The sequence below is a fragment of the Garra rufa genome, chromosome 1 (assembly GCF_049309525.1).
Source record: "Garra rufa chromosome 1, GarRuf1.0, whole genome shotgun sequence".
Lineage (NCBI taxonomy): Eukaryota > Metazoa > Chordata > Actinopteri > Cypriniformes > Cyprinidae > Garra > Garra rufa.
This window is the reverse complement of record NC_133361.1, coordinates 98,783,605-98,855,693: the sequence shown is the minus strand read 5'-3', so window position 1 is coordinate 98,855,693 and position 72,089 is coordinate 98,783,605. Positions and strand designations below refer to the sequence as shown.

Below are 72,089 nucleotides of genomic sequence, written 5' to 3'. Positions count from 1 at the left end.
TGTTCCTCCGTCGTTGTTTGCATTATCTCTAGTGTTGTTTGTTCATCACTTCCCATTTGCCCATCTTTGTCCTTTTCTTTTTGTTGCTCCTCTTCATTATCCCCATTGTCCATCAAGTTATCACGTTCTTCCTTGTCCATCCTTTCAGGTTGATTTATTTCTTTTTCATTTGAGTCCTGAGTTTTCTTGCATACATGTCCTTCATCACTCAAAGTTTCAGTCTCTTTTAATTGATTATCCTCTCCTTCTCCTCCTTCATCCTCCATCCAACACTCACACTTCACCAAAGCACGTTTACAGTCTGGGCACTTTACAGCATTGCAGTTACGAGCATAATGCCCTTGCTCTTCACACTCATAACACTTCAAATTAGGACAGTCTTTGAAAATATGACCAGGATCCATGCATAGCCTACAGATTTTCATCTGCCTATCATGCATGATCCTGAAGTATTGTGCCCCTTCAGCTGTCTCAAACTTAGCACTATAGGGCAGAGATACCACTTCTTTTGGAAAGCGGACTCTTAGATATCTTGTTCCATCCGTTATGTCTGTGCCGGGATAGTACCGTCGTTTAATGTCTGATGTTGGGGTTACACCCCATTTTTCCAACTTTGATAAAATGTCTTTATTGTCCATATATGCTGGTAAGTGCATAAACGAAACAATGCATTCTCTATTCTGCAATTTCCTGATTTCACAGATCTTGTCTTTTATCATTAACCCATCCATTAATTCATCACACATTGCTTCATCATCCAAAGTCAGTTCATATTCTCTATCTGGCCTTGGTCTTACCGCCAACAGCTTTCCAAATCCAATCTTTTCTGTCACAGCCTGTATAATGTCCTCCGCCATTGCATCTCTTAGATCCATCAAATTAACAATTACTGTAGCTTCCTTCAGAAATGACTTTGCTTCTTTTGCTTTGCCACCAAACTTATTGATATTCCGTCGAAATCCATTATCTTTTGCCAACTCTTGTCCATGTGCTTCTCTTGCTATATCCTTTTCTGCTGCCGTTAATCCATCCATTTTTGAAATCTCAAAAAAAAAATGACTCCCCCTAGCAGCATTAACTGCTGGGGAATCCAACTGAAAAAAATATAAAGACAAAAAAATAAACTAACAAACTAAACAAAATGGTGGGCCTCTCCCACCAACTGCTACTGCAACACTTCCTGTGATGTCACTGGACTGTACCAAGCACTCAGAGTGGTATGGCCGTAAGCGAGGGCTGCTCCAAAAAGTGGGCTATTTAAAGATCAGCCTCCGTAAAAGCCAGCATATTATATAAATAGTGAAGAAAAGGCAAAAGCTTACAGCACCTGGTATTCCCAGGCGGTCTCCCATCCAAGTACTAACCAGGCCCGGCGCTGCTTAGCTTCCGAGATCAGACGAGATCGGGCGCTCTCAGCGTGGTATAGCCGTAAGCGAGGGCTGCTCCAAAAAGTGGGCTATTTAAAGATCAGCCTCCGTAAAAGCCAGCATATTATATAAATAGTGAAGAAAAGGCAAAAGCTTACAGCACCTGGTATTCCCAGGCGGTCTCCCATCCAAGTACTAACCAGGCCCGGCGCTGCTTAGCTTCCGAGATCAGACGAGATCGGGCGCTCTCAGCGCGGTATGGCCGTAAGCGAGGGCTGCTCCAAAAAGTGGGCTATTTAAAGATCAGCCTCCGTAAAAGCCAGCATATTATATAAATAGTGAAGAAAAGGCAAAAGCTTACAGCACCTGGTATTCCCAGGCGGTCTCCCATCCAAGAACTAACCCGGCCCGACGCTGCTTAGCTTCCGAGATCAGACGAGATCGGGCGCTCTTTTTTTTTTTATTTTTTATTGTACAAAAATCATTATATATTTGAATACACATTGAATACACAAATCAATAATACATTTTCATTACTACTGAGGAAGAACCCAATACACAACAAAACCGTTATCACCAATTTCCGAGTATTTGGCATTGTTGCTGGGGAAACATTCATAAATATTACATGACACAAGCATCTTTTTAACCCAATCATAACAACAAATAAAAGCCTAAAAGCTAAACCAACAAAAGTTCATCTTCCCATGGCATGTAAAAGTGCATATTTTTTAAAATACATATGACATCTTTTGTGAAAATTTCATAAAAATCTCCCATAATATTTTCTGATTTAAAATAACTGTACAGCATTTTGACATGATCTTCTGCCATCCATTTAAAAAGAAACCAAAGGTTTAAAACAAAATCTCTGTTTTTCGCTATATTCCTTCTTTTCCATATAGCTTTTTTTGCCACAATTAAAAACAAATTAATGAGTTTCTTGTTTGGTTTATTCTCTGCTATTCCCAACATAAACATTCTACTCCAATTAAAATCCTCTTCATTACCTCTTAAATCTTTGATTAGTTTCTTAAATTCGTTAAAAAATGGGATCAACTCCTTACAGAATAAAAACAAATGTAAAATTCCCTCATCTTCTGTTTTACAAACTTTGCATTGAGCATTTGTTTCTTTCTGCATAGCACACAATCTCATTTCCGTAAAAATCACATTTTGTCTAATAAAATAATCAAAACATTCTAGGTCTACATCCAACCATTTCCATGCCATAAGCTTCCAGATATCTTTTTCTTCAATTTCCTTAAAATGCCTTATCCAGAATTGATTGGCAACAGGTTTTTTAAAAATTCTTTTCATAAAAAAACCATAAAACATTTTAACAGTACCCAAATTAAAATTCACCAACTTGTCTTTACATTTTAAAAACACATTCATTTTGTTCTCCTTTTCTTCCCTCTTGTTAAGATCATCCAGCCATTCTCCAGGGATTGCTTTTTTTACCTCTTCGTATTGTCTTTTTAAAAACATTACATTAAAATCCTCCTTCCCCTCCTCCATCGCATCTATAATCACTTGAAGTGGTAAAAATCCCTCTTTATATTCCCATAAAACATCCCTTACCTTCACAATCCCCACTTGCAACCATTTCTTAAAATAGAGGTCACGCTCTTGTATCTTTACTTTTCCATTTAAAAACAGAGGTTGATTTAAAATCCTTTCCCTCCCCTCTGGATTAAAATCCACCTCTGTTAAAAAAAGCCTCCAAGCATTTAAAACCTCTTTATAAAACTGTGGGATCCCCTCCATCATCCAATTCTTCAGCTTCATCCATAAAATGTCTTCCCCTAAATTAAAATTCCCACATTTGTTTAAATAGAAGCTCATCATTTTCTTCCACTCTGCATTGTTCGTGTCATCCAAATATTTCCTTACCACTTTTACCCTCATGCTTTTCATTTTTTGCTCTACGTCGACCAACCCCATTCCTCCCTCTTCTGGTTTCCCTATCAATGTAAAATATGCAATTCTTGGAGGCTTTTTGTCCCATAGAAATTCTAAAACACTTTTCTTTATTCTCTTCAAAACCCAGTCTGGCAATGGCATGACATGTAAATTGTACCACATTTTGGATAACATTAACATATTTACAATTAAAATTTTCCCTTTCAAACTTAAAGATCTGTTTCTCCAAAAAATAAGTCTTCTTTCCATCCCTCCTACCGTCTCTTCCCACATATTGTCAATTGCCTCCTTTTCATTCCTTGCTAATATTGCTCCTAAAATCTTCATTTCTTGGACCTCCTTAAACCTAAAAAGCCCCGTTAAAATCTCGGCCCTTCCAAACTTCATATATACAGTTTTTTCTTCATTTATTTTTGCACCTGAACCCTCACAATAAAATGTTGTTTTCTCTATCACTCTTTTAACACTTTCTATATTTTCAACCACAACTGTCGTGTCATCAGCGTATTGAAATATGTTTGTTAACTCTTTTCCCTCTTCCATTTTTATTCCATTTATTCTTTTTTCTCTGTTTATTAAAAGCCCTAAAGGTTCTGCCACCAAAGAGTACAACTGTGCTGACAATGGACACCCTTGTCTTATAGATCTTGAAACTTTAAAAGGTTGAGTTAAAAATCCATTGCATTTTACTTTTGTTAAAATATCCCTGTATAAAATTGAGATCCATTTTATAAAATTATCTCCAAAACCAAATTCTTTTAAAATCGCAAATAAAAACCCATGTTCAACTCTGTCGAACGCCTTTTCAAAGTCCATACTTATAATGTATGCGCTCCTTTCTTTTTCTTTTATATAACCCACTATATCTCTTATGCTGCTTGTAACGTCTGCTATATCCCTCCCCTTTACTCCATATGCTTGGTTGGTTTCTATTATATTTGGCATGACTTTTTTTAACCTATTCGCTAAGACCTTTGCTAAAATTTTTAAATCAGTGTTTAACATTGTAATGGGTCTAAAATTCTTCAGTTCATTTTTGTCTCCCTTTTTCTTGTATATTATTTTCATTAATCCTAGCCCCATTTTTGGGTTTACTCTTTCTTTTTTGAACACTTCTTCATAAATTTCATTTAAAATCCCAACTACCTTTTCTTTAAAAACTTTGTAAAGCTCGCTTCCAATACCATCTATTCCAGGGCTTTTCTTCACTCTTAATTGATTTATGGCTTGTTTAATTTCTTCTGTTGTTATTTCGCTTTCACAATCCTTTTTATCCTCCTCACCAACTTTCCTTGCTATTTGTTGTAATAAAATCTTCCGTTTTTCCTCATCTCCTCCCTCTGACTTAAACAATTCCTCATAATATGTTTTCACTTCTTTTAAAATCCCCTCTGTATCTGACACCACTTTCCCATCCTTACTTTTAAGTTCTTTAATTATTTCCGCTTTCCCCCTGCTTTTCTCAAGATTAAAAAAGAATCTGTTACATTTTTCTCCTTCCACCATGTATTTTGCTTTACTTCTTAACATCGCCCCTTTGCATTTCTCCTCTTCTATTTTTCCCAATGTATTTTCAAATTGAATTACTTTTTGTACATTTACTTCATTTTTATTTAACTCCTCTTTTAATGTTCTCCTTACTTCTTTCTCCTTAGTTCTTTTAACCTTTTGTAACAAATTACAGTAGTTTATTGAATATTTCTTTATCTGATACTTTACGTTTTCCCACCATTGCCTTTTGTCTTCCATATACATCAGATCTTTTTTCCTCTCATCTAATATATTTTCAATCTCTTTTTTAAAACTTTCATTTTTTAAAACATCAGTGTTTAAGATCCACACTCCAGGTCCCTTCGTTTCTCTTTTAAAATCCATCACCATTAAAACCATTTTGTGATCGCTTAAGGTTGTGTCTTTATAAACTATTCTGTCAATAAAACATTCCAGATTTCTATTACTTAAGAAATAATCTATTCTGGTTTGGCACATAAAATTCCCCACCAACTGTCTTCTTGAAAATTCCTTCTTTTTCTCGTTTCTTTCCCTCCACACATCAATCATATTTTTCTCTTCCATCAACGACTTTAGTTCTTTTCTGCCCCCATCCGTTTTAAAAACCATCCCGTTTGCCATATCCATTTTGCTAAAAACTGTGTTAAAATCCCCTGCGATCACCACCTTCCCCCATTTTTCAATTACATCGGCTAAAACATTAAAATACATTTTCTTTTCTTTTTCTTCATTCGGAGCATGCACGTTCCCTAAAATAAAATTTTCTTCCTCCATCACCATTTCTACAACCATACATTTTCCTTTTTTATCACTATACAAATGCTTTGTCTTGATACCTCTGTCTTTTCTTATTAAAATCGCCATTCCTCCTCCAATTTTTCCTTCTCCGTTATTAAAGAGTAATTCCCCTTCCCATCTTTTTTTAAAATCCTCCATACGATTCTCTTTCCAGTTTGTCTCTTGCAATAAAATCACGTCCTCATTTTTACACAGTTCCTTCATCTTTTCAAATTTAAAACCATTCATTAGTCCTCTAGCATTAAAAGTCACAATTTTCAACACCATAAAATAAACTAAAAGCCATAAAGTCCCCATTTTGTCAGCTCATGGCCTCCCCTTCCTTTCCAGTATCTCCACTGTCCTGTTTCTCCTCACATGTTTGTTTTAAAACTTTCCTTTTGGCTTTCTCTAGATTTGGTGTTACCTTAGTTCTTCTTCTTCTTTTATTTGATATTCCCATGGTGCCGCCATCATCAATGTTTTCGCTGTCTCTGTCCACTCTCCCTTCCTCGTTGACCTGCTCCTCTGACTCTTCCAATTCTGTTTGTAAATCCTCCGTCGTCTCCATCAGTGTCTCTGTTTCGTCGTTGTCCTGCATTACTCCAGTCCTTTCGCTTTCATCGTCAATGTCCGTGCCTGCAATACCCTCTCTTTGTGTTCCTCCCGTGTCCTCGCGTGGCTCCTCTTCATTGTCTCCCTCATGCATCTGCCCGCTCTCCTGGTCATCCTCCTGCTGGTCTCCGAACCAGCACTCGCACTTATTTAGTACGAGCCTGCAGTCCGGGCACCTCACTGCATTACAGTCCCATGCAAAGTGGCCCCTCTCCTCGCACTTGAAACATTTGAAGTCTGGGCAGTCCTTCATCAGGTGTTCAGGGCTCATACACAGCCTACAGGTTCTCACCTGCTGGCTGTGTATCACCCTAAAATGCTGAGGCCCCTCTTCTGTCTCCATTCTCGTGCTATAGGGCAGAGAAGCCACCTCTTTTGGGAATCGCACTCTCACAAATCTCGTTCCATCCTCGATGCGGGTGCCCGGATAAAATCTCCGTTTGATCTGGGAGATGGGAGTTACCCCCATCCCTCCAGCTTTTGTAGAACCACGTCGTCCTCCAGGTAAGCGGGCAGATGCATGAAAGAGACAACAAATTCTTTATTATTCAACTTTTTAATTTCACATGTCTTTCCTTTTATCATCAATCCATCTGCTAGTTTCTCAATATCTTCTTCTTTCTCCAATGTTATTTCATATTCTCTCATCATTTTTGGTCTTACCGCAAGTATAGTCGTCACGTCCATCTTGTCTGTCAGTGCTTGAATAATGTCCTCTGCTTTCCCATCCTGCACTTCAGTCAGATCAATCACTACGGTTGCTTCTTTAGCGTAAATCCGTTTCTGCTCCTTTTTAGGGTAATCCTTTTCTCGTTGTCTTTTATCCAGTCCATTTTCTGTTTGCTGCCTTTTCTCTCGTGCCAAATCCATATTCATAGAAATTAATCCATCCATTAAAAAAAAAAAAAAAAAAAAAAAAAGGAACTAACCACCCTCCAGACAGCAAGAATGCTGCTGTTAGGTGGTTTAAAAGTTGACAAAAAACACAAAAAACTAACTTAACGTATTACAACTCACAAAACAAACAAAAATTAAACACAAAATGGAGGAGAGCCTTCCTCTCCCAACTGCTGCCAACCACTTCCTGTTGCTCTCTAGCGCCTCAGGTGGGGGTATGGCCGTAAGCGAGGGCTGCTCCAAAAAGTGGGCTATTTAAAGATCAGCCTCCGTAAAAGCCAGCATATTATATAAGTAGTGAAGAAAAGGCAAAAGCTTACAGCACCTGGTATTCCCAGGCGGTCTCCCATCCAAGAACTAACCCGGCCCGACGCTGCTTAGCTTCCGAGATCAGACGAGATCGGGCGCTCTCAGCGCGGTATGGCCGTAAGCGAGGGCTGCTCCAAAAAGTGGGCTATTTAAAGATCAGCCTCCGTAAAAGCCAGCATGTTATATAAATAGTGAAGAAAAGGCAAAAGCTTACAGCACCTGGTATTCCCAGGCGGTCTCCCATCCAAGTACTAACCAGGCCCGGCGCTGCTTAGCTTCCGAGATCAGACGAGATCGGGCGCTCTTTTTTTTTTTTTTTTTTTTTTTTTTTTTTTTCTTTAATTTATTTATTTATTTAAAACATGTTAATACATTTTAAAAACAGTCTGAATCACATTCTGGCAACAATACATTAAATCGAAACCATGTCATTTCAATAAATGGGTTATCATTTACAAAAATTTTGACAAAAACATCTTTCTCTTCATTCATATTACAGTAATCAAACAAAACATTTAAAATAAAACACATCTTCACCTTAAAAAGTTTGCACACAGGTATTTTTGTTTTCTTTTGTTTGACAAAATTCCTTCTGCTCCAAATTACAAATCTAGCAATGGTTAATATCAAATTTAAAAAACACACATTCTTAAAATTACCTTTAGAACCAAATAAAAACATTGTTTCCCATTCTTCATCAATACATCTTTGTTCTACTCCCAATTTACTTGTCATTTCTTTTAATTTTTTTATAAAACATTTTAACCCTGTGCATTTAAAAAAAATATGTATCAATCCTTCATCTTCCCTATTACATACCTTGCATATTGCATCACTTGCCATTCCAAATTTACACAGTCTCATTTCACTTAATAAACAATTATGTCTTAAAATATAATCAAAGTTTTCTAAAATTGGACTTTTCCACCAAGCTCTTAGATTTTTCCATATTTTCTTAGTTTCCATACTTGGGTACAATCTTTGCCAATATCCTTCTGCTTTTGGTGTGATAAAAACATCTTCACATAAACAAGAATAAAACATCTTTAAAATACCATCTTTAAAAGCATGCTGTTTGTCATTACTTTTAAAATCAATCATCATTCCATCATTACCTTTTGTTTCTTCTGTACCTTCTATAATATTTATCCATTCTTCCGGTATTACTTCTTTCATTTGTTTGTATTGTTTTTCTAAGACTGTTTTAGTTTCATTGTCATAATTTTCTACAATTGCGTCTCTTATTACTTGCACCGGTACAAAACCAGGTATCACTTCATACAAAATATCTTTTATTTGCTTTATCCCCGCATAAAACCATTTTTTATAAAAAATGGTATCATTTCCCTTTTTAATTTGATTATTTAAAAACAATGGTTGTCTTAAAATCTCTTCCCTGGTAAAAGACGTACAAACAACATGCTTTCTAAAATCACCCCATGCTTTTACAACCTCTTTATAAAACTCTGGTATTCCGTTCATCATGTTTTCTTTTAGCTTCATCCATAAAACATCATCTCCCATTTTTCCACATTTATTTAAAAAATAGTTCATTACACCCTTCCACGCATATTTCCCATGTTTCCAGTATTTATTAACAGTTTTTATTCTTATACTTTTCATTCTTATTAATGGATCTATTAGTCCCAACCCTCCTTCCTCCACCTTTCCAATTAGAGTGTCATAAGCAATTTTCGATGGTTTCCCCTCCCATAAAAAGTTTAAAACAATAGATTTGATTTTTTTATACACCCATATAGGCAAACTCACAGAACCCAATACATACCACATTTTTGATAAAAACAAAGAATTAATAACTAAAACCTTCCCTTTTAAAAATAATCCTCTTAATTTCCAGAAATTTAATCTCTTCTCCATTCCTTTTAAAACCTCCTCCCATACCACTTCTCTTATTTCATTTTCATTTTCTCCAACCCTTATACCTAAAATTTTCATACTCTTCTTTTCTTCCTTAAATTGCATTTTATTCAGCAGATCATTCGGTAATCCAATTTTCATGTATGTAGTTTTTTCTTTATTAACTTTTGCCCCTGTTCCTTTACAATATCTTTCTAAAACTTCCATTGCTTTATCCATACTTTTAATATCTTTTACAAACAATGTCGTGTCATCTGCATATTGAAATATTTTTTGTTCTGATTCTTCTCCTTTTATGCGTATTCCTTTTATGTTCTTTTCCTGGTCTACTGCCAGTCCTAAAGCTTCAGATACTAAAGTGTATAATAATGCTGACATAGGACAACCTTGTCTGATTGATCTCGTTATTTTAAAATCTTTAGTTAAAAAACCATTCACTTTTACACAACTACTTATATCTGTATATAAACATTTTATCCATTTTAAAAAATTCTCCCCAAAACCAAATCTCTCCATCACATGTATCAAGTATTTGTGTTCAACTCTATCAAAAGCCTTTTCTAAATCCACACTTATTATATATCCTGTTTCTTTCTCCTCCTTCATGTACCATATCATATCTCTTATATTGTTAATGACATCAGTAATATCTCTTTTTAGAACAGCATATGCTTGATTTGTAGTAATTATATTTGGTACTACTATTTTCAATCGATTGGCTAAAATTTTGGCTAATATTTTATAATCTGTATTCAACATGCTTAGTGGTCTGTAGTTTTTCAGGTCTCTCTTATCACCTTTTTTCTTGTAAATTATTTTCACCATACCTTTCTTCATACTATTCGTTAAATTCCCTTTTTTAAAATTATCTATAAATATTTCATTTAAAATTGGACATAACACATCTTTAAAAACCTTATAAAATTCAGCTGTTAATCCATCTATTCCTGGACTTTTACCATTTTTCAGTTGATCAATTGCAGTTCCTATTTCTAATTCCGTAATCTCACTCTCACACATTTCTTTGTCTCCCTCATTAACTTTAACCTGTATTTTACTTAATACAAATTCCTCATCTTCTAAAACTATCTCATTTTTGGTAAATAAATGCTTATAGAATTCTCTGACTTCTTCCAAAATTCCTGTTTTATCTTCTACAATCCTTGCATCTTCTGTTTTAATACTTTTTATTATATCTGCTCTCTGTCTTGTTTTTTCTAATTCATAAAAATATTTCGTACTTCTTTCTCCTTCTACAATGTCTTTCGCCCTACTTCTTATTATTGCTCCTTTACACTTCTCTTCTTCTATTTTCTTTAATTCTTCCTGTAATTCTATTATCTTATCAATATTTTCATCATGCTCATTTACTTTCCTCATTTCTTCATCCCACTCTTTTTTGATCTTATTTTCTTTCATCTTTTTGACTTTTTGCCATTTTTTTGAATATTCCATTGAGAATTTTTTTATTCTTTTTTTTAGAATGTCCCACCAAAACCCTTTTTCCATTTCATACATTTCCTCATTTACACTATTAATTATTATACTTTCTATTTCCATTCTGTATATTTCATTTTTTAGAAGTTCTACATTTAATATCCACACCCCTGGTCCTTTATCAGCCTCATTAAAATTCATCAATATCCATAAAAAATCATGATCACTCTCACTATAATTTTTGTAAGACGCCTTAGTGACATAATATGCTTCCTTTTTCTTACATAAAAATAAGTCTATTCTACTTTGCTTTAGAACTCTGTCAACAATTTGTCTTCTTGAATATTCTCTTTTCATACCATTCCTCTCTCTCCACACATCCACCATATTATATTTCTCCATTATGTTATGTAGTTCATTCCTCCCTCTATCTCTTCTAAATCCCATTGAATCATCTACATCAATTCTCTGTATTACAGTGTTAAAATCACCTAACACCATAATGTTGTCATGTTTTTCTATTAACTCATTCATATCCCTGTAAAAATTAAATTTATCTCTTTCATCATTTGGTGCATGTATATTACACACTTTCATTTCTTTTCCATTACACACAAATTTAACAATTATTATTCTTCCCTTTGTGTCTTTATAATCTATATTTACTTCTTCAAATACTCCTTTTCTTATTAAAATAGCTACCCCTCTCTTCCTTTCCATATCACAGTTACTATATATTTCTCCGTTCCATAATTTTCTAATTTCATCACTTATTTTATCTTCCCATTTCGTTTCTTGTAAACATAGCACATCACATTTTTTGGTCAGACACATTAATCTTTCAAACTTTTGACATTTGGATAATCCTCTAGCATTCAGCGATACAATTGATATAGAGCTCATTAAAGAAAAGATTGGAAAAACCAAAACCCACCATTCAATCCGTTTCATTGTCTTTCAAAAAAGTATTTTTTACTTCACCCATTTCAGCTTTCCTCCTCTCCAGTCTTTCCTTTTGCTCTTCTCTTCTTATCTTCTGCCTTTTAAGAACCTGTTGAATGTCTAAGCCATCTTTTCTTGTTTTTACACATCTATTCAGTCTTTCTTTTCCTTTGTTTTCCATTCCACGAATTTCCCCCCCATTGTCTGCTCCTCTTACCTCAGTCAGTGTCTTTATTCCCTTATCCTCAGCTTTTTCTTTTTCTTGTCCTTTTTCGTAGTCCAGTTCATTAGTGTCCACATCGTCCTGTTCCTTAGAAAATCCTTCTTTAATCAAATTTATATCCTCTTTGTTCGCTCCTCCTCCCATCTCCATTCCTTGTTCTTCATCTTCCTTCTTTTCTTTATTCTCATCTATGTTGTTGTTCTCCTCTTCCTCGTCATCTTGTTTCTCGTCCTCTCCTTGCGTCTGCCTTTGTGAGTCATTTAACCTCTCAATTGTTGTAACTCCCATTACCTCTTGTATTTCCATTCCTGGATCTTCATTTTCCTCGTCTTCTATCTCGCATCTGCATCTTAACATTGTCTTTTGGCAGCCTTGGCACCGCGGGACTTTACAGTCTCGCGCATAATGCCCCTGCTCAAGACAATTTCTGCATGTGAATTGTGGGCAGTCCTTTTTTTCATGCTCCGGACTTACACAGATCCTGCATGTCTTCACTTGATTATCGTGAATCACTCTGAAGTACTGCACTCCTTCTTCAGTCCTGAAGCTTGTGTTGTATGGTAAAGACGTCACCTCTTGTGGAAACTTTACCCTCAAAAATCGTGTTCCGTCTGCCACCGTTGTCCCGGGATGATATCTTCTTCTTAGTGGTAGAATGGGAGTTACACCCCAATTGATTAGTTTTTGACTGATTTCCTCATCTTCTATATAGCTGGGCAGACTCAAGAAAGACACCATTCTTTCTGTTGCACACAATTTCCTTATCTCACATTCTTGTCCGTTTATCATTATTCCATTCAACAGCAAATCACAGTCCATCTCACTTTCCATAGTCATTTCAAAATCATAATTATTTTTTCTTCTCAGTCCGATCAATTTTCCCATTCCAACTTTCTCTTCAACTGCTTTAATTATCATTAGTATTGTTATATTTTCTATATCTTTAACAGTCATTGTTAATGTTGCTTCTTTCTTGTATTCCCTCTGATACCTTGTTTGTTTGCTTAATTTCTGTATCATTTGTTGTCGTTGAGATAAAACATTTCTTTTTTCTCCAACTTCTTTCTCAATTCCAATACCTTCAGTTGATTGTAGATCTCCTTTCCGTTCTTGTCCAGTTGTTTTTCTTTCTTGTTTCCTCCTTGAAACCACCGTCGCCCACGTTTCATTATTGTTTTCTCCATGTCTTTCATTTATATTCCTTTCAGTTATGTCTGCAACAAATCCTGGTTCCGCATTTCCTATCTCATGTTGTTTTACCAGTCCGTGTTCTTTGTCCATTAAATCCATATTTTGGTTGTCTCAAACCCCAAACAGAAAGACCTGTTTGGGGTAAAAAAAAAAACCTTCCTCAAAAAAAACTTTTTCTAACTAAAAAACAAACAAAATAAATGTGAAAAAACACCCAGAAAAATGGTGAGCCTATCTCACCTACTGCACACTACAAACTGCCAACTCACTTCCTGTTTGCTCTCTAGCGCCTCAGGTGGGGGTATGGCCGTAAGCGAGGGCTGCTCCAAAAAGTGGGCTATTTAAAGATCAGCCTCCATAAAAGCCAGCATATTATATAAGTAGTGAAGAAAAGGCAAAAGCTTACAGCACCTGGTATTCCCAGGCGGTCTCCCATCCAAGTACTAACCAGGCCCGGCGCTGCTTAGCTTCCGAGATCAGACGAGATCGGGCGCTCTCAGCGCGGTATGGCCGTAAGCGAGGGCTGCTCCAAAAAGTGGCTATTTAAAGATCAGCCTCCGTAAAAACCAGCATATTATATAAATAGTGAAGAAAAGGCAAAAGCTTACAGCACCTGGTATTCCCAGGCGATCTCCCATCCAAGTACTAACCAGGCCCGACGTTGCTTAGCTTCCGAGATCTGGCGCTCTTTTTTTTTTTTTTATTATCAAAAAGTACAAAATAATATTTACATAACTCATTTTTCATTCATTACACCTTTCAATCTTATAAAATTTGAAGACAATTTAGCATATACAGCATGAGCTTTGAATTTAACCCTCCTTTATATCACTCAAACGAAACCAAAAACCCAAAACAAAAATACCTAACTTAAATATAACCATTTCTTTTCAAAATGTTAAACTAAACCTTTCTTTTGTACATATAAATCCACTTTCTTCTACAAATGCTTTTTCAAATTCTTCTTTGCTTAGGTATTTCCACATTATATACACATTCTTTCTAACAATACTCTTGAACATTTCAATCACATCTACTTTCTTTCTCTCATAGTATGCCATATTCCTCCTCACCCATATTGCATACCTTGCATTACTCAGAATCAAATTCCAAAAGTTCACCTTCCTATCCTTATAATTTGTACATTCACCAAACAAAAACAGTTTTTTCCACTCATCTTCTGCAACCCCTTTTCCCATTCCATCTTTTATCAGTTTTTTCATTTTTCCATGAAACTCCTCAAGTTCCTTGCACTCAAAGAAAATGTGCATCAAAGTTTCTGGCTCTGTCTCACATATATCACATTCTCTACTCACATTTTTATTCATTTGATGAATTACCACCTTTGTATAGATTCTATTGTGTCGTAGCTTGAAGTCCAAGTTCTCACAGTCTAGTCCGTTGTATTTTATATTTAAATTTCTCCATATTGTTTTTACTTTCAAATCAGGAAACAATCTTGGCCATACCGCTTCTGATGCAGGCACTTTGATCTCCTTTCTGACCATCATTTTGTATACAGTTTTCACATTTATCTCCCACAAAAACTTTTTTCTCCCATTTTCCACAATGTACATTTCAGGCATTCCCCAATCTCCCACTTTAACAGTTTCCCTTTCAATCCTTTCTACCCACCTTTCAGGCAGGCTTTTTTTAATGTTTTCACATTCACCATCCACTTTTGCTTTCTCAATTTCATCATCCCACCCCACCACACAATCATATATTGCTCTATTCGGTAAAAAACCTTTTACATATTCGTAAGCCAAATCCTTTACTTTCCTTACCCCCGCTCTCATGAACAGTCTGTTGTAAAGCATTTTCCCTCCCCTCCTTATTCTTGGGTTCAGGAAAATTGGCTGATTGTGTATTTGGTTTATGTTTTCACATTCATAGTTTACATTTATCACAAATTCAGCCCATGCAGTAAACACTTCTTGGTAAAACAAAGGCAACTTTTCAATCATTGGCTTTTTTAAAACCATGAACACTCCTTCTTCACCACACCCTCCTCCTTAATTTAAATATTTTCTCATATACCCCTTCCATCCATATTCTACTTTGCCACATAAATACTTTTTTATTGTCTTAACTCTTATTGCTTTCCTTTTCACATCTAAATCCATCAATTTCAACCCCCCCTCACTGTAATCTGCTATTAATGTTTTTGCTGATATTTTTACTCCTTTCCCACCCCACACAAAAATGTTCACAGCCTCTTTTATTCCATTTAACACCCAGTCTGGTAAATCAATTGCTCCCATCACATAATTACATTTAGTTAACAATAAAGAATTAACCACTACCACTTTTCCTCTTAGTCTTAATTCCCTTAGTCTCCAAAACTGTAACACTTGCTTGATTTTGTTTAGCACTCCTGACCATGTTGCATCTCTTGCCTCTTTTGCATTCTCTCCTACGTTTACCCCTAAAATTTTTATAAAATCTTTCGTTATTTTAAATGGAACATCTGACCCTTCCACCCTTATTCCTCCTATACTCATTATTTCAGATTTTTCCACATTTATTTTAGCACCTGACGCTTTCCCATATTTTTCCATCTGTTTTCTAATTTTATTTATACTCTCTATATCCCTAACTGTAAAAGTTGTATCATCTGCATATTGATGTATTACACTCAATCCTCCATTTGGTATTTGAATACCTTTTATTTCCTTGTCATTTTTGATGAGTGTCGCCAGTGGCTCAGCTGTTATTGAATACAATATTGCAGACAACGGACAGCCTTGCCTTACTGACCTCTCTAACTGAAAGGGGTCAGTTAACACCCCATTAACCTTAACACAACTTTTAGCATTTACATATATTAATTTTATCCATTTTGCATTCTCTCTCCAAACCCAAATCTCCCCATTGTCTGTTCTATAAAGCTATGTTCCACCCTATCAAAAGCCTTATTTAAGTCTATAGATAAAACCAATCCCCCTTTCCCATCTTTCCCCATCCCTTCTACTACGTCCCTTATTGTGCAAATTGTATCTGTAATGTCTCTTCCCTTTATGCTATAAGCTTGGCTTGGTGATACTATTGACCCTACCACCTCTTTTATCCTATTTGCCAGCACTTTTGTCAGTATTTTATAATCCGTGTTTAACAGACTCAACGGTCTATAATTTTCTAGCTTAAGTGGACTTCCTTTATTTTTATATAGTATTGTGATTACTCCTAGCCCCATAGACTCTGGCATTTCACCTCTCTCTTCCATACTTCTATAAACCTTCCACAATATTGGTGCTACAGTCTCTTCAAAAGTCTTGTAAAACTCATGCGTTAAGCCGTCTGAGCCCGGGCTTTTATTCTTCTTTGTCTGTTTTATTGCTTCTTTTATTTCTTCGATACCTATGTCACTTTCACATGTATTTTTCTCACTTTCACTTAACCTCACACTCACAGAGTTCAAAACTTCCTCCACACACTCCTGTTTAACCCCTTCTTTCTTAAATAGCTTCTTATAAAATATTTCTACTTCTCTTATTATCTCCACATAATCAGTAATCTTATCTCCTTTTTCATTTTCCAACTCTGTTATATACTTTTTCATCTGCTTTTTCTTTTCTAAGTTTAGAAAGAACTTTGTGCTTCTTTCTCCCTCTAACGCATACTGCGCTCTACTCCTTATTATTGCACCCTTACTTTTTTCTTTTTCATACTCCTCTATTTCTGCATTTATCTGCATAAAGCGTTCTTTATCTTGCTCGGGATTACTTTCTATTTTTTCTGCTTCCCTCTTCAATTCATTTTGCATTACCTCAACTTTGCTCCTTCTCTTAAAATTCCTTTGTTTGGCATATCTAATACTTCTTTTTTTAATTATCCCTTTCATTTTTTCCCACCACTCACATACATTTTCATCAAATAAGATATTTTCCATTTCATACTCTATACATTTTCTGATATTTTCTTTATATGCCTCTTCTTTTAGCAAGTCTGCATTCAAACACCACATTCCTCCCCCCCTCTCCTCCTCGTTCACACCCATCTTTACCATCATCATAGCATGGTCACTTACTCCCACAAACTTATATCTCACATTTTTTATATATTTTAACATTTCCCTTTTGGTTAAACATAAATCTATACGGCTTTGTTTCAAGACTCCCATCACCAATTGTCTTCTAGAGAAGTCTTTTTTGTAGGGATTCTCATCCCTCCATACATCAACTATGTCCTCATTTTGTATCCATTCAGTTAAATATTTTCTGGATACATCTGACTTAAAGTTTGCGCTGCTTGACACGTCCAGTCTTGTGCACCATACATTAAAGTCACCGACTATTATAAAGTTGCCTTTACACAGCGGCTTAATTTCTTTAAAGACTTCTTTTCTTTCATTTTCTGTGTTAGGTGCATAAATGTTTATCAGCCTGAACAGTTCATTGTGAAATACAAATTCAATCACTAACAATCTCCCACTTCCATCCTTGTATATTTGCTTCACATTGTTTAATCGATCTCCTTTTATCAGGGTTGCCACGCCACAGGATTTTGCAGTCCCATGATTAGAAATAATTTCACCTTCCCACCTCTTTCTTATGTTGTCCATTATTTCATCAGACCAGTGTGTCTCTTGCAAACAGAGTATATCCGCTTTTAACAAACCCTTCACCTTCTCAAACTTATTTTCATCTCTTAATCCATTGCTATTCAAACAGGCAATGTTCATAATGCCCCACATAGCAAGTATCATAATTTTGAAAAAAATCATACTCATTTTGTTCAATCCATGCACTTACTTTCTGCAGTGTGCTCCTCCATTTCTTTCTTCTTTCTTTTCTTCTGCACCCTTTTTCCTTCACGTGTGTCCATGTCCTCGTCCTCGATTGTCTCTAGACTCTCTGGCACTCCTCCACGTCCCTCCACCTGCAGCTTTTCGCCTTGCCCTTTTGCACTGTCACCCTCCTGACTCTCTCCATCACCTTTCGCTGTTTCCCCTTCTCCATTTTCACACTCCAAGCCCTTCATAGCCATCTCCTTTCCGGGTTCCGCTCTCCTTTCTTTCTTTTTTCTTTCTCTCTCTCTCTCTGCCTCTGCCCTGGAGCCTCCTCTTCTTGACTGCTCACATTCTCAATCGCTCTCCACTCCACTGTTCTTTCTTCTCCACTCCATGCATCCCTTCTTTCTTCTCCAGTCGCTTCACCTTCCTTTCCTTCGATCTCCACCTCTTCATCCACCTCATACAGATCCGAATCCTCCTCATTGCTGTTTTCCTCATCCATCTCCGGCAGTGTTTCACACACACATAATCCAGGTCGCATATTGCACATAATGCAGTTCACCTCCTTGCACTTTCTGGCGTAATGTCCCTGCTTGTCACATTTAAAACATCTGAAGCTTGGGCAGTCTCTTACAATGTGACCTGGCTGAATGCACAGGCGACAGACTTTCACTTGCCTGTCATGTATCACTCTGAAGTGCTCAGTCCCTCCTAGTGTCTCAAACTTTGTTGAATATGGCAGTGATTTTACCACATCATTGAATTTTACCTTTAAAAATCTTGTCCCATCAGCGATATCTGTCCCCGGCCACATTCTCCTTTTCACTCTTGAGACCGCTTTAACTCCCCATTCCGACAGCTTTCTCAGTATCTCCTCATCCTGAATATACATTGGTAGACCAAGAAATGAGACCACCATCTCCATACAGTCCACCTCTTTCGCCATAATCCGACTGTTCTTTATCTTTAGCCCATCCAACAACTTCTTCTTTCCTTTTTCCTCTTCCATTGTCAGCTCGTATTCTTTTGGTGTTTTGTATCTACAGCCGATCACCACTCCACACTCTTCTCTCACTTTCTTCAGTATCTCCATCATCGTTATTCTATCTTCTCCTTCTATTTCCACCAGCACTGTGAGCCTCTTTTCATAATTCCTTCTTCTTTGGTCCCGTTCTCCATCCATTTCCCTTGTGTTCCTTTTCTCCAGGCCTCTTCCCACCTCCATTTTGTCATCCAACATTGTAGCCATCTCAGCACAGAAAGTATTTATCCCCAAACAGCTACTTGACTGCCCACCAATTCCTCTTTTTCAAAAAGGTTGTTTTAAAAAACACAGGCTTCAGTTTCCAGTTCTCAAAACTCAAAACACTCTCTGTGTGCTTTCTCCAGCAAGCTGTACCACTTCCTGCTTCCACTAGAGGGCGCTCAGGGTGGTATGGCCGTAAGCGAGGGCTGATCCAAAAAGTGGGCTATTTAAAGATCAGCCTCCGTAAAAGCCAGCATATTATATAAATAGTGAAGAAAAGGCAAAAGCTTACAGCACCTGGTATTCCCAGGCGGTCTCCCATCCAAGTGTAACAATCAGCCTTATCAGCCGAGTTACAAGACTAAAATTGGGTCAGATTTAACTGTGAGAGATGACTAGTGGTTAAAAGAATGAGACATAAAAGAAGATTGGTTTAAATATATTTGGTTTAATTACAAGGTTCACATAAAAGACTTTAAAACAACACGATAAAACTAGGTAAACGCTGTTAAAAGAATACAGTTCATTTGTCCATACCCTAAAAACAGTCCAAGAATCCCAGTGTGTTGATACGTCCAATGTGAGTGTCCACCAGTGTATATACAATCCACAGAAAGTGTAATCCAAAGTTTGCAGGTGGTGAATGGAAAGGTGAGCTCTAAAATTAGCAACTCCTCAATCCAACAGTTTGGTGACTGTCCTTTGTTTGTCATGCTGCTCTCTTATACAGTTGTACTTCCTGCTTCCTGTCATGTGTCTAGTCACATGCCAGGCCAACCATCCATTTATTAAACACACACACACACTTAAAATGTTAAGAGTAATAAAATGGCCTGAAAAACATGTAAAACACTTAAAACTCTATAATACATTTAAATGATTGTAATAAATAGAGCGGTAAAACACGTCTTTCTAAAAGCCAGCATATTATATAAATAGTGAAGAAAAGGCAAAAGCTTACAGCACCTGGTATTCCCAAGCGGTCTCCCATCCAAGTACCAACCCGGCCCGAAGCTGCTTAGCTTCCGAGATCAGACGAGATCGGGCGCTCTCAGCGCGGTATGGCCGTAAGCGAGGGCTGCTCAAAAAAGTGGGCTATTTAAAGATCAGCCTCCGTAAAAGCCAGCATATTATATAAATAGTGAAGAAAAGGCAAAAGCTTACAGCACCTGGTATTCCCAGGCTGTCTCGCATCCAAGTACTAACCAGGCCCGACGCTGCTTAGCTTCCGAGATCCAACGAGATCGGGCGCTCTCAGCGCGGTATGGCCGTAAGCGAGGGCTGCTCCAGAAAGTGGGCTATTTAAAGATCAGCCTCCGTAAAAAACAGCATATTATATAAATAGTGAAGAAAAGGCAAAAGCTTACAGCACCTGGTATTCCCAGGCGGTCTCCCATCCAAGTGTAACAATCGGCCTTATCAGCCGAGTTACAAGACTAAAATGGGGTCAGATTTAACTGTGAGAGATGACTAGTGGTTAAAAGAATGAGAACTAAAAGAAGATTGGTTTAAATAGATTTGGTTTATTTTGTTGGACTTTCAAATAGTCCTTTGCGTGTTCAAAAATGGTTCAGGAGTCAATCAATGAAAATTTAAAGTTTTATTAAGTTCAGCAATAGGAGAAATCAAGAGTATCTAACAGCGCTGGAGAAGAATTCTGTTCTTCCGAGTTCTTCCGAATTCTCTTTCAGAAAACACTCCCTTATATGAGTTATCACTCTTCCGTGTATCTTCTGCTGTTGGCGTCTAAAAGCAGAAGTTTCTTTCCAACACACACACACACAGCTCATGCATCCTGTTAGACTTTCGAAAGTATCTGTTCTTATCTTATGCAGGCACAGGAAGCTCTATTCTCAGCAGTCTGCAACATTTCTCTACACATAATATTTTGTTTAACCCTTTCAGACAGTTTCACAGTAATTAGCACTCTATAGTTTAATTATTTAAGCCTTCTTATGCAAAATGGAAAATATATAAAACATATTCAAACTGAAAAGTACCACAAATCCCTCTCTTGGCCACACAATAAAAATGCACAGAAATATACAACCAAAAAAAAAGAAAAAAAGAAAAGATAAGACACATGATAATTTTTTTTTTTTTTTTCTACAATGCTGCAACATAAATCATTTAAAACAGTTTGGAGTCTGTTATGCCAAATGCTCTAGCCACCACCACGTCCAAAGGTCTATGAAATCAAAAACCATGATATCAGTCTCATAAACCCAGTGTTCATCCTAGAGCTTAATGTTTTTTTTTTTTTTTATTTATTTTTTTTTTTTACAGCTTCAAGCAGCCAATTTAAATTTTGCAATATCATCACATAGTCTCAGATGGTTACTGAAAGCACATCTCCATTAACTTATTATAAAAGGTATTTTCTCCCCAGGGCTGTGATCCCTGGCATAATTGCATCAAATTGTGGACCCTGGTCGCAATCAAAAGCAAGCCATCAAGGAATGCGGTGGCTGGTGAACAGTGTAGGAGGAGCTCATATTTTAAAAGGCAGACTGCCTGCTGCAACTCTGTACAGCTTCTCTGATGCTCTAGGCCTATCAAGCATCTGCTCAACTCCACAACAGTCTCACATATAACACCTCCATCTCTGGCAGGTGCCCAGTGGCGGTGAATCCCTGCCTTAGGTTGCCCTCCGCTTGGCCAAAAGAGGATCTTACCCGTCATCGAGAAAACACCTCATTAACACTGGTAACCGCTCTTTCCCATTGGATATCCTAAACGGTGTTCATTCATAATTTGGTGTTTTATTGCAATGCAGGAAAGGTGCATTCAAGAATCAAGAGAGCCATTGAGACTTCCTACTGACAATAAAATATGGGTGTAAATCATCATGTGGAGATCAGTTTTGAAATTTTAAACTGTAGTAAAAGTAGTCTTACATCCGATTGACTGTAAATATAAAAATTGTTCATTTTCACTACATTTACAGCTTTAGCCATGGTGGAGGCCAGCATATGACAAACAAACTGTCTTATTGCAGTCAAACAGAGAGAAACAATGAATAACAAGTATATTTTGAATCACGGCATTGCCTCACTTACTGGTATATATCAACATTCTACTCTAGTCAACATTGCATGCATGTAAAATTCAAAAGGTAAAATTCCCTATATTACCAGTGTGCTCAGACAGGACTGGGCCGAAAACCCCTGTGGGGAAAGACACCCAGCCGGCCCCCTAATTTTAGCAAATGGGCGACCACAACATGTCAGCTAAGACAATCACACTGAAAGCATCTAAGTTAACATTTCTACACATTCCTTCTAGGCTCAAAACATCTACTTAACATCTCTATATAACACACAATATATGATGAATCAGCATCTGCAAGAAAGCACAGTTAATAGAGAGAGAGAGACAACATTCACAAGTTACATTCCTCCTCCTCTTCTTCTTCTTCTGGGGATATCAACAAGGGCATTGTATAAGCGGGTGGAGCCTCCTCCTTCTTTTCAATTGCAGTTACTATCACCCTGTTACACAATGACCGGATGCACGGAATGCAGCAGCATCCACAAGTTACTACTATAGCCACAAAAGTAGCGAGAGAGACTAGAATGGATGTTATCATGGTTTTATATTTTCCAAACACATTGGTTAGCCAATCATCAAAGGGGTTATCTACAGGGTTCCCGCGGGTCCTTAAAAAGTCTTAAAATGTCTTAAATTAAAATCCGGGAAATTAAGGTCTTAAATTGTCTTAAATTTACTGTTAAGTTGCTGTAGGTATTAAATTTTCAGCCGGTGTGCTTAATGACGATAGATAGGGAAGCACAGTGGTCCACCGTAAAACATCTAATAGTTGATCAATTTAGTATGTGTGAAACAGGAGTGAAATGACAGTCTCCGTGATTTATTAGCTTATTACGGTTGGTCGGCTACAGACGCTGACGTCGGTCTGCACCTGCGTGCTGCCATTACGCGGTTGTCGAGGTGAGGTTCAAAATGCAAAGATGGGCAAGTGTAAATTGCTAGCTGTGCAACGGATCGTATATGATCCGTGATCCGAACGGACCAACTCCCACGGTTCGGCACGCATGTGATTCACAGATTAACTGTTAAGTTTAACCATCATAGAGTAAAAGTTTATAATTAGCACATGTTTTGTCTTGCCAATTTACCAATTCAAACAATTTACAAAGGGAACACGCACGCACGCTGATTTATTTATTTTTTATTTTTTTTACCACTGCCGCACACAGAGAGAGAGAGAGAGAGAGAGAGAGACGCGCGATTCACACAGATTAATTCCTCTTTAACTTCTATTTGAACGGAAACGTACATACAAAGTCATGTCTAAATACCCGTTTTGGTATTCTGGTAAACACAGTCGGTTATGTCTTCAGCGAACCGAAACAGCTGAGAAAGAGATGCGTGCCAGTATTCGGTACGTGCATTAGGTCTTAAAGAGACAGCGTCCTATAAATACCTGCAGTGAGAAGCACTAGTTATTTTACAATTAAATATTAAATCTCCGCACCTGAATACTTGTGTTATTGATTTTTTTAGTAACTTTGTTGTATTCATCTACACTTGTCATTTGTGTAATTGTTCTTGTTTTGTTACTGACTTTATTAGTTCAACTAGTAGTTTTTTCTGTGGATTAGAAGTACTTAAAGCATTCAGTAATTAGTAAAAAAACAAACTTTTTGTTTTGTTTTGTTTGTTTTTTGCTGATCCGATCTGTGACTCAAAATCCGTGTTATGATCAGAACCGTGAGTTTTGTGATCCGTTGGACCACTAAGCTCGACCTAACGATGTTACTAGTTCAGACGCCACCTCACAGTCGGCTATAACAAGTTTCATTTCACCGCCAGACACCCAAAAGGTAGAGGTACTGTGGGTTCTCCATACTGTGACGAGGCACAATTCATTTAAATCTAACGAGGATATATGTGACATCTTTGCTGCCATGTTCCCCGATTCGCAGCTTGCAAAGTCATTCACCTGTGGTGAAAATAAAACTGCATATGTTACCAAATATGGCATCACTTCATTCATCAAGAAGGAGCTATCGTGCAGCGTTAGTGAGAAGCCATATGTCGTCATGTTTGATGAAAGTTTGAATAAAACGACAAATAACAAACAAATGGACTTTCATTTGCAATTCTGGACTACTAAAGATGAGACTGGCACACACTACGTTTAGTGTAATCCAACTTATCTGTTACGTTGGCTCTGTTCTACATCACAAGGAACAAAAAAGAAAAAGGTCTCAAATAAAAGTATTTTTACTTTTCTTTTTTTTTTTTTACTACCGAGTTTACACATTGCACATAATTGATACCAAATGGAAAACTTTAAAGTTTTGATTTCCATTTTAGGAGGCAATAAATTGAGTAGCCTGCCCTATTCCAAAGAAATTATGAAATTTTTGGGTCTTAAATTATATTTGTTGAGGTCTTAAAAAGGTCTTAAAAAGCATTAAATTTGACTTTTAAAATGGTGCAAGAACCCTGATCTATACCAGAGTGTTCTGCCATTGTTTTAGAGAGAGTTTTCAGTCCCTCTAGGGCCCGCGTTACTGACCCGTCTGGAGCGGTATTGTTTGGGATAAACGTACAACAAAAATCTTGGAACATTGCGCAAACGCCCCCACTCTGGCTAAGGAGCATATCGAGCGCCATTCTATTTTGTATGGCCATCAGGGAAGTCGGAGCCAATTGTTCTGATAGGCCTTCTACTGCGTCTCTAGTCAAATTAGCCAATCTCATTACGTTATAATGAACGTAATTTATCCTATCCACATTTTTATTTGGAGTAACAGGGAAGAGTGCTGCTATGATTGGGATGTTCTCAAACCCGGCCGCAATTTGATCTGCCAATTTGTACTCATCCGGCACCCCCCGGGGAACTCCTATCGAGTCTATGTAGGTTGGAGATTTAATGGACAGGTCGAATGTTCCCGCTTCTCTTTTCCTCCTACCTTTTTCCACGTCTTGTGCTATTCCTTTCCTGCCAATTAATGCCAATGGCGCTGCTAACCTAACCATCGCACATGTTCCTACAGTCAATTTCCCTTTTATTCTCACGAACAGCCTCCTATGCCCGCAGTAATAGTATAATCCCCCTCGCGCCCACGGCCCTATTATATCCTCAGCATTCTGAATGACCTCACTGCACCAAGAAGGATCAATATGTCCCACCTTAAACCTCGGATCGGAGGCGCTAAAGTTAAAACACGTAAAGTTCCCCGAGTCTGCAGAGAAGGGACCTGTTTTTGTTTGATTACTTATTGGAGGGAGTATTTCTGCTAAAGTGTCACATCCTTCGGGCTTGGCTTCCTGGGTAATACTCATCATACAGCCATACCCTACTTTGTCAGTCTTTATCAACGGAGCTGGTTCTATCCTAAGGGTGGGTCTAGCTCTCGCACATGCAACACACTCCGTCATCTGTACTTCCCGGGCAGCGGATATTATCCATTCAAACCACAAATTGGACTCCCCATATCCCGTAGCTTTTTCTATTAAATCCTCAGGGGTCAATTTTGTGTAATCCATTTCAATAACTACCTTACTTCCCCTTACCTCTTTGCTATAATCCTTTACTATAGTTTCCATTGTAGTATTTTCTACTGGTTCCACTAGGTTAACCTTTACCAACCCTAGTGGATCCTTCCCACCCACTTCAACACCAATTAATACATAAAATTGCCCCTCAGCGGTGTCCCAGCATTGTCCTGCTACCCCACCAGGTTTAGCTGGATATGGGTCTTGTTTAAGGCCTATTATGGACAAGGTTATGGGGTTTTTATCCCTATTGAAATCCCTCTGTATCCTAAAATACCCTGCTGCCTTTAGTTTTCCATCTGAGGTTTTCTTTTCAGTGGTTCCTGTGAAACTTGGGTTTGTCGCTTGCCAGACGTTGTTCCAGGTTGGACACCACTTTTGGTTCCCTGGCCAACCCAATCCACAGAGGTAGACATCATATCCCCTCCATGAACTATCTTTCCCACCACAATCTATAACATCACACAAGTCGAACGTATAGGATGTGGTCGAACCTCTGGTGTAATTTAACTCGATCCCTCCATATTTCTTTAAACACGGATCTTTTTTTCTCGTCTCCATTTTGCAGGGTCTCACTTCTTACAGCTCTCACATGTCTAGTAAGTGTTTTATTCTTTCCGTGACTCCCTTCCTTCTGATTCCTTTCTATTCCCAGAATTATTCCCACTATTATCAAGGCTATCACTCCTATGACCCCCAGAAGTTTCCAATTCTCCCACAATTTCACTCTCATGATTCCTTTTTCCCTGTATCTGGACTGAAGCTAATTTCACGCTGGACAATTTTACGTCCTCTTCCCAGTTACACCTTGGAAATGGGAAAATGGGTACTTTACTCCAATCTATTTTCTCTGTCCAGGACATATGTTGTCTCACACAATGAGTATAAACAAAAAACGATAATAGATATAAAAACACACTGTTACACTAGTCAATATAGTAAATAAACGAAAATAATAATAGACACAAAAACACACTTGTTATACTAATCAATATGGTAAATAGAAATCACTATGTTTGAACCTCTAAAAGTTTTCTCAATAATGTGAAGGACTTTACAGAACTCCAACTATAGGTATAGATAATTTGGTGATGCCTAGGCTGTCACACCACGCTCTCATGCAGCTTAAACTGTTCTCAAAATCCTCATAGGTGGGTAAATCCCTGGCAAATGTTTTTGTGACTAGGTGAAAAACGATCCTGTCTATTTCGTGTGTTACGGCACAGTCACCTTTTGTCTTCCCTTGGGCCCACACCTTTTCAACCCCGTACCTTTCCCTAAATTTCCTTGCTATGCCTGCTCCAAATGCACAGTCTGCACTGATGCAATGAGCTACTGGCTCACCTTTAGGGGCTGTGAATAAATCCCCAGTCTTATGGACCACTTGCAGGGCTTGCAGATTACTTTGTGATGGTTGGAAATTCTCTTTTGGGTCTTCTCCTGTATGTGTATGTGTTTGTGTGTCACCTGTATCCTCCCTCTCTTGGACCTGTGAAGCAAGGTCCACTCTGGTGTCCTCCAAGGATCTGGACGGCTGATCCGCCGGACAACACTGACTCAGGTGGTACCACGTATCACCTTTTCCTGCAAGACTAACACAGTGAGAAATGCGTGCAGTTACCTTCAGTGGAGCAGTCCAACGATGTTCTCTCCATTTGCTCTTGATTGTTTGTAGTAATATGTCAATTTGATCTGTGCACAGATTTTAGCCAATTCACGAATTTGTGTTCTGGGGCAGCAATGTCAAAACTCAGGGAGAAGGGACGTCACATCTGGCTCTGTTTATGGCCATATCTGCATCCTCATTCAATGGTAGGTCAATTCTTTGGGAATGACCAGTGCACTTAACAATAGCCACTTTGTTAGGTAGCATTATGGCTTCTGAGAGCTCTCTTGCTTCTTTCTCATGAGTAATTGGCCGGCCGGATGAGGTTGTAAATTCACATCGTTAGGGTTGTCTGTTTCAGGAAGTTGGGGCAGCTAGCAAACCTTCTCTAACCATCAATAATCCATCTATCCGGTCCCCACTTTTCCAATTACCCCTCTTAGTTGTCTGATGGGTCTGTCTCTCGTTGCTGGTGGCAGTCTCTGGCCAGATGGTCCTTTCCCCTACATATGTAACACCTTCTTTGGCCCTCTGAAGAGCAGTTGGATGCCCAGTGACCTACCCCTCCACATCTGAAACATGTGTCACCATTTGCACCACCCCCTCTACTTCTACCCCTATATCCTCCGCTACCATTTCCTCTACCCCCACTCCATTGCTGTTGCTTGGGGTATTGTGGAACATAGTCATGGTATTTTACAGAAGTAGGCTGTGGTTGTGGCTGCGTGGGTGTGAGGGTAGGCTGTTGTTGAGGCATCTGTTTCGACTCTCTATTTTTAGCTGACTTCCTCTCCTCGACTTGCAGTCTCAGAAGCTCCTTCTGCAGCTTCAACAGCTCACTTCTTTCTTTCTCTACTCTCTCTACTGCTTTGTCAATAAAATGTACTGCGTACCTTTTCCACTTAGCATCATCACTGCCTGGTACCTCAGGGGACTGCTCCATTGCTTGAGTCACGCCAGCTCCCTGCAACACTGCTGCCCTGAAAATTCTATTAGTGACAGGGTTAGACATGGGGTTCTCATCACATGCTTCTTCCCATTCTTGACAGTATCTATTTATATATGCTGCTCCATTCTCACCAGCCTTATGTTTAAATTTCATGTTTTCAAACATGGTATCAGGTGTGGGGAATTTATCTCTTATGGCTTGACATAGGGGCGATTGGCCTCCCCCAGTCACCAATGGGGCGCTGTTGCTCACATTTCTGGTGAGAGCCATATTTTCTAAGTCTGCCATCTGGTGTGCAGACAACACCCTGCTCATTATCTGTCTTAAATCTCCCACAGAGAGGACCTGGCCATGTGACAATGCAAAGAGTTTGTTCACCCATCTACCTCCTCCCTCCGTAATGGCAGGGAGTTTCTTCACTAATGTTTCCAGATCCGTAAGGGACCACGGTTGATACACAGGCCCTGCAGAGCCAGCCAACAATGGTAACTGATGTTTTGTTCCCATGCCAGACAAATCAGTCTTTTTATCTCGTTTCTCCCTCAATCTTGCGCTCGACCTCAGTGGAACCGTTCCAGAGGGATCCTCCCTACCTTTCTTTTTCTTTTCACTCTGGCTAATTGCCAGTGTACCCTCTAACTTGACGTACTTTTTCCCATCTTCATCTGTGTCACTTTCACTGGTTTCTTTCATATCTTTTTTATTTTTCTTACCTTTCCCTTTCTTACCCTGCGCCCCGACCACTATTTCCTCACCTACCGGAAAATCCTCTTCGCCCTCTATGTCCTCATCTCCACTAAATTCCATCAGTGGTTGGCTCTCTTCCTTCTCGCTCCCTTCTACTTCTTCCTGTTCACCTTTTACCCTTTCTTCTCTTCTCACCATTGGCTCATAGTCCCACCACTTCTCTACTTCTTCTTCCTCCATTTCCAATGTGCCCCCTTTCACTTTGTACAGCGGCATTTGTTTCGCACTTTTCCTAAGAGGCAGCTGTTTCAATTTTTGACCCGTACTTGGATTGTATGGGGGTGGGGGATCTGGATACAATTTCTGCACAGTAGGAGCTGTAGCGGTGGGGGCAGAGCTAGCCTCTGCTTCCTGCTTCTTGCTCAGTTTAACATCAACCTCGCCCTTTTCTCCTTCCTTCTTTTTTGGTTTTAAAATGGCTGCAGCGGCTGTTATTCTGGCCCATTTCCTGCGATCAGCATCTAATTCTTTCTCTCTCTTTGTGTGTGCTCGTCTTTGCAGTAAACCCACTTCCTCTTTTCTGTGTCTCTGAAGCGCTTCTTGCGCTCTCTTTTCTTTCACCCCTACTTTCTGAAACAGAGAACCCTTCTTTTCCATGCAATCATCACCAAAATGCTCAATCATTTCATGTTTACAAGTTTCCAATTCTAGCATGCGTGTTTTCATATCTTTTGGATCAGTTTGGGTTTTTACAATTTCAATCATTTTATCCCACTGTTGTCCAAGCGTAGGACAAATTTTATCCCACTGTTGTCCAAGCGTAGGACAAACGCCAGCACCACCCTCGTCAGGTGTGGAGTTCTGTAAGACCCCTGACTCTTTTTCTTTAGTTTCTAATTTTGCCTCACACAGAGTATATTTCCTCACACAGAGTATATTTTCCTCACACAGAGTATATTTCCCTCACACAGAGTATATTTCCTCACACAGAGTATATTCCTCACACAGAGTTAAACTACCATACTGTTGATTTCTCCACTGACATCAGAAAATAGTCCAAATTCAACACTTCATTTAGAATATTCAATCGCAGAATTTAATCAAAAAGGTTTCTGCTTACCTTTTGATTATGAGCCGGCTCTTTGTGTTGAATTCAGATATTTCCCTTTGTCTCAGAAAACAACGTGAACCATCACGTCGGAGGTCACCAAATTGTTGGACTTTCAAATAGTCCTTTGCGTGTTCAAAAATGGTTCAGGAGTCAATCAATGAAAATTTAAAGTTTTATTAAGTTCAGCAATAGGAGAAATCAAGAGTATCTAACAGCGCTGGAGAAGAATTCTGTTCTTCCGAGTTCTTCCGAATTCTCTTTCAGAAAACACTCCCTTATATGAGTTATCACTCTTCCGTGTATCTTCTGCTGAAGCAGAAGTTTCTTTCCAACACACACACACACAGCTCATGCATCCTGTTAGACTTTCGAAAGTATCTGTTCTTATCTTATGCAGGCACAGGAAGCTCTATTCTCAGCAGTCTGCAACATTTCTCTACACATAATATTTTGTTTAACCCTTTCAGACAGTTTCACAGTAATTAGCACTCTATAGTTTAATTATTTAAGCCTTCTTATGCAAAATGGAAAATATATAAAACATATTCAAACTGAAAAGTACCACAATTTACAAGGTTCACATAAAAGACTTTAAAACAACACGATAAAACTAGGTAAACGCTGTTAAAAGAATACAGTTCATTTGTCCATACCCTAAAAACAGTCCAAGACTCCCAGTGTGTTGATAAGTCCAATGTGAGTGTCCACCAGTGTATATACAATCCACAGAAAGTGTAATTCAAAGTTTGCAGGTGGTGAATGGAAAGGTGAGCTCTAAAATTGGCAACTCCTCAATCCAACAGTTTGGTGACTGTCCTTTGTTTGTCACGCTGCTCTCTTATACAGCTGTACTTCCTGCTTCCTGTCATGTGTCTAGTCACATGGCAGGCCAACCATCCATTTATTAAAGACACACACACTTAAAATGTTAAGAGTAATAAAATGGCCTAAAAAACATGTAAAATACTTAAAACTCTATAATACATTTAAATGATTGTAATAAATAGAGCGGTAAAACACGTCTTTCCAAAAGCTAGCATATTATATAAATAGTGAAGAAAAGGCAAAAGCTTACAGCACCTGGTATTCCCAGGCGGTCTCCCATCCAAGTACTAACCAGGCCCGACGCTGCTTAGCTTCCGAGATCAGACGAGATCGGGCACTCTCAGCGCGGTATGGCCGTAAGCGAGGGCTGCTCCAAAAAGTGGGCTATTTAAAGATCAGCCTCCGTAAAAGCCAGCATCTTATATAAATAGTGAAGAAAAGGCAAAAGCTTACAGCACCTGGTATTCCCAGGCGGTCTCCCAACCAAGTACTAACCAGGCCCGACGCTGCTTAGCTTCCGAGATCAGACGAGATCGGGCGCTCTCAGCGCGGTATGGCCGTAAGTGAGGGCTGCTCCAAAAAGTGGGCTATTTAAAGATCAGCCTCCGTAAAAGCCAGCATATTATATAAATAGTGAAGAAAAGGCAAAAGCTTACAGCACCTGGTATTCCCAGGCGGTCTCCCATCCAAATGTAACAATCGGCCTTATCAGCCGAGTTACAAGACTAAAATTGGGTCAGATTTAACTGTGAGAGATGACTAGTGGTTAAAAGAATGAGACATAAAAGAAAATTGGTTTAAATAGATTTGTTGTATTTACAAGGTTCACATAAAAGACTTTAAAACAACACGATAAAACTAGGTCAACTCTGTTAAAAGAATACAGTTCATTTGTCCATACCCTAAAAACAGGTAAACTCTGTTAAAAGAATACAGTTCATTTGTCCATACCCTAAAAACAGTCCAAGAAGCCCAGTGTGTTGATAAGTCCAATGTGAGTGTCCACCAGTGTATATACAATCCACAGAAAGTGTAATCCAAAGTTTGCAGGTGGTGAATGGAAAGTTGAGCTCTAAAATTAGCAACTCCTCAATCCAACAGTTTGGTGACTGTCCTTTGTTTGTCATGCTGCTCTCTTATACAGTTGTACTTCCTGCTTCCTGTCATGTGTCTAGTCACATGACAGGCCAACCATCCATTTATTAAAGACACATACACTTAAAATGTTAAGAGTAATAAAATGGCCTAAAAAACATGTAAAACACTTAAAACTCTATAATACATTTAAATGATTGTAATAAATAGAGCGGTAAAACACGTCTTTCTAAAAGCCAGCATATTATATAAATAGTGAAGAAAAGGCAAAAGCTTACAGCACCTGGTATTCCCAGGCGTTCTCCTATCCAAGTACTAACCAGGCCCGACGCTGCTTAGCTTCCGAGATCAGACGAGATCGGGCGCTCTCAGCGCGGTATGGCCGTAAGCGAGGGCTGCTCCAAAATGTGGGCTATTTAAAGATCAGCCTCCGTAAAAGCCAGCATATTTGCTAAAAGTCTGTTTGCTAAAACCTTCGCTAAAATTTTAAGATCCGTATTCAACATTGTGATTGGTCTGTAGTTTTTTAAATCTACTTTTTCTCCTTTCCTTTTATATATCAGTTTCATTAACCCCATCCTTGTTCTTTCATTAATTTCTTCCTTTTCAAAAATTTCTTTAAAAACCTCATTTAAAATCTTTATTAAAACCTCTTTAAAACAGACATAAAATTCAGTTCCCAAACCATCTATTCCTGGACTTTTCTTTTTATTCAGTTGATTTATTGCTATTTCAATCTCCTCTTCTCTAATTTCTTGGTCACATTCTTTTTTATCTTCCTCACTTACTTTTGCTTTTATCTGACTCAATAGTTCCTTTTTTTTCTCCTCTTCCACCCCCCTTGCACTAAACAGATCCTCATAAAAATTCCTTATTTCCTCCAATATCTTTTTATTCTCTTCTACAAGTTCTCCGTTTTTCCCTCTTATTTCTTTTATCGTTTCAGCTTTCCCTCTCTTTTTTTCCAAGTCAAAAAAGAACTTTGTGCATTTTTCTCCTTCCACCACATATTTTGCTTTGCTTCTTAGCCTTGCCCCCTCATATTGTTTTTCTTCTATTTCTTTCAGTTTTCCCTCTATTTCCTTTATCTTTTGTATGTCTTTATTTTCTTTATTCAATTCCATTTCTAAACTTTCTTTCATTCTATTTTCTTCGTATCTTTTGCATTTCTGTTTTAAACTACAATATTTGATCGAAAATTTTTTGATTAAAAACTTCACGTTCTCCCACCATAATCTCCTATCCTCTTCAAACATTCCATTTTCCTTTTCTTTTTCTATAATTTCTTTAACCTTTGAAACATAATCTTCATTCTTTAAAATCTGTGTATTTAAAATCCATACTCCCGGCCCTCTTTGCATTTTCCTCCAGTCCAAACTAAAGGATAAAATCTTGTGATCGCTAAAACTGGTTTCTTCATATTTAATCTTTTCAATAAAATTCTCCACATTTCTCGTGCATAAAACAAAGTCAATTCTAGTTTGGCATACAAAACTCCCCACTATTTGTCTTCTTGAGAATTCTTTTTTCTTTTCGTTCCTTTCTCTCCACACATCTATTAAATTATTTTCTCTCATCAATTCGTTTAAATCTTTTCTCCCTGTGTCCGATTTAAAAACCATTCCCTCCGCCATATCCTGTTTGCTAAAAACAGTATTAAAATCCCCCATCATAATTGTTTCTTTATATTTCTTTATAATGCTCCTTAAAACATTAAAAAAAACTTTCTTTTCTTTCTCCTCTGTTGGTGCATGTACATTCGCTAAAATAATTCCACGTCCTTCATAATTTACTTCTACCACCATACATTTCCCTATCTTATCTTTATACACTACTTTGCTTGCATTAAACACATCTTTTCTCATTAAAAACGCTACACCTCTTCCAAGCCTTCCATCCCCATTGTTGTATAAAATATCTCCTTCCCATTTCTTTTTATAGTCTATCATCACACTCTCTTTCCAGTTTGTTTCTTGCAAAGCGATAACATGTTTTCCTTTGCATTTTTCTTTCAGTCTTTCAAATTTTCCCATGTCCATCAATCCCCTTGCATTAAAAGTAACACAACTTAAAACCATTAAAAGAAATAAAAACAAATACCTAGAAAACATTATACTCCATCTTCTCCCTCCAACCCACTTAACACTTCATATCTGTTTACACTTGTCATGATTTTTTTTCTTGCATTTCCCACATTTGGTTTTACCTTTAAGGCTCTCCTTCTAATTAGTCCTCTCCCCTCTCTGTCTTTTCCCATGTTGTCCATCTTTGCTTGCTCTCCATTGTCTGTTTCTTTGTTTTGATTTCCCATTCTTTGTCCATCTCTCTCTACGTCGTCCAGAAAACTTTTAGAAGTGTCCAATGTTTCCATTTCTGTCCAGTGGGTGTCTTGTTGTGTTGTATGTTCCTTAAGTTCATCGTTCCCATTTTCTTCTTCTCCTTCCTCTCGGTTGTCTGTTGCTCCTTCTGTTTCTTTTTGTTGTAATCCTTCCTCTTGTGTTTCGCCAGTTTCTCCTTCCTCCTCGTTGTTTCCTTCACGCACCTGTCCGTCCACCTGACTTTCCGTGCCTCCTTCCTCTTCCTCCATCCAACACTCACACTTATTTAAAATTTGCTGACACTCCGGGCACCTGACTGCATTACAGTCTCTTGCGAAATGTCCCCTTTCATCGCACTTGTAGCATGTAAACTCAGGGCACTCTTTTAGCAGGTGGTCTGGGCTCATGCACAGTCTACAGGTCTTCACCTGGTGGCTGTGCATCACCCTAAAATACTGCAACCCTTCTGCCGTTTCCAGCCTCGTGCTGTAAGGCAATGATGCTACTTCTTTGGGGAACCTTACTTTTAGGAACCTTGTTCCATCCTCGATTTCAGTGCCCGGGTAGCATCTTCTTTTAATTTTTGAAAGGGGTTTAACTCCCCATCCCTCCAATTTTCCAATAATTTCAGTGTCATCCAGGTAGACGGGCAGGTGCATGAAGGAAACAACGTATTCTCTATTTTGCAGTTTTTTAATCTCACAGTTCACCCCTTTAATTGTCAGTCCATCGATTAAATCCTCACACGATTCCTCCTTTTCCATTGTTAATTCAAACTCTTTTCCTTGTCTTGGCCTTAACGCCAGAATTTTTCCATTTCCACACTTGTCCGTCACTGCTTTAATAATATCCACAGCTCTCACCTCATTTACGTGTTCCACATTCACAATCACTGTTGCCTCCTTCAAATATTTCTTTCCACTTGGGTTGTCTCTTGCATCTTGTTTTTTCCTGTATCTTGCTCGTTGTTGATAGTCCAGTCCAGTGTTGTTTGCCATGCATGTCTCTCCGTCCAGTCCAGTGTCATTTACCATTCGTGTTCCTCCAGCCGGTCCTGTGTCATTATCCATTAATCCGTCCATTTTTAAGCAAAAAAGCAAAAAAAGGTTAACCACCCTCCAGCCAGCAGAGATGCTGCTGTTGGGTGGTTTAAAACTATCAAAAAGCACAAAAAACTAACTTGAAGTAAAAAAACAAAAAAAAACAAAAGAAAAATAAACAAAATGGAGGAGAGCCTTCCTCTCCAAACTGCTGCCAACCACTTCCTGTTGCTCTCTAGCGCCTCAGGTGGCGGTATGGCCGTAAGCGAGGGCTGCTCCAAAAAGTGGGCTATTTAAAGATCAGCCTCCGTAAAAGCCAGCATATTATATAAATAGTGAAGAAAAGCCAAAGCTTACAGCACCTGGTATTCCCAGGCGGTCTCCCATCCAAGTACTAACCAGGCCCGACGCTGCTTAGCTTCCGAGATCAGACGAGATCAGGCGCTCTCAGCGCGGTTTGGCCGTAAGCGAGGGATGCTCCAAAAAGTGGGCTATTTAAAGATCAGCCTCCGTAAAAGCCAGCATATTATATAAATAGTGAAGAAAAGGCAAAAGCTTACAGCACCTGGTATTCCCAGGCGGTCTCCCATCCAAGTACTAACCAGGCCCGACGCTGCTTAGCTTCCGAGATCCGACGAGATCGGGCGCTCTCAGCGCGGTATGGCCGTAAGCGAGGGCTGCTCCAAAAAGTGGGCTATTTAAAGATCAGCCTCCGTAAAAGCCAGCATATTATATATATAGTGAAGAAAAGGCAAAAGCTTACAGCACCTGGTATTCCCAGGCGGTCTCCCATCCAAGTGTAACAATCGGCCTTATCAGCCGAGTTACAAGACTAAAATGGGGTCAGATTTAACTGTGAGAGATGACTAGTGGTTAAAAGAATGAGAACTAAAAGAAGATTGGTTTAAATAGATTTGGTTTATTTACAAGGTTCACATAAAAGACTTTACATAGGTCGGCAATTAGCGGCCCCCGGGCCACATGTGGCCCGTGAGCAAAAATATCTGGCCCGTGAGATTGTTTGAACTAGAGAATGAAATTTTTTTTTTATACTTTATTAAAAATCGGACTGACAGTCTCAAAAAAGCTCTTTATTTGAAAACCACATTTTTTTAGAACAGAAACACTTCAATCGATCTAAATTCTTATTTGTTATATCTGGATACGAGGGTGAATAAGCGCATCAGCGAGGTGCAAAGTGAACGCTCAACATGCAAAAACAAATGACGTCAGCGGACAGCATCTGGTCCTGATTCTGCTGAAATATCAATAGTCTCTAAAACACAAGGTGCGCGCTAGAGACGCGGCAGGCGTCATTGCACAGAATTTGCACTGTGAGACACGTGCGCATTTCTTGACAGTGTGCTTCCATCCGCTGTGTTTTACTTTAGATATGCGTTCATTTATGCCGTCTGGAATGCAGTTCTGGACGAAACTCGTGCACTGACAGACTCACGTGCGCTTTGTGTTTGTTCGTCCTAAAGCTCGAATGCGGATGCGGTTAAATGCACTTGCATTTTGGAATAGTTTTAAACGAAACTGTACATACAGTCAGTTATGTTTTCAGAGCAGGACAAAACATCTGATATATTGAAATAGATCGTGCATCAGTGGCGTTCCGTCCATATAAGCTGCTAAGGCAAAATGTATTGTATTTTTGTATATTATATATATGTATCAGTGGCGATTTCTTTAAGACTGCAAGGGAAGCTCAGCTTCCCCTATAATGTCACAAAATTAATGGTCAAATTACGTACTATTGTATTAACATTTTATTGAGTAAAAATGCGTTAGAAAACGTTCATCTCAAAGACGAATTCGTTCAGAATCAGTTAGATATAGCAGGTCGGCTGACTTGATTTTCTTCTCATACATTCCCGTAGCGTCACAGTGCATTTCCCCATTGAAGCCCAGCGTCCATTGACTTCAATGGGGCTGCTTTGAACGTTTTTTTTCAGTGCTTTGAAACTAGACGGTCATTGGATAAACGCTGCGATTATGTCCCGCCCACGGACGCTCAGCGTCTCTGGGGGTGAATGAGGAGTGGGCTGGCCTGGACGCTGAGCTTCTGCGTGATGATTGGAGGGTCTGTCGAAAGATTGCATGTCCTTTTGACTGACAGCGATTTTGTCCTATAAGGAATCGCTGAAGCTATTCGTTCGCGCTCTCTGCGGCCGCTCAGTCCCATCGTGGATTTCTCAAGTTCAGTCAAAATAAAAACTGCTGCAACCTATTTCTTTATATTTGCTTGGCGAAATTGCTTGATTTTCATCATACATTTCACACAATTATACACCACATTCCTTGTTTCACTTTTACAGAGTTTAATATTTTTTTTAGATCATTCATTCATATGAAACTGCACACGAAAAGTCACTGGAAAAGACGCCTAGTTGGTACGACAGGGTCACAGACCATTTTCTTGAAAAGGAACGTAGGGCAGAATTTACTTTTAAATAAATAGACAATTTTATGATGTAGACCGAAAATGAGCTTCCCCTATTTGACAGACCAGTAGCCGCCACTGATATGTATATTTTCATAATTTCTCAACAATTCAAAATTTGAAAGTTCACAGAAAAAAAGCCTATATAAAATGTATATAATTTTTTTAAATAATAATAAACAGGAAAAAGAGGAAATATTAAAATATGATTTCGTCTCTGATTTTATTGGTGTCTAAATAATCTAAAGATATTATTATTTTTGGTATTACTGGTGGTTTTAGAACTTAGCATACCTGGTAAAAAAAAGTGTCACCACTAGCCACTGCTGTGCATTAGTTTGAATGCAGCCTGTTAATGCTCCCTATCTATGATCTCATCAGTAATAATAAAACGGCAGTAATGCTGAGGAAAAAAGAAAAACTATTGTCTGTAAACTTTCGGATACCTGAAGAACACTTATTTTAAATAAGTAATTGTTTTAAAAAGTACCTTGCTTTTATAATTTAAAAAATAAAGTAAAATTGGCACAAAATAATTTGATATAAAACATATATGAAAATGTAGCCATGTATTGAAAACTGAGAATGTGAGCATCGTGATATTTAGTTGTTAATGAAAACAGTAATTAAATTGAATCTTGAAATCAGTGAAGATTGACACCTACTTTTACAGAGATTCCAACTATAAACGAAAAGCATAGAAACTGCAATTTTATATGTTTTTAAAATTGTAAAGTTGTATTTGCACAGCAGAAGAATTAATTGGGGAAAAAATGTAGATCAATAATCGTTTTGGAATCGTATCGTGACTCCCAGAATCGGAATCGGATCGGATCATGAAGTGCCTGAAGATTCCCACCCCTAATTAAATATAGGTATATACGTAGGGACAGAAATGTGAGTAGCACGAGTTTCAAACAGCGTGCGTGTTATTTAGCCCTTTATATGACTTCGATCTTGCGCTTTCGTGCCTGTCTTCTGAGGGAACGCAACCTTGAAGTTAGCATGCTTGGTTTCGCGGTGCCGTCTAATATTGTATTCTTTGCATACCGAGACAACTTCGTTACAGATCAGGCAGGTGGGCTTTGTATTAATAAAACTGGGCAGGATGAATGCATAGTTCTCTGTCCATTCATCATGAAAGATCCTGTTTTCACTGCTAACTTTTCTCTTTAGATTTTTTGATTGTGCCATTTTTTTGCAGCTAACAGCAACACGTAGAAATGTGTGTGTGGGTGGTTGTTGTTTTTAACAAACGTGCAGATAATTAATAGCGCCCCAAATGCCCAGTCAGCAAATTTAACCTACATCAGCCAGCTTGAATGTCTCAGTATGTCTGTTCTGTCAAAGGATATAAGTCAGAAACCACAATGTGCACTTCACATTCATTGGAATGTCATGTTGATTTGTGTGGTGCCAAAAGTTCTAGTTTAGCTGACTTCATTTCTCATATCAAAATGCACATTAAAGAGGGTCAAAGAGTCACATACCCTTTTATGCAGTGTGGTAAAAAGTTTGCTGTTATATCAACATTTACCTCTCATTTGTCTAGAAAACATAAAGAAGACACAAGACAATCAATCACGACACCTGAAAGCCAGCTGCTCCCAGATTCAGGAGGATCATTTTCAGTCTGATACACAGACTGATGAAGGTGAGAACTGTCAGGAACCAGATGTAAGTCCTGAAAATGTTGATGAGACATTGTTTTTAAGGAATCTTGCTCTGTTCTATTTGAAACTGCAAGCAAAACTATTGCTTCCAGCCTCAGTAATTCAGACTGTCATTGAAGATATTCAGTCAGTCCATGAAATCAACCTGTCTCATATGCTTTTCAAACTTCAAGAAAAGTTAATTTCACTTGATGTTCCAGAGGCAATGATAAAGATGGTTCTTGATGATCTTAAAGCTGAAGATCTTTTTGTTGTGTAACAGTCATACCTTAAGATCAGATCAGCGAAGAAAATCATTTTTCAAGAACAATTTCCATTATGTTGCGCCGGTGCCTATTCGTCTAGGACAGAATGAAGCAGGAAAAGAGTGTTTTGCACAGTACATACCGGTTAAACAAACAATTGAATCTCTTCTTAACTGCAAGTCTGTAAGGGAACAGTACAGAGATGTGAACAGTCATGTCCCATTGAAAGACATTTTAAAAGATGTAGACGGTGGGCCGAGTGGAGATTTCGTGTTTTCAAATGGTCTGTGCAGTTTCTTATATGTAACCGCTACGCTTTTCAACAAAATAAATAAAAAATTTTGCCACTCACACACTTTGTCCATTACTATAATATCGGTAACTTTCCCAAGGTTATTTTCCCGGCGAATAGAGCAAGCAACTACGTGCGGGGTCCGACCTGCATGACGTATTTGATGCCTTCATCCAATAGCGTGCATGGAAAGTGTCGGTGTTGGTGACGTGTTTGTGAACACACTGGCGCGCTTCGCGCCCAGGATTTAAGATTCTGCTTTTTGAGATAAGAACTATTTTACCTAATTTTGCTACATATTCAGTATCCATTTAACATTATCATTTGTACTGTTTTTATTTTATGTAATCACCTTTTGTCATACGAGGTCCCGTCATTTCTTTGTAATCTTTAATAAATACACCCTTCTGATTTAACACATTTGACAATGGTGTTGCTTGGAAACAGACGAGACAGACAATACTCTTTTTCCCGCCCATGTTTACTCGGAAGAAATGGCCAAACATGAAGTGCTGTATGCATATATTTGAGGGAAGTGGTGGACCCACCATTCCCTTCACAGACATAAGTTGGTAGAAATTTATTAAATCAGTGTTTCTGTGGAAAGACCTTGAGGGCAGAGAAGGTATCATTGCAGAAGAGGCAGTACAGGCATACAAGTTTCAAAGCCATGAACCTACAAACCAGTTAGTCAAACCAGCTAACACTGGCTACCACGGGGAGTGCTACAGCCATTTCACAAATATCAAGAAGATAAAATGAGCACAAAGGAGAAGAGCGAAGGCAGTATTAGTTGAAGAAACTGCAAAGGAAGGTTGGTATTATATTGTATAGACAGGCGGTGCAGTATTAGACATACAGCACAGGTCTAAAGTTTGGAAACATTACTATTTCTAATAGGGATGCACCGAAATGGAAATTCTTGGCCGAAACCGAACACTGAAAAAGAGGAAACCAAGGCCGAAAACAAACAAAAAAAAGTTGTTATTTTCATGTTTATTTTTATGTTTTTCCACAGGACCTTTACAAGATAATATATACTCTTAAGTAGGAGCTCTATATAATATATATATATATTTTTTTACATTTCATTAATGAAAACATTTATAATTGACTGATTTGTAAGAATGGGGCAACAATAAATCTTACCTGAACTTGTTGGAGTGTCCGTTTGGTTACTATTTCATTTGAGTTGAATTCATTCAATATGGAAATCCATGCCTTCTTCTTCTTGTTTTCTGTACCTGAATCATGCTGTTTGTGTTCAATTACAGGATAGTTTGAAACAATTTGTTTAAAAAGGGTCTTCTAAAGTCACGTGACGCTTGGAGGCTAGATGGCTGCTTAAAGTGGAGCTCCGTGCCGCTTTAATACAATTATCCTGATAAGTTATTATTATACGGTCAACTCTAATAGTTATTTGCATCCTGATTGTTACCGATTCAGTAAAATGTCGAAGCAGTCGAAAAGCACGAATTTAGGAGATATTAAGAGGCATTTGAGATCGCAAGTTTGTGAGCTTCCTCCGGATGGCGAGACTGTCGCCCCGCAGCTGGGTTCAGAGAATGAAATGTCACAAGACATATCCAACATTTACACTATGTTGAAGAAAATCTCAGATGATATGGGAGGCATCGAGGATATTCGCCGAACTACAACGTCTGTGGAGAACAAATTATCCGCGTTGATTGCGCGAATCGATGATGTCGAAAAACGTGTGGAGTTTCTTGAGGAAACGGAGAAAGAGTGGCAAAGGAATCCGCCTGCAAGCAAATGTGAACTTGATCAGTTACAAGACAAAGTAGAGGATATGGAGAATCGAAATCGACGAAATAATCTCCGCTTTATAGGGGTTTCGGAGGGAAAGGAAGGCGGAAATATGATGAAGTACATGGGGGATCTGATCTCTTCAGTTTTTGACACATCGGGACGGCACACGGAAATAGAACGAGCTCACAGAGTTTTCGGCCCAAGACCCAATCCTGAGGACAGACCTAGACCTATACTGGTGAGATTTCTGAGATCAGGGGATCGTGATGCGGTTTTGCGTGCTGCGCGGGAGAAGGGGGAGATCCAGTACGAGGGGAATCGGATACTGATTTTCCCGGACTTTGCAAGAGCGACACAACATAAGCGAGAGAAGTTCAGAGAATGCCGAAGAGCCCTTCATGCTCGAGGGGTGAAATTTGCGATGATGTATCCAGCGACCCTAAGGATCGAGACTAGCGAGGGATATAAACGCTTCGTTTGCCCAAAAGAAGCCTTGAAGTATATCACTGAAATGGGACAGTAACGGGACTGATCCTTAATGTGATATCTGATGTTATATAGTAGTCTTGATTTCATTAATATGTTTTGAACCTTTATAAAGGGTATTTTGTTCTGAGGTCATACATTTGGACCGGAGATTGATCATTTTGCGGCGATGGTGGGAAACTGGTGGGCCTTTCACCTGCACGCGAGTCATGGACCGTCAAGTTTTTGTTGTTGAAAGGACATTTCTTTATAATGACTTGACAATTTTGCGCTCTGTTCTTGTTCAAGCGCAGTTCATTTCGTTAAAATTGGGGTTGGGATGTCAGTCGCAAGTTTGTGCATGTACGATTATAATTGCTACTTTTTATATATATTATTTGAAAGCTAGTAGTGCATCTATCTAGAGTACTGCGTCTCACCACATGGAATGTAAAGGGGTTAGGACATCCAATTAAAAGAAAGAAGGTTATGTCAAAACTAAGGGTGGAGAAATATGATGTAGTGTTTCTTCAAGAAACTCATCTCTTACAGAAGGAAGCAGAGAAGTTACTGGGGGGTTGGGTCGGGAAGGTATTTTATAATGAGGGTACAAGTAATAGTAGGGGGGTGATTACATTGGTTAATAAGCAGTTACAATTTAAATGTATAAAGCAAATTAAAGACAAAGAAGGGAGAATTCTTATTATACTGGCAGAGGTGCATGGGCAGAACATATTATTTGCCAATGTTTATGCACCAAATATCGATGATTATACTTTTTTTGTTAATTTAGAGGGCATGTTACTTGCAAATGGGCAGTGTGACATTATTTTAGGTGGGGATTTGAATCTGGTGCTTGATCCAGTGCTTGATCGGAGCCATTTATCAAAGAGTAAAATGCCCAAGGCTTATGTGAAATTACAAAATATCTGTAAAACCTTTGGGTTAGTAGATATTTGGAGGATTCTGAATCCAGATGGAAGAGAGTATACATTCTATTCTGCTCCACATAAGCTATATTCTAGAATTGATTATTTTTTGGTAACAAAGTCTCTCGTTTCTTGTTCTACTTGTTCTATTGGCACCATTATAATATCAGATCATGCTTGGGTTAGTATGGAAATTAGCCCACGTCAGGTTAGTCAACGCTGTTACAGATGGAGATTTAATTCTTCACTTTTGCAAAAACCAGAGTTTAAGGAGGCATTAAAAACTCAAATCAAAATTTACGAAGAGACAAATTTGGCAACTGCGCCCTCTGCAGGAATTGCTTGGGAAGCTTTGAAGGCAGTGTTAAGGGGATTTATTATTCAGTATGCTTCTTACTCTAAAAAATGTAATAATAGAGACCTGGCTAATTTGGAAAGGAAAATTAAAGAGAGTGAATTGGAGATGATGAAAAAGACCACACCTGAAGGCCTGAGATATTTAACTCAGTTAAAATATAAGTACAATGATATATTATCAAAGAAGGTGGAGTTTGGGTTATTTAGGGCAAGACAGAAATATTTTGAATCTGGTGACAAAGCAGGCAAGTTTCTTGCAAATTATATTAAACAAAGAGAAATGTCGTCTCTAATTCCCTCTATTAAGTCAGCTGAAGGAATAATTGTAACCAAGTTAGAGGACATAAATGAAGTTTTTAGGAAATTTTATATAGATTTATACACATCTACTTGTGATGCAGGGGATAATGATATAAGGGATTTTTTGGACTCATTAAATTTACCCAAGCTGACAGAAGAACAGAAAAGTGGACTTGACTCCCCCATTACAATTGAAGAAATTTTAGAAGTAATCAGGTCCTTACCCTCTTCTAAGTCTCCGGGGCCAGATGGATTTACTGCAGAGTTTTTTAAATGCTATGCAGTTGAGGTATCTCCACTGCTGCTAAATTTATATAATGAGGCAATGGAGAAAGAAGAACTACCATCTACATTGACGCAGGCATTAATTACTCTTATACTTAAAAAAGACAAGGACCCAGCTGATTGTAAGAGTTATCGCCCAATCTCTTTAATGCCGGTAGATGTTAAAATACTTTCTAAAATTTTGGCAAACAGGCTGGTCAAGGTTGTTACTAGTTTAGTGCACGGGGATCAGGTGGGCTTTATACATGGTAGAAATGGGGCAGATAATATCCGGAGACTTATTAATATTATGTGGTCAATGGCTGATTCCGATGGTCCAGTGGCAGCAATCTCACTGGATGCGGAAAAAGCTTTTGACTGTGTTGAATGGGAGTATTTGTTTGAGACATTAAAAGTTTTTGGGTTTGGGAATGTTTTTCTAAAATGGATACGATTACTGTATACGCGACCCCAAGCTGCAGTACAGACTAATGGACAAATTTCTTCTTATTTTACGCTAGCAAGAGGGACCCGTCAAGGATCTCCATTATCTCCGTTGCTGTTTTGCTTGGCTTTAGAACCTCTGGCAGCAGCTATAAGAGCAAGTACAAGCTTTCCTGGGGTTTCTGTGGAGGGAACAGTTCACAAATTGATGTTGTATGCAGATGACATATTATTGTTTGTCTCAGAGCCTCAAAATTCAGTGCCATGTTTGTTGGAGATTATTAATTCATTTTCTAAGCTTTCTGGTTACAAAGTTAACTGGTCAAAGTCTGAAGCTCTTCCTTTGACAGCTTATTGCCCTGTGTCATTTTTCCAGCCCGCTCCCTTTCAGTGGCCCAAACAAGGTATGAGATACCTTGGTATTCTCTTCCCTCATAAACTTAAAGATTTAGTTAGAGTGAATTTAGAACCATTACTACAAAAAATTTCAAATGATGTAGGGAGGTGGTCATCACTAAATTTGTCTCTTTGGGGTAAGGTGAATGTTCTTAAAATGAACTGCCTTCCGAGAATTAATTATTTACTTCAGTCAATCCCAGTAGAGATTCCTATGCAATATTTTAAACAGTTTGAAAAGTTAACTAAGTCATTTCTTTGGAATAATAAGCGTCCACGGTTGCATATGAGTAAGTTGCAACAGCTGGTTGACAAAGGAGGACTGGGACTTCCTAAACTTTTATTTTATTATTACGCCTTCAGCCTGAGACATTTAGCTCATTGGTCCCTCCCTCCAGAGAGGGCCCCACCTTGGTTTAATGTTGAACAAGCTATCCTACCTCCCCTTCCACCACTACAATGCTTGTCCGTCAAGCTACCCAAAAAAGTGCAATCTCACCCAATAATATCACATCTCCAATCAATTTGGAAAAGAATAGCAAAAATATTTAAGTTTAACCCCTTCTTGAACACAGCTTCAAGTATTTGGTTGAATCCCAAATTGTGTATCGGAAAGTCAACTTTTTTTTGGAAAGAATGGATAGAGAAGGGTATTTTGAAGTTAGGGGATGTTTATGAGAATGACATTTTAAAATCATTTAGCCAATTAATTCAAACTTTTGGCCTTAATAAAAGACAATTTTGGAGATATTTACAGTTTAGACATCTATTATGTGGGACTTTTAGGACTGGTAGTCAAGCTCCAGAAAAAGATAATATCTTGTCTATAATTCTAACAGCATATGGTAGAGGACATGAGGTTTCAATATATTACAGATGGTTAATGGACAAGGCAGGTTGTAATTTCCATTCTGCGCTTAAAGTGGTCTGGAGTAAGGACTTAAATTGTACATTTAGTGATGAACATTGGATTAAAATCTGTCAAAATTGTAAAGTAATGTCAAGAAATCTTGGAGTACGACTTATACAGTTCAAAATATTAAATCGTTTTTATTGGACCCCGAGCAGGCTTTTCAGACTTGGTTTAAAGGACTCTGCTGAATGCTGGAGATGTGAGAGTGAAGAGGGAGACCTGGTGCATGCTCTGTGGTCCTGTGTTAAAATACAGGAATTTTGGATTAAGGTTCATAATTATATTCAAGAGGTATCAGGATGCTGCTTTTCATTTTGTCCAAGTATTTACATTTTAGGAGACCCACTTTTATTAAGTGCTGATGTTGAGATGATAGAGTGGATTCAAATAAGTATTATGATAGGGAGACAAATTATTATGAGGGGTTGGCGGTCAGCAGGTTCACCATCTTTTCAAGAATGGGTTGCAGAATTGGGTAAGGTGGCAGCATATGAAAAAATGTCATATAGATTACTTGAAAAAATAGAAGTTTACGAGAGAAGGTGGGGTAGATATTTGGCATTTCTTGAGGAACTCTAAAGTCCTTGTGGTGAGACACATTGAAAGAATGTAAATTATTTAACTTGTTATATTTTTTGTTTTCTTTTCCTTTTTTTCCATTTTAAGATGATTGTATTATTTTTTGTGTTTAGTAGATATATGATAGCAATTTACAAATAATTGTACCTGACACGTTGTTTGGGTGGGCTAGGGGGAGGGGTTTATAAAACATTTAATTATCTGTAAATTGAATATATTGTTTGTCCATTGAAGAAAATAAAAAGTATGAATCATAAAAAAAAAAGGGTCTTCTAAAATTCGTTTCCTTCGGCCTTTATCCATTTTTTGGTTAAGTGTAGTGATTCTAAGTGTTTCTCTTCCAGCCGGAGGCGCTGTCAGAATGGTACACCAAGCAGTGCAGCAAATGACGGAAAGTGCAGCGCTCATATTTATTTAATGAATAGCCTTTTGAAGTTACATCGCAATTCTTGTCTTTCAGTCGCCACATTTAAGACCACCTGAAATCATAATTAAGACTTTCTTAACCCCCAATAACACTGCAGTCATCAATGAAAATTAAGAGCTTCATTTCAACAACCGACTTTCAAAAACAAACCTTACACAAAATATGTTTCTTTTAATTTTTTCCCCACCATGTTCGGGGCACAAGAAAAAGATTATGGGGCTTTAATATCAGCATATGAAGTATAATCGTCTCTCATTGTATCTGAGAGAAAGCACATTAGATGCTGAAAGAACTGTCAGTTTTACTTTCACTTTCACATATTGCAGTTTTCACATTGCTTGTGTGATATCCATTGGCTCATCTCCATGGTTTAAAACATAAATATTTATTAAAATGCAGTATATAGAAAAGACATATCTTTAAAATATTGCGATATAACACCAACATAAAGCCATTGTTTTTCACTCACTGAAAGCTACATCTGTCTGCGTGCAATGCGACGATCTCTGTTCTCATCACTGGCTGCACGCACGACTGCAGACACACCCCCTCTTGAAATTTCGGCATTACAAGTTCTCTCAGAGTTACTGAAATATGTCCACACCGCAGACGTGTTGCTTCAGATATGCACGTGCAGGCCGCGGTTTCTGTTTGCGTCAACATACTGTTTCGGCCGTGTTGTTTCGGTGATAAAAGTCTTTCGAATATTTTCGGTGGCCGATTATTCGGTGCATCCCTAATTTTTAATGTTTTTTTAATTTATTTGTATTTTTAATTTATTTGATAAAAGAAAAAAGAAAAAAATTTAACATTGTTATATATTATTACAATTTAAAATAATTGATTTTCAATTTATTATACTTTAAATTATTTCTGTGATTTAAAGCTGAATTTTTAGGATCATTATCACATGATCATTTAGAAATCATTCTAATATGATTCATTATCAAAGTTGGTGTCACGATTGAGCCTCCGTTATCAGTATATTTTCCCTGTTCTGGCCACGGAAGCCATGTATGGACTGTCGAGTTTCTCACCCACCCTCCCTACTGCCCCAGTCCTACCACCTTTGTCTCCTGACAGTCCCTCTGCTCACCTTCAACCCACCTCCGGTGCAGAGGACTTGCCGTGGGACTGCCAGTCTCCATCGGTGCCCTGGCTGGAGGATCCCTCACCATCGCCTCCAGCCTCAGAGTCCTGGACTCCGCCTCGGCCCTCCGACCCTGCGGCTCCACCCCGGGTCTCTGCTCCCTCGTCTCCGCCGTCGGTCCACCAGCTCTACCGGGCTCCATCGTCCCTCCGGCTCCGCCCTGGTCAGTCGTCGCCCCACCTTCGCCTCTGGACTCTACTCCTCCGGCTGCGTATCGTCACTCCGTCCTACCGGCTCTGTGGACCTCCTCCCTCCCGCGGGCACAGCCTCGGTCCTCTGTCGCTCCGGCTCCGCCGCGTACCTCCGGACCTCCATCTCCGCCTTGGTCGCCAGAGCCTTGGGTTCCGCCTTGGCCCTCCGGATCCTCAGTGTCACCCATGACCATCGACTCTCCGGTTCCGCCTCGGGCTCCGCCGGCTCCACATCCGTCGGTCGGCCCCATGGAGGAGCCCACCCTTCCTCCACCATGACTTCTCCCTCCGTCGGCTCCACCTCAGTCTCCTGGTTCTGCACATGGACCGGGGCCTCCATTCATGCCTTTGTGCCAGGCCCACTCCATCACTCTCTCGAACTGTCACAAGTATTTGGAGCGTTTGGAAGCCGCTCTTAGGTGGGGGGCTCTGTCACGATTGAACCTCCGTTATCAGTAACTCTTGCACCACACATCATGGACTTCATTCCCCACAAGCCACTGCACTAATCACTGCATTCACCTGCTGCTTGTTTCTCACTGCACTGATCACAGCTCACACCTGCACCTCATTTCTAGGACTTCATTTAACCCACTCTTACACTCAGCTTCTTCGCGAAGTCTTGTATTGCCCCGGCTGCGTTTCTGAGCGTTTCTTCCCGTGTTTGTTTTCCCGTGTTTGATTCCTGGACTCCCTCCCGTGTTTGATTCTCGCTGCCAGCCCCGACCTTTCTGCCTGTGTTTTGACTACGATTTCTGCCTGCCCCTGTGTGTTTGTCTGTTCCAATAAAATGCTGCGAATGGATCCGCTCATCTCAGACCGTCCTTGTGACAGTTGGAAACAGTTCTGCTGCTATAAAATCAATACTTTTATTCAGCAAGGATGTGTTAAATTGATAAAAAGTGATAGTAAAGATTTATATAATTAGACCTGTACTGTACAGTGCAGTATGGACAGTAGTATACAGATGAGATAGTATGGTTTACAAACTATAAATTAAATATATTATATATAAGAGCAGAATAGATGAACAACATATGAAGAGTTTCGTTGCAAAACGAGATATATCCATTTTGAGAAATGTTGGTTATTTGACATTATTATTTAAGACATCAACAGTCAAGTTAATTTACAATTTTTGTACATAAAACTATTACTTGAGCTCAGTGAAGGCCAGAGACACAATATTCTTCAAATCCAGGATATTTTTTATTTAATTGTATGTAGATAAATAGTTCATAAATAAGTCAAAAACCATGCCAAAATGCAACATACTTATCTTATCATTTTCAAACATTTTAAATTGGTAAAAAAAACAAAAACATCATAAATATATAATATATGGAATAGTATATACACAATTTGATTAATAATAATAAGATTCTGAGTTAGTTTTGGCCAGAACATACACAACATAACTTTTTTTTTTGCAAAACGCTATATATCCACCTTAGGCTATATTCTACTGTAATACCATTAAGAAAAGCTAGTGAACCATTTTTGTGTGTGTGTGTGTGTGTGTGTGTGTGTGTGTGTGTGTGTGTGTGTGTACCTGGTATTCATCACGTTGTGGGGACCAAATGTCCCCATAAGGATAGGAATACCAGTAGATTTTGACCTTGTGGGGACATTTCTCAGGTCCCCATGAGGAAACAGGCTTATAAATCATGCACAATGAGTTTTTTTGAGGAAGTAAAAGTTTGCACAATCTCCTGTGAGGGCTAGGTTTAGGTGTAGGGTAGGGTTAGGGCGATAGAAAATACGGTTTGTACAGTATAAAAACCATTACGCCTATGGAATGTCCCCATAAAACATGTAAACCAGTGTGTGTGTGTGTGTGTGTGTGTGTGTGTGTGTGTATTTTCGAAAACCAAACCTGTATGATCAGAGCGGGCGGAGACGCGGTATCACAGTTCTTGTCTCTGTTGCACCGAGTCCGCGACACAAGCTCGCCTCGCCCCGTCATATTTAATGTATTATTTCACTGTAATAATAATAATAATAATAATAATTATTATTATTATTATTTTAAAAATAAACTTAGAAATGTAGCCTTGCAGACATCATGTAATGGGGAGGAGCGCAGGACCTCCCTTGCCTTCTTGAAATCAGCGGAGACTCGTTCCCTGCTGCATTTGTTTATTGTTGAGAGACGGAGGAGTATTTTATCCTGGTCCACTTTTGTAGCGTTTTTATACATTTTTGTGAAGTTGAAGGCTATATCTTCATATGACAGTTTGTCGGCATGACACAGACCAGCATTACTCGCGCGATGACCACAATACATTTTCGGATGTTTTCCCTCCCCCGAATGCCTTGCCCGTTTGGTCTTCTCCCTTTGATGATTTTCTTTAGATGCCTTCCTCTTTCTCCCAACAGCAGCTGGAATGACCGACTCCAATCCGTCATCGAAATCCATGACATTAGCTTGACTCTGAAGCTTTGATTCTCTGACTGACAGCTGTTTAACCTACGTACGTGACTGACAGCTCGCCTACAGTATTAACAATTAAATGGTAAACGTTTTTTAGTTAGCCTATTGAATCCTCTTTTTAAAAATACATGTTTTTTGTTTTGATATTATCGTTAAATCTATAAGCAAACTCGGAGCACTTCACCGGCGGTGACTTTCTTCCCAGGGGATGCTGAGCTCGGGCACGTACGGTCATATCGCACTTTGTAAAGAAACTGGTCTGGCGGATATCGCGTTTTGTGAAAAAAATACATTTTGTAGTAGGCCTAAAATGTACATTCTTAAATTTTATTAATGGCAGCAATTCACACATAGATTAAGGTACATCTGAACAGTGATTTCCAATAATAAAATCCAAATGTCAAAAAATGGCGTTTATCGCGTTTTGCAACCAAACTCTTCATATACAGATATGTGCAGTGTAGTTGCAGTAACAATATAAGATTAGTACAAAAAACTACACAAAATTTGGCCTAGCCCGAAAGTTAAGGCAATACAGTTCGATAGATAGGTCGAAAGAAAGAATAGATAAAGAAAAAATAAAGGTTAGATAGAAATATAGAAAGGTTAGAAAGAAGGATAGATAGAAAAAAGAAAGATATGAAGGAAGGATTTTTTTCTTTAATCAGTGATGCGAGGAAGGGTGAAGAACCTAAATCTATTGTTTTGCACTTTTAGTGGTAGAGGCAGAGGATGGTGAGGTAACTCCAGTTAAAACACGAGCTCTGAGATCTTACGCATGTGATCTCTACACGTCCAAGCGGGCCCCACACCTGCTTACAGGTGTACAAAACAAACATTTTATATAGATATCATATTCTAATTAAATGAATACTTGCAATCACACAAAGAATGTCCTTGACGATGATCAATGCCCAGCTGCTGCTTCTCGTGTCTGACAGCTAAATCATCCGTGTAACAGCTGTTCTAAATAAACTACATCTGATTGGTTAATAATAATCCCGTGTCAATATCTTGCCGCGCTATTGGCTCAACTGATATAGTAGGCAACTGCGTTTGCCTGCATATTTACGGGTCGCGCATTATGATTTGTGGAAAATGTGCAATAAATGGGAGTGGCAACACTTTTCATATCGTTGAGAATAAAACAACCGTCCCCACTTTACAAATCCAGGTTCTCCCTCCATGGGGATCATCCATTTCGAAAAGTAAAGCAGATACGGACCCTCGGCCCACCGTCTATTATTACATTAGTATTATTAGAAGAAAAAAAAACAGTATTAATGTGTAATATTATTACAATTTATAAAAAGGCAATTTTCACTACCATTCAAAATCCTTTGAAACAATATACACTACCATTAAAAAATGTGTTCGTTAAAATAGAAACCATTAGAAAATATTAGGTTGTAATAAGATTTCATAATATTAGTTTTTTGCTGTATTTTCGATCAAATAAATGCAACCTTGACGAGCATAAAGAACTTTAAAAAAATTTTTTTACATTTTTTTGTTCAAACTATTTTTACAAGTATCTTTTTCTATTCCACAGAATGGCAACTTCAACTTCTCCAACATTTTTAAGGTGCAAGTGTGTGGACACCAAACTCAACCTTCGAGGACTGACCTACACAACGAAAGGAAAAAAATAGATGTTGCCAAAGTGAAAACTGAAATGTTTAGTTCACTAAGGGATAGTGCAAGAGTTTACCATAATAAAAAAAGAAGGCCTCAGCCCTGAATTTGAGGAAGGGGTGAGTTACATCTTCCATAACTACACAAATATGGACAAATGTATTTGTTTGTCGGACCTGGAATGCTAAAATTCAAAACTGTGCCACAGGACATCAGTGAAGTGGCACATAATGCTGCATGAGCTGCTCTGTGTCCACCTTCAGCAAGTTTGACAGGCTACCCTCATCCTCTAAGAGCAGATCAAAAAAGTGAGTAAAAATGTCTATCCGTTTTCTTCGATCTGGTACATTTTTCAGTATTAAATTCATTCTATCAAGAGCCTAGCTTTAAGTAACTTACCAGTAGTTACTATATAGTTAAATAGTGTTACCTCTACCAGTTTCAACTTGCGTAGAATAATTAGCTAAAAAATAACTGCTAGCTTAAATTACATTGTTGTGTCAAGATTGATGCTTGAGAGTGAAAACTCAGAATAACTCAGACTGTAATAAAGATAAGATCAAACCAAAACCAAAAACACTATAATATCATATTATTATTGCTACCTATTTTTGTTATTATTACTTTGAATCTACTCCTATTTAATGGTGTTATGGGGTTTGTAGAAATGCACGATTTACAAATAATAATATGCTCAAGTGATTGTGAAAGACTAAGATGTAAAGACACATTACATATTTTACATTTAACATAGTAAAGTGAATGATGGAAAAGGCAAATCCTGATGAAAAAAAAACAGCTAAAACCAGCCTAGGGTGATTAGCTGGTTTTAGCTGATCAACCAGGCTGGTTTTAGAGGGGTTTTGGCCACTTTCCCATCCTGGCCAGGCTGGTCAGGCTGGTCTTAGCCAACCAGTCTCGGCTGTTTTTAGCAGTTTTTTTTTTTCCAGCAGGGCATCTTCAACACTATTTGTAAAGATTTAGATTTTTGGATAATTCAGAATAAATGTGAGAAATGATACACTCACTTGAATTCAAATTTCCAGATGCGTGTGATGAGGATGACACACACTCAAGTTCTCATCCTGGATCTAAACATGATCTGTGGTCAAAATGTTTTTGACATTTCATTGTGGAGGGACGAGGCGCTAACAGACCTGTATGTAGAAGACGAGGTGATCATTACCTATCTTCATTCCTGCATCCTCAACGACGGCTGAGGAAAATGTCACTCCTCGATGTACACCACTGTGAAGGTACATAATGCACAACGAATATATTTTGCTGTGCCATAAAACATGCATTTTGGAGCTGTTACTCCAAATATCTGTTAATAAATATCACATCAACAGTGCAGCTGTTCAGAATATAACACAAATATAATCTGATGTTCCCATCTTTGTTGTAAAACAACAGGTCAATAAACAAGAATGTAACAGAGTTGTCGACACATTATTAGACCTCTAGTATTTTCACCAGCTGAACAATGGTGAGTTGGAAATATCAGTTTACATTTCCAAACATTCCTTTTGCTATTAATTGTAATAATCCAGTCAGATTTTTGTTTGCACCAGGAGTCTGCCAACAGCCAGAGCTCCACACAGTCAGAGATGTGATCTAATCATCATCTGGTCTGTCTGAAATGACAGGAAGAAACAGAACAAACTGAGACCGACTGAATCCATTAGAACCATGGCAATGTCTCCAAGATGCTTCAAGAGACCTACCTGCAAAGTACTGTTTTTTCACTTGTGAAAAAATGCTGTAAAATGAGGACACTGTCAAAAACAATGTCACTTCTATTAACTGAACTTGGTGTGAACATCCTTTGCATTTAAAGCAGCTTCTGTCCTAGGTGCACCTGCGCATAGTTTTTCAGGTAGCTTTGGTAGTAGGTCTCTTGAAGCATCTTGGAGATGTTGCCACAGTTCTTCTGGATTTGAGGACATTGCACACTGAGTTAGAAATTTTCGTATGTGTTTTTTCGTATTCGTCACACTTTCCTATCAAAATAGTTCCTATGGATGCTAAAATTCAGATAATTGAACCTGATTTAAAAAAATTTATGACAGATGAACGTTTCGGAGGCAATGTGTAAATGTGATTGACTCAGTGTCCCTGCTGAAAGGCTGGTTGTCTGGTTTTAGCTGGTTTAAGCTGGAAACACCTGGTTTTAGCTAGTCTCCAAAATCCCTAAGCTGGGCTAGACCTATTATAGTCCGTCTCAGTTTGTTGTTTCATCATGTCATTCAGACAGAATGGATGATGATGAGACTGTTGTCAGACAAAAATATCACTGGATTACATATAAATGGCAGTTTAAACAGTAACAAAGTGGCAGAGTAGTCCATTAAAGAGGCATTTATGACAAAGTAGTATGTCCCAAAACTTGCCTAATCTTCTGCTACACACTCTAAAGCATGTACTTTTTGTTCACAAAAAGAGTACATACTTTTAGGGCATAGTATAAGTAGGTGAATTGGGATACAGTATAACTTTATATTATACTATTTTATATTTGTATATTTCCTTTTTTTCTCTGTAAAACTTAAAGATTGCTGAAGGGAGGGTCCAAGAAACCGAAAAACAAATAATCAGTGTCTCGGATATCCATGACACATGCCCCTTCTTGGCCAGTGACTCTGTGGTCATTCTGCAATATCTCTATGTTGGTAATGTGGAAAACCTGATCTCAAGGCTGCCCATGAGGCTGATCCTAAAATATATTAACCGCTGTGTTTTAGAAATTCAAGGACTAAAATGTAAATAGCTATGTCTGCATCTTGCTACCTGTTTAGTTTGTGTTTAACAGTTGATGTTGTTGATGAATGTGTAAAGCTCTGCTTTTGTCTGTTCTTGTTTAGTTTGTATATTGTTTGTTGTAAAGAATATTAACTGTTTGTTAACAATAAAAATATAATTCTGTGTGCTTCACAGTAGTTGTTTTCTTTACCATTAATTTCTCATCTATTAACCAATGTCTTATGGGTTTGGAAAGAAATGAGGGAAAGTAAATGGTGACAATTTTCATTTTTGGTTTAAGTATCCCTATAAGCAACAGATAATTTAATTCTTTACTAACTTTCCTACAGAATTTAAAAATAATGTCACGAGGAGGATCAGAGACGTGCCGATCCATTTGCAGCATTTATTAGGTAACACAAAACAAACACAAAGGGGCAGGCAGAAATCGTTGTCAAAAAACAGGCAGAAAGGTTGGGGCTGGCAGCAAGAATCAAACACGGGAGGGAGTCCAGGAATCAAAACACAGGGAAAAACAAACTCGGGAAGAAACGCTCGGAAATACAGACCATACGGAACAATAAGACTGCGCAGAGTGGCTGTGTGTGTGAGAAGCTTAAATGCAGTCAGTGTGATGAGGTGCAGCTGTGAGCGGTAATCAGTAAAGTGAGAGCAGGTGAATGCAGTGATTAGTGCAGTGGCTTGTGGGGAATGAAGTCCATGAAGTGTGGTGCAAGAGTTCATGATGACAGGATAGACCAGATACGTGACAGAGCCCCTCCCCAAGGAGCGGCTTCCAGACGCTCTAACCACCTAATACAACCTGGAGGGTGGTGGAGCGGAGGTGGAACAGGGGGAGGGATGGAGGGCCAGGTCCATGTAGGGGTACTGGAACCACGAACTGAGGCGGAGCCGACGGAGGGACAAGCCATGGTGGAGGAAGGGTTGGCTCCTGCCTGGGGCCGACCGACGGAGGTGGAGCCGGTGGAGCCCGAGGCGAAACTGGAGAGTCGATGGTCCTGGGCGACACAGAGGATCCGGAGGACCAAGGCGGAACCCAAGGCTCTGGCGACCCCGGCGGAGGTGGAGGTCCGGAGGTATGCAGCGGAGCCGGAGTGACAGAGGATCGAGGCTGTGCCCACGGGAGGGAGGAGGTCCACAGAGCCGGCAGGACGGAGTGACGAGGCGCAGCCGGAGGAGTAGAGTCCAGAGGCGAAGGTGGGGCGACGACTGACCGGGGCGGAGCCGGAGAGACTATGGAGCTGGTGGGCCGACGGCCGACAACGGAGACGAGGGAGCACAGAGCCGGGGTGGAGTCGCAGGGTCAGAGGGCCGAGGTGGAGTCCAGGACTCTGAGACTGGAGGTGATGGTGAGGGATCCTTCAGTCTGGACACCGATGGAGACTGGCAGTCCCATGGCAAGTCCTCTGCACCGAAGGTGGGATGTGGGTGAGCAGAGGGACTGTCAGGAGACAGAGGTGGCGGGACTGGAGCAGCAGGGAGGGTGGGTGGGAACAGTCCATGCATGAGCTCCGTGACCAGAACCGGGCAGACAGGAATCTCAGGACGACTGGATGGAACCAGCGGAGGCTCTGGAAGGCTGGGCGGAACCAGCGGAGGTTCTGGAAGGCCGGGCTGAAACAGCGGAGGCTCTGGAAGGCCGGGCTGAAACAGCGGAGGCTCTGGAAGACTGGGCTGAACCAGCGGAGGCTCTGCCCAGCCAGCAATGACATGTGGGGCCCAGATGAGGGTTTCATGGGCGGCAAATGTGGGCCCCATTATGGGCTTGCACCCGGGATTTACATTGGGGCCAGCCGTGGAAGCCCAGACTTACTAAGTGGGACCTGTAAGGGTACTGCATGGGTCTTAATTGGGCAATTCATGCCAAACCCATTTGGGCCCCACCTGCCCAAAGAGTGGGTTTGCACCCGGGATCCACATGGGGGCCAGCCGTGGATGCCCAGATGGGTTTTAAGTGGGATCTGTAAGGGTCTTATGTGGATCTTAACTGGGCAATACATGTCAGACCCATTTGGGGCCCACCAGTCTGTAGGGGTTTAAAGTGGGCTTGCACCCGGGATCCACATGGGGGCCAGCCGTGGATGCCCAGATGGGTTTTAAGTGGGATCTGTAAGGGTCTTATGTGGGTCTTAACTGGGCAATACATGTCAGACCCATTTGGGGCCCACCAGTCTGTAGGGGTTTAAAGTGGGCTTGCACCCGGGATCCACATGGGGGCCAGCCGTGGATGCCCAGATGGGTTTTAAGTGGGATCTGTAAGGGTCTTATGTGGGTCTTAACTGGGCAATACATGTCAGACCCATTTGGGGCCCACCAGTTTGTAGGGGTTTAAAGTGGGCTTGCACCCGGAATCCACATGGGGGCCAGCCGTGGATGCCCAGATGGGTTTTAAGTGGGATCTGTAAGGGTCTTATGTGGGTCTTAACCGGGCAATACATGTCAGACCCATTTGGGGCCCACCAGTCTGTAGGGGTTTAAAGTGGGCTTGCACCCAAGATCCACATGGGGGCACGCCGTGGATGCCCAGGTAGGTTTTAAGTGGGATCTGTAAGGGTCTTATGTGGGTCTTAATTGGGCAATTCATGACAGACCCATTTGGTCCCCACCTGCCCAAAGGGGTTTAAAGTGGGTTTGCACCCGGGATCCACATGGGGGCCAGCCAACGCCCAGGAGGTCCAGGCCGCCCCAGACGCCCCCCCGGGATGTGCCGGAATCCGCCCCCTCGCCCTAGCCACACACCCGGACGCCCCGGCAGCACCCCCCCCCCAAATAATTACAATAAAAAACCTTCAATAAAGTGTCAAAGCATGCTCAAGGTGGACAATTAACATTTTTATTTAAAAGACAAAAAACAGTCTGCAATACAAAGTCTGTGCAAATGCCATATAAAATTTACATTTTACTTTTCAGCTATTTTTTTAAGAAATACAGCACAATTAAATTAAAAGAACACGGGACAGTTTCATTAAAACATTTAATTAAATATATGTTTACCTTAAAACTATTAGAAAATATTTCCTGATAATTCACTCACCCCCATGTAATCCAAGATGTTCATATCTTTCTTTCTTTAAGTCAAAAAGAAAGTAAAGTTTTTGAGGAGTAGATTTCAGGATTTTTCTCCATATAGTGGACTTCAGTGGGATTAAGGTCAAGGATAAAGGTTTCAAAATTTCAATACAGCTTTCAAAGGGCTTTACAAGTTCCCAGTGAACCTTATTCCTTGGGTGGGATGATGTAGAGCCCTTTGAAGCTGCATTGACAATTAAATTTGGACCTTCAACCCCTTGGCTCCCATTTAAATATGAAGAAAAATCCTGGAATGTTTTCCTCAAAAACCTTTTTGACAGAAAAAGAGACAGACACAAGCATCTTGAATGACACAGGGTTGAGTAAATTATCAGCAGGAAATATTTGTGTCAGAATTGAACTAGTCCTTTAAAACTGAATAAATACAAAACCAATACATCTACAAAATTGTCAAGATTAACAATTTTATTAGTTTCAGATGTAAATTTAGATTATTGAATTTTTCATTACCAGTTATTCAGAGCTCCGAGGTGAAATTTAACTATTTCTATTTCATCCACATCATTTTATTTTAATCCACAATATTCTACTGACTCCCATGGGCTCCAAATACAGTGGTGTCCAAAATTATTAGAACACTAGTGTTTTTACCAGCTAAAAATGATTTTAATTCAGTCATGTCTATCTTTTGCTGTAGTGTTTCAATGGGTAATTTATTTTATATTTCTAAACATTAATTTTGCCATTAAATGTAATAATCCAGTAAGATTTTTGTTTGACAACAGCCAGTGCTCCAGAGATCTGATCTTATCATCATCCATTCTGCACAGAATGGCATGAAGAAACAGAACAAACTGAGACAGATTAAATCTAGAAGAACTGTGGCAACGTCTCCAAGATGCTTCAAGAGACCCACCTGCAAACCTGAAAAACTATCCTGAAAAACACCAAGTGCAAAAGCTGCTTTAAACACAAGATGATGGTCACACCAAATGTTGATTTAATTTAGTTAAAAGAAGTTAATTGATAAAGAAAACATTTATGACATTTTTATCAACATTCTCATTTTACAGAATTTGTACACAAGTGCTTAAAACTTTTAACAGTACTGCTTTGCTGGTAGGTTTCTTTAAGCATCTTGGAGATGTTGCCACAGTTCTTCTGGATTTAAATGATGAGATTAGACCTCTGTGTGAAGCGCTGTTTGTTTTCATACTTATTGTGTCACTGATTATTATAATTAATGGCAAAATGAACGCTTGGAAATGTAAACTGATATTTCATACTGACACACTATAGCAAATGAAATAAGTTTAAACCATTAGTTAATGTAGTTTAAATACTAGTGTTCTAATAATTTTGGGCACCACTGTAGCTCTGATAATTAATGTAGTGTGAGAATAAGTGAAACCAAAACATACAACAAAAGGTCCATGACTCTGCACCAGAAGTGACAGACACACCAGATAAAGAGCAGTCATCCTCCAAATGGCCAGGAATCAGCTGAATCAGCTGGGGGTAAAAAACAAAACAAAAACAAATTTAAAACAAAAACTGAAGAAAAATACTACGAACTTTCCTTTAAAAATAAATTTATGTTAGTGTGTCTTAATGTAAAATGAATACTTACTTCCTCTGAAGATTAGAAGATTTTCATTCCCAAAACTTCTGGATCATAAGGGGAAACACACACACAAGCAATCAATTAAATTAAAATTAATTTGTTTGACATTATCTACTTACTGACAGACATGGGCTTGCAAAAGTGTACTCACCAGCTCCATACAAATCTGCACAGCTGATCCAAAATCCTGGTTTACATCTAGTATTCTTCTCCATGGAGTCCAATGATCATGCTTTCAGGTCCTCTCTCTGTCAGATGAGTTCACATAACAGTGTTCTTAGGTTACTCATTTTGAAGTTCTGTCACATTTTATGAGTTTGATCTTAAAACTAGCATGGGTGCACGATATGACCATATTATTTCACAATAGTAATATATCACAGTATAGTTAGTCAGAGACGTGCGGATCCATTTGCAGCATTTATTAGGTAACACAAAACAAACACAAAGGGGCAGGCAGAAATCGTCGTCAAAAAACAGGCAGAAAGGTCGGGGCTGGTAGCAAGAATCAAACACGTGAGGGAGTCCAGGAATCAAAACACAGGGAAAACAAACTCGGGAAGAAACGCGCGGAAATACAGACCATACGGAACAATAACACTTCGCAGAGTGGCTGTGTGTGTGAGAAGCTTAAATGCAGTCAGTGTGATGAGGTGCAGCTGTGAGCGGTAATCAGTAAAGTGAGAGCAGGTGAATGCAGTGATTAGTGCAGTGGCTTGTGGGGAATGAAGTCCATGAAGTGAGGTGCAAGAGTTCATGATGACAGGATAGACCAGATACGTGACAACTATTTTTCCCACCACTAGAAATTACAATGCAATATTTGGATAATCTGAAGAGAATAAGCCACTGTGTCATTATTCACACTCATAAGTTACAAATAAAAATACAAAAAATAAATAAATAAATATATACAAGCCTCAGTATTTGCCCTAGAGTCCCCTAAACTGTGCATTTAGTTTATTTTGTTATATTGCTAACTCTTTTTACAAAGAAACATACAAATACACATAATATACAAATAAAACAAATAGTGCTTTATTTTTCAGGTACAGGAGGTGTGTTTAGCAGTAACATTGAAGAAATTGAATGAGTATAAAAATAAAACACAATATAAACATAACTATAAATTATCAACTGGTTCTTAATAAAGCATGTATTAACATTCTTCAATCAAGAGCAGTGTGTGATTTTTCTTTGTGTTTTGTTGTTTAATTAACATTAAAGTTAGTTATATTGGTCTACTGTCACTTTAGAGCTGCATGCATTTAATATACAGTTGTGCTCAATTATTCATACCCTTGGTGAATATGGTAGAAGTAGGCTGTGAAAATAAATCTGTATCATTAATCCTTTTGATCTTTTATTTTAAAAATGTACAAAAATGTAACCTTTCATTGTAGAAAAACAATTAAAAATAGGAGAGAAATCTCATTGAGTTTTTCCCTCTAATTTCCTCATATTGGCCACAATTAATTACACCCTCATATTCATTGATTTAGCAGCCTCCATTTGCCACGATGACAGCTCTGAGATCAGAGATCAGAGGCTATTCCTTCACATAGAATCTCTCCAGAGCCTTCAGATTTCCAGCTCTATGTTGGTGCTTCTCCTCCTCAGTTCACCCCGCTCATTTTCTACAAGGTTCAGGTCAGGGAACGTCTAGGTTACGAAGGTAACCCTCGTTCCCTGAAGGAGGGAACGGAGACGTTACATTGGGAATCGCCTGAGAGACCAATCATCTCTGAGCCTTATTCAAAAGGCCAATGAAAATTGGCGAGTAGCATTTGCATGCCAAGCCACTCCCGAGTACATACGGGTATATAAGAGGGCGGCATGCAGCCAGTCAGTCAGATTTTCGCTTTCAGAGCCTCTACATGCTCGAGCCGACTTCTAAGAAGAATTGTTTCTGCGAGTTCATACTCTCTCCCTGCTGGTGTGCTGCCTGACTAAAAGAGCAATATCACAGGCAAGTTCACCATACAGCAGGCCTACACCCACCCGGATCACCTGTGTGGACAATCGGACAAACCGTCAGGCTAAGTCATACGAGGTGTCCAAAAATGAAATTAAAATAGCGTCATACAAAACCACTACAATAAGTGCCCTCAGCGATGGCGTGAGGGCATTTGTTGCTCCTGTGGATGAGGAAAATCTCACTGTTTGGGACCGGGAGGGCGTACATCTAGGCCTGTCGCGATAGTCGATAAATCGATTAATCGCACGATAAAAAAAAATGACCTCGATAATTTTTCCGGCCGCGATAATTTCATTTGCATACTTGTTTGTTTTCCGCGACTGAATGACAACTCGCGTTTCCTTAGCGTAGGAGAAGCAAACCCTCTTGTTAGTTGCATTCTTTTGTGTGGGGAGGCGGTGCTTGTCAGTCACATGGACTTTGCGTGGGAAGGCGGGAGTGCTTGAGGCGACTGCAGAGAAGAGCAAAAAGACGAGACGCAAGTTGTGACCAGTCTTTGGTTGTGACATGGAATTGCTTTCAAAGCCAAGCGCGACAGCTGCCGTGTGGGAGCACTTCGAATTCAAACCGAATGACCGTGGTGAACCACTTAACCTGAGCGAGCCGGTATGTCACATTTGTTGTAAAACAGTATCGACTGAATGTTTAGCACAGCTGGCAACATTGCTACTCCTGAGTAGGGTTGTGACGATGAGGAAATTTCCCCACCGGTTAATCGGCACGTGACAACACCGGTAATACCGGTATCACCGTGGGGTTGGGGGTTTGCTCTTTTTTCTGCTTTTAAATAGCTTATAAATGCGTGCGTATTATACTTTCACTTTCATTTTTGCGTGAATTGGCAATTCGGCGTCAATTGTTTTAATGGACGACAACGAAACTACAAAAAAAAAAAAAAAAAAAAACTTTGAACCCAAAATATTGCCAAACAGGTGCTTTTGGACACTAAATCGTCCGCCATTCTCTTTCTGTAAATTCGACTCCTCGCACAGATAAATAACACGGTCAATTCACCATCAGCAATCACACTCCGTATCCAAGCATTACAAGAAATCCCTCTAAATAGCCAAGCAGTCTTACCTTCATCATCTCTTGTTTTCAGCATCCCTCTCCCTGGGCAGGGGGAGTGCCCCGTGCTCGGCCAAACATGCTTAACTTTTACGCTGTTTATTATATGTAAACGCGAACTCCTCACGTGATAAATGAAATATGACGCATTGTAGCTATGTTCAATTTTTAATTATATTGCATGCTCTCGTCTTAAGTAAATTATTTAGAATGATATTTTCCATTCAATTCAAATAAATATTTAATAAAAAACAAATACTTAAAAAAAAAAAAGTGGAGACGGTGTCACGGTGGAAAAGTGATGTCACCGGTGTTGCGTCTGAAAACCGGTAACACCGTCTATCGTGGCAAGCCTACTCCTGAGAGATCCTGCCTTAAGCCACACAAAGTCAACATGTTGGTATTTCTTGCAGGGAATCTGCCATAAAATCACTCTCTCTCTCTCTCATCATTGGTGTACATAGACTGCATTTCAATTTTTTTGCTGAAGGAATTATTTTTCAAAAGTTTTTTGCATATGGCTTGAGGCTTTTTGTTTGTTTACAAAGGTTTTGCCTGTTATGGAATGCATTTTGAGCCTATTGTTTAATATTTTTTGAAGTGCAATTTTGTTTACATCCATTTTATTTATTGTTTTTGGTATTTATTCATGTGCATTTTTTTTGTTGACAGAACTGAGAGTCCATTGCTCTTATTGTTTTTGGTTGTTTTGTTCATTGTTATTGTGGATATTTAAAATGTTTTCCATTTTCAGTGTTAAATAGTCTAAAAATAAACGTTTTTGAATTTTGAAAGGTGTATGTGCATTATTATGCCATTATCATGTTTCTAGAGGAAAATGGTCTCCGATTGACGATATTATCGTTTATCGCGATAATTTCTTGGACAATTAATCGTCCAGCAAAATTTGTTATCGTGACAGGCCTACGTACATCATAAATTACACCCTGTCCCACAAATTTGGACGGGAGTGTATATTTCTCAAACCCAACTCGAAGAAATTCCAAACTGCTTCCTTCGAGTTGCCAGAGGAGGCAGAAAGGTCAGCGAAATACCTCCTGAATCCACCAACTGCCCTGCTGTCTGGGGAAGAGCAGGACCTATTCACAAGGGGAGAGTTCATCTCGCTGAAGGGAGAAATTGAAAAAAGTGAGCAAATTTACCAACATTATTTTATAAATTCAACTTTTTTTTTTTTAAAGAGTGCCTCTCCCAAACTGTATTTCTATAGCCACAAATACGTTATTTTTTATTAATATTAAGATATTCTCTGCAATCATTTCATTGCATTTTTGTGCGATTAAGTGATTAAGGTTTTAATACAGGTTGAATTAAGGTAATGTTTTGTTTAAAGACGCATTTTAATCAGATTCACAGCCAATGTTATTTTGATTATGTCTAAGCACTAGTAACTGTATTCACTTGCATTGCATTAACAATCCTACCCTTGTGATCATGCAGTTGCAGGTCCCCAGGATGACCCGAGTGGCTGATGGAGAGGTCCCCATGGTGTGGCCAGGTGGTGATGGAGGTGTCCCTGTGGCGTGACGGGGCCCTGGTGGAGCTCAGCCTGGGAGATCACATTGAGATTTCGTGCCTCAAACCTTCTCCCAAGCTGAACTCATCCAACCATTCAGCTGTGGAGGTACACAACATTATGCATCATGTAACCTAATTATTCTCTAATTGATCTTTCTGCATCTTCCTACACTCCTGAGTGTGTACCAAGTGTATATTCACTGGTAATAACTTATATTGGTAACACTTTAGAATTAGGCACTATTAGTTAATATCAATGCATTGACCAAGTACAGAACTTGTCAATCTGTTACACATAATGTTAGTTAACAAAATACAACAGTTCCAAAACTTTCCATTTCATAACGTTTTAGTTAATGTTGAAATTAACAAAGATAAATAATATATTCTTCAGAATCATTTTTCTTTCTAGATCATGTGGTCAACTCACATTAATAGTGTTCATGTAATGACATTCCTTTGCTGAGACTTCCGTTTATGTTATTATATTTCAGAAGACTGTAGCTGAGCCAGTAAAGGTGGAGCTCACCTTCATCGGGGTGTTGGAGGGAGACGGAGGTGCCACAGTTCTGCTGTCTGACGCGTATGAGGAGTACACAGTCCACAATATATATATATATATATATATAATAATTTTTTATTAATTGTTTTATCACTTATTAATTGTTACATTTTTTATTAAGTTTTTTCATTCAAGAATTGTTCCTTTTAATTAATAATAAAACGTGTTTAATACATTTTGCTTTAAGTGTTTTTCTATGCTTTCTATAAATGTAAATTAAATAATCATTAACGTAAGTCTGATGCATTGCATCACCATTCATCAAATTTTCATTTTTGGGTGAACTATCCCTTTAAGACAACAAAAAAAGAGACAAAATGAATTTATAAAAGGCTATTTTAATGCAAAATAAAAAGTACAATTTGCATTAATAAATGTTAAAATATACATGTATGTGTTTGTGTGTGTGTGTGTGTGTAGTAAGACAACTTTCTTCTTTATAAACTCATAAATTTTAGAAGTATGTTTAACAAAGTGGCACGAGTAAAGATTCTAATCTAAGTAGTCTGACTTATTTCCTCTTCATATAAACCTATATTAATTTGAAACTCACGTAACATTTAAGATATACATTTTTATATATACATATTATATATATAAGTCTGACAACTTTCCTCTAACAACCCCCTATAAAGTCACAACATTTAGAAAGGGTTCTATACATTTAACTGACAACTTTTCAATTCATATAAACCCATATTAACTTTATAAACTCACATTGTAGATGCACATAAATATATGTAAATATCAAGTCACAACATTTCAGAAAGGGTTCTATATGTAGGGTCCTTTTCCAAAAATTTGCATATTGTGATAAAGTTCATTATTTTCTGTAATGTACTGATAAACATTAGACTTTCATATATTTTAGATTCATTACACACAACTGAAGTAGTTCAAGCCTTTTATTGTTTTAATATGGATGATTTTGAGCATACAGCTCATGAAAACCCAAAATTCCTATCTACCTACATTACAGAGAATAATGAACTTTATCACAATATGCAAATTTTTGGAAAAGGACCTGTATATATTAATCTGACAACTTTCCTCTTCATGTAAACAACATTTTAGAGAGGGTTAAGGGGGTCGCACACCGAACGCGAAGCGCAGCGCCGCGTCGCGTCGCGTCGCGCCACGTCTTTAAAATTCGAACACATAGTTTTCTATGAGCATACGCACACCGGCGGCGCCATTCGGCGTCTGTCCGCGGCGCCCAGCTATGACTCAGGAAGCTGTTCAAATTTCTGCCGCGCCACAGAGCGCCATCTGCATAGTTTTATATTAAATAACATCATATTTGTCTCAAATCGTCCTATTAGATTAAAAAAACAAGATACCACTGCTGCAAAATACTACTTACATTAGGTTTACAGCTTGAAAAAAAATGTAAACCTATATAATTAATTCATATTTTATTTTCTCGAGACATTTTTACATAGGCTACGCAAAATCTAAAGTCCTATGTAACATTTGCCTGTCATTATTACATTCACTGTCTTTGACTGCCATCTATTGGATTTACAAGGTCACAACCGTCATTCAGGTCATTTAAATAACGGTGTAGCGGAGCACGATGGACGACGAAAAACTGATCAAGGAAGTAGGGAAATAGAAATAGCCAGAATTATTTGCAACAAATCATAGATTCAACATAAGGAATAGGCTATATGTCAAACGTCACCTGACCAACCCCGGAAAACAGGTCTCATTGCTTCCGCTTGTCGGAGAACGTGTTAATAGCCGTAATAAATAATGGCGATATCGACGGACTTTTAAGGTAATCAGTTAAACAAGCCAGCTGTTTATTGTGGACGTTTCATTCGATATTTATATATATAAATGTTAGTGAAAAGAATAAAAATTAAAAACTTTTATATATCAATCCACATATGTGATGGACATTGGTTATGATCATTTTTAGTGTCTACTTTGAAGGAATCTTGAGTAAATCATGTCCATATTTAAAGAGGCATATGCAAAACGCGTGAACCGGAAGCAACGAGACCTGTTTAGCAGAAAACGGAAGCCTGTTGCGCATAACCCCTATTCATCAGCTTGGAGGAAGATTGCCGATGTCATCGGTTTTTCAGGTAAGAATGTTCAATTTTGTTTACGTACGATCTGAGGTCAAATGTATAGTGAGCAACTGTATGTAATTGTACAGTACAATCATAAAATAATGTACAGTACAGGCATTGTCATTTCATGTCCTTAAAAATATCAATACTGTTGACCACAAAATGACAATTATTTTATTTTAAATACAAACCCTCATGTTGAATTAAGACTCCAATAAACTGCCTCAACAACAATACGATTATAATTGAAGTTTACAAAGAAATAAGTATACCTTACACAACAAAATAGCATGTAGTTTTTTATTGAGCAAACAAATCATATTACTAGCTACAGCATAAGGAATGTTGAAATTGCTTGTAATAATACAAAATGCTACTAATTGATGAATGGGAATCTAGCCTAAAAATGAGCTGGCGCTTATAGAATGTGCGCGTCCGGTGTGCGATACCTCCAGCCAGGGATGTACTGGCCATCGGGAGAACCGGGACATTCCCGGTGGGCCGGTGGAGTAGTGGGCCGATCGCCGAAGCGAGGAAGACCTCTGCCAATATATGCGCGGTTTTAAATTACAGCACATTCGAAACTGCAAATAGCCCAAAATTGTGAATCAGCGGGATCAGTCGCCCGCGTAGCGCTGACGAACGTGCCCTGCGCTTCCAACACAATGTAAAGTGATAAACAGTGCAAGTTGCTTGATCCATTCAGATATAACACAGAATTGTGTTATAGAGTCATGTGATATGAGAACATTAAAGGTTCTGTAGGTTCTGCTGGGCTTGGAAACTGCATGATGAGGTCAATTGGAAAATGCCAATATATAATTACTGTCGTATTTTTATTATTATTACAAATTTCATAGTTTATTATTACTGTTTATTAAAAAAAACATATTACCATGGTAATGTTTTCTTGTGACCAGCATCTTACTAATATCAAAGAACGTTGCTAATACTAGTCAGTTAATATCTGGATTCTAAGCAATAATTTCTTTCTTTTTATGTTTAGTTGTAATTAACTTTAATTGGAGTAAAATGTAAATTCAACAAGACCCTGGTTAAAGAAAAATACCAGTGTCTGTTATATAAATTAGATGTTTACTACAAATATTAAAGTTCTTAAAGGAACAGTTCACCCAAAAATAAAAAAGGTCATCATTTACTCAACATCATGTAATTTCAATCCTGTATGAACTTCTTTCTTCTGTGGAACATAAAGGAAGATACTTTGAGAAATTCAAGAAATGTTTGTCTATAGAGTAGAAATCAAGGGTAACCACATATGTTTGGTTACATTCTACAAAATATCTTTTGTGTTCCACAGAAGAAAATAAGTGATACGGTTTTGGAACGACATGAGGGTGAGGAAATTATTTTTTATTACAGAATGATTTTTTTATTATTACAGAATTTATTAGCAATTAATTTCTTGCAATCTAGCTCAAAATCAATGCTTTACTGCATGCATTTCTATGTGACAAAAATGCATTATTAAATTTGTTGCATTTTAATTCAGTAGTATCTATCATTATTTGCTTATTTCCTGTTTTATTTATTTATTTACTCCAATCAAAGGCCCTATAACCCAACAAAACTTTCACGGGGGAAATTTTGGGCCGGATGGGCTGGATTTGTCCAGGGCCGAATTTCAACCCCAGTCCAGCCCTGCCTCCAGCTGTCCTCGGCGCGACGCGACGCGACGCTGCGCTTCTCGTTCGGTGTGCGACCCCCTTTAGTTGTTGTCCAGTAACACTTAACATGAAGGGGATTCTGTTCCTGGTAGTTTGTAGACAATAGACTGCAAAAATTCCTACACTGGTGCGCACTGCTTCGGAAAATGATGTCCAACACGTAAAAAAGTTTAAAGCATGTGTCCACAGCACAGATAAGTGTGTTTCGCTGAAGTGCCTGCTTGCCGACAACAACAAAGGCTTGATGGCAGTTACTGCAATCCCCAAGCCCAAGGACAAAGGGGAAGGGTTTTGCGAGATCAGCCTCCTTTAGGTACTCAACCATGTTAGTGCCAACCTGTTAAAAACAGAAGAACGTTAAAAACATACAAATCACTTTACACACACAATGCAGCATTAAACAAAATCCAATCCATGACAAATAATTAATTTAAAGCTCTCCTGAGCTGATGTTTATTCTTAATTAATACTGTAGTCTGATGTCTACTTATGATATTTGTGTGGTTTTTACATAAAAAAAATCATAAGAACCAATAAGTTATATGTTATTTTATACCCTGGTTTTGAGGTAGGCTCCAGAAACGATCGATTTTAATGGGCGTCTTGCACTGAAGACTTTGAAGTAAACGCCTACAGCTCTGTGATTGGATAACGGTGCGTTCACACCGGACGCGAATGAAGCGGCAAGCGCTAGTGATTTACATGTTAAGTCAATGCAAAGACGCGAATAGCCGTCCAGCGGCGCGTATTGAGCGTTTCAAGCGATTGCCACACCATTCGCACGAGTTCAAAAATCTGAACTTTGGCGAAAATCCGACCCGCATTAACCAATCAGGAGTTTGCTCTAGTAGTGACGGAGGCAGAAATCCCGAAACAACAATGGAGGACAAAATCACTGTTGCTGTCTGTGGTTACTCGGAGCTGTACAATACATCTTTGGACTTTTGTATAAACAGGAATAAAAAGGATTTGGCTAGGAAGAAAGTGAGTGAAGGGGTCGGACAATCTGGTTAGTTTTAAAAAACGCTCTTTACTCAATTTGACCTACATATACATACATATTGAGACTACAAGCAAGCTAAAGCTGGCAAATTGAGCTCATTCAACTATTTTACAACTACTTTCCCGCTGACGAGTGGCAGAAGCCCCTCCCATGACGCGAATTTGCGTCTGTTGTGAAGAAAATGTCACACGCGAATAAACTCAAATGTTTTTTCCCAAATGTTTTTTCCGGTGTGAACGCACCATAAGAGTTTTGCGTAGTAAGTTACGTTAGAGTTTCTGTGAATAGACACGGAGGCTACGAGTAATCAGGATCAAGCGGTCTTTTACATTGCAATATTGACACATACTCATTACTCACATTAAAACACTGAATATTCCTGTCAGATCAGTTACTGATGAAGCAGTGTTGTTTTAAAAAGTCAAAATCCCTGCAAATGCAATGTTTAAACTTTTGTTTACACAAGAATCACGTTGAAGTGAACAGACATGCTGCATTTAACTCACATCAGCTAAAACATCTAATTGCATATAATATATAAAGACACGTTAACTACACGACTCACCAATTCACATATTCCAGAGGAAATGTTGACCAAAAAGACATTTTCACTAAAAATTGAATATAACTTAGACAGGAAAAGGCTGTAACGTAATTACAACAGGCATACCTTTACCGATTAGCAAACCAAAACGAACCGAGATACACTCAAAAAAATAATTCGGTCTAAAAATAAACTTTATGTAATTCAATTAAATGCTAATTTTCCATGTATTTGGATTACATAGTTTTAATATAAACATATTAATAAACTTAATGTGATTCATATGCATCAGTGATACGTGAATGAAACAGGTAAGGTTTATATAATTATTCCCAGTGTTAAACAAGCACTGCTCAGTGTTCATGTGTTTCCACACTACAGAGTGTTCAAGTAGCATTGACACAGTGTTGGAGTTAATGAGATCATTATGTGATGATTGACCATTAATGATGAACACCTGCTGAATCATCAATGGAAAGAGAAACACAAGAACTACAGCTGACTTCAACCACAGCCTTAGAGGAAATCAACTCAAATAAAACAATACATTAAACCTCTCAAGATCTGATTCAACAACTCCACAAACAGATTGACCAGCTTCACTCATTACTAACCAGATTGACTTCTGTCAGACTTCTAGAGAAGCTCTTATTGAGAACTAACAAACGTGTAGATGTTTTGTTTCATGTGAAATCACCATCAGTGAGAGCAGGGTTTCCTTTGGTTGGGATCTTGACCTGTCACATGCTAGGTTTAATGTTGTGCTGATAGCTTTTGTAATACTTAAATCAAACATTTTGAGCTTGGCCAACAAAGTATAAAAAAAATAGGGGGATCTGTTAGTGTGACAATTTCTTTTGAAGTTTATTTGTTGCATAGATGGATGTTGTGTTACTTTAATATTAGGCCTACTTACAGTTTTACATTTATGTGTTTTATAAATCATATTAGCTGAATCATTTTATCATACTTTGAATGCTAAAAGTTTTCATCTGTTTCTTTCTAAAGACCACAGACATCATGAATCAGCATATGAATCTCAACAATGGTGATAATCAACAAAATGTTCAGATACATCTCTGAACATCTTAAAACAAGCTATTAAAAAGTCTCAACAAAAAAGGAAGCATAAAAACAATTATTAAGAATAAAATAAAAATAATCTGACAATTCCACTGCATTGTTTATTCATGTTGCAATGCATGCTGGGATACATGGGAGGGTCTTTTACCAAACTTGTACCCAGCATGCATTGCAACATGACACATATTGTTGACCGTCACCATTGTTGAGATTCATATACAGATTCTTGATGTTTTTGGATTTGAAGGTGATACAGATGAAAACTTTTTGAGCACAAAATGAAATACAAAGTATCTAATCTTCGTGAGTAATGAAAAACAGTTACTTGTGAAGCTATAGAGACTGTTACAATAACACAACACCCATCAAATCAGGACTTTGAAAGAATCTGGAGGATTGATTAACTTTTTTTCTTCTTTGACTTTGGTGGCAAATCTTCATGTGTTTTATATTTACACAATTAAAGCTACCACCACTGACACCAGCATGTGACGGGTCAAGAGCCCAACCAAAGGAAACCCTGCTCTCACTGATGGTGATTTCACATGAAACAAAACATCTACACGTTTGTTAGTTCTCAATAAGAGCTTCTCTAGAAGTCTGACAGAAGTCAATCTGGTTAGTAATGAGTGAAGCTGGTCAATCTGTTTGTGGAGTTGTTGAATCAGATCTTGAGAGGTTTAATGTATTGTTTTATTTGAGTTGATTTCCTCTAAGGCTGTGGTTGAAGTCAGCTGTAGTTCTTGTGTTTCTCTTTCCATTGATGATTCAGCAAGTGTTGATCATTAATGATCAATCATCACATAATGATCTCATTAACTCCAACACTGTGTCAATGCTACTTGAACACTCTGTAGTGTGGAAACACATGAACACTGAGCAGCGCTTGTTTAACACTGGGAATAATTACATAAACCTTACCTGTTTCATTCACGTATCACTGATGCATATGAATCACATTAAGTTTATTAATATGTTTATATTAAAACTATGTAATCC

General features: G+C 38.7%; 11 non-coding genes across 11 annotated transcripts; all 11 read right to left on the bottom strand.

Moving 5' to 3' along the window:
* Positions 1-1,315: 1,315 nt before the first annotated feature.
* Positions 1,316-1,434, bottom strand: LOC141294790 (5S ribosomal RNA). The gene has a single exon (XR_012340976.1). It is a non-coding gene; the product is annotated as a 5S ribosomal RNA (ribosomal RNA).
* An 84-nt stretch (positions 1,435-1,518) lies between these two features.
* LOC141295750 (5S ribosomal RNA) lies at positions 1,519-1,637 on the bottom strand. Its single transcript, XR_012341132.1, has one exon. It is a non-coding gene; the product is annotated as a 5S ribosomal RNA (ribosomal RNA).
* A 5,770-nt stretch (positions 1,638-7,407) lies between these two features.
* Positions 7,408-7,526, bottom strand: LOC141311488 (5S ribosomal RNA). Its single transcript, XR_012348953.1, has one exon. It is a non-coding gene; the product is annotated as a 5S ribosomal RNA (ribosomal RNA).
* A 5,947-nt stretch (positions 7,527-13,473) lies between these two features.
* LOC141295681 (5S ribosomal RNA) lies at positions 13,474-13,592 on the bottom strand. Its single transcript, XR_012341118.1, has one exon. It is a non-coding gene; the product is annotated as a 5S ribosomal RNA (ribosomal RNA).
* A 6,417-nt stretch (positions 13,593-20,009) lies between these two features.
* Positions 20,010-20,128, bottom strand: LOC141318450 (5S ribosomal RNA). Its single transcript, XR_012352766.1, has one exon. It is a non-coding gene; the product is annotated as a 5S ribosomal RNA (ribosomal RNA).
* An 84-nt stretch (positions 20,129-20,212) lies between these two features.
* LOC141319451 (5S ribosomal RNA) lies at positions 20,213-20,331 on the bottom strand. Its single transcript, XR_012353707.1, has one exon. It is a non-coding gene; the product is annotated as a 5S ribosomal RNA (ribosomal RNA).
* Positions 20,332-31,007: 10,676 nt separating this feature from the next.
* On the bottom strand, positions 31,008-31,126 carry LOC141294151 (5S ribosomal RNA). Its single transcript, XR_012340884.1, has one exon. It is a non-coding gene; the product is annotated as a 5S ribosomal RNA (ribosomal RNA).
* An 84-nt stretch (positions 31,127-31,210) lies between these two features.
* LOC141311675 (5S ribosomal RNA) lies at positions 31,211-31,329 on the bottom strand. The gene has a single exon (XR_012349140.1). It is a non-coding gene; the product is annotated as a 5S ribosomal RNA (ribosomal RNA).
* An 801-nt stretch (positions 31,330-32,130) lies between these two features.
* Positions 32,131-32,249, bottom strand: LOC141318872 (5S ribosomal RNA). Its single transcript, XR_012353162.1, has one exon. It is a non-coding gene; the product is annotated as a 5S ribosomal RNA (ribosomal RNA).
* A 3,318-nt stretch (positions 32,250-35,567) lies between these two features.
* Positions 35,568-35,686, bottom strand: LOC141314961 (5S ribosomal RNA). The gene has a single exon (XR_012350510.1). It is a non-coding gene; the product is annotated as a 5S ribosomal RNA (ribosomal RNA).
* An 84-nt stretch (positions 35,687-35,770) lies between these two features.
* LOC141294095 (5S ribosomal RNA) lies at positions 35,771-35,889 on the bottom strand. The gene has a single exon (XR_012340873.1). It is a non-coding gene; the product is annotated as a 5S ribosomal RNA (ribosomal RNA).
* Between the last annotated feature and the right edge of the window lie 36,200 nt (positions 35,890-72,089).